The 72,089-nt window shown below is 39.6% G+C and overlaps 1 protein-coding gene across 1 annotated transcript; it reads left to right on the plus strand.

Moving 5' to 3' along the window:
* The first annotated feature begins 3,981 nt into the window (after positions 1-3,981).
* COL1A2 (collagen type I alpha 2 chain) lies at positions 3,982-40,541 on the plus strand. The gene is made up of 52 exons (XM_061164916.1): positions 3,982-4,187; positions 6,640-6,650; positions 7,235-7,249; positions 7,892-7,927; positions 9,055-9,147; positions 10,434-10,481; positions 13,523-13,567; positions 13,655-13,708; positions 13,803-13,856; positions 14,180-14,233; positions 14,657-14,710; positions 15,245-15,298; positions 16,805-16,849; positions 17,146-17,199; positions 17,301-17,345; positions 17,705-17,758; positions 18,363-18,461; positions 18,587-18,631; positions 18,732-18,830; positions 19,246-19,299; positions 19,456-19,563; positions 19,935-19,988; positions 20,090-20,188; positions 21,109-21,162; positions 21,613-21,711; positions 22,095-22,148; positions 23,000-23,053; positions 23,206-23,259; positions 23,759-23,812; positions 24,792-24,836; positions 26,188-26,286; positions 27,492-27,599; positions 28,305-28,358; positions 29,246-29,299; positions 29,991-30,044; positions 30,143-30,196; positions 30,293-30,400; positions 30,762-30,815; positions 31,677-31,730; positions 32,726-32,887; positions 33,861-33,968; positions 34,632-34,739; positions 35,090-35,143; positions 35,233-35,340; positions 35,486-35,539; positions 36,166-36,273; positions 36,744-36,797; positions 36,920-37,027; positions 37,577-37,835; positions 38,272-38,456; positions 39,130-39,372; positions 40,081-40,541. The coding sequence occupies exons 1-52, from the start codon at positions 4,118-4,120 to the stop codon at positions 40,225-40,227; spliced, it is 4,095 nt and encodes a 1,364-aa protein (XP_061020899.1). The 5' UTR covers positions 3,982-4,117; the 3' UTR covers positions 40,228-40,541.
* The last annotated feature ends 31,548 nt before the right edge of the window (positions 40,542-72,089 follow it).

The raw sequence follows: 72,089 nt of genomic DNA on the forward strand, positions 1-72,089 counted from the left end.
TTAAAAGCACTCTCTAAATACACGTTTTCTGCTTAAAATCAAACACTCTCCATAACATAGTTGAGAAAACACACACACCAGAACACAGCTCAGAGGGTGCTTTCTGACCTAGTTCCTGCTGAATCCGCCAGTCTCACTTCCAGCTCCTTCCTCTGCTCTCTCTCCTTTCACAAACCCACTGTGCTGAGAGGCTTCCATTCCTCAGAACTGCCTAATTTACTAATCCCTCTGTGACTGGGTCTCTCCCTCATCTCTTCTGACCCTATTCATATTTAAGGCTTGAGCTTCTTGCATCCTCCAAGAAGCCTTCTTTGGTTTCACCCACCTAAATCTGACTCTGGGGGAGACTAAGGGCAGGAGAAGAAGGGGACAACAGAAGATCGAGATGGGTGAGATGGTTGGACGGCATCACTGACTCGATGGACATGAGTTTGAGCAAATGCCCGGAGATAGTGAAGGACAGGGAAGCCTGGCATGCTGCAGTCCACGGGTGGCAAAGAGTCAGACATGACTGAGCAACTGAACAACCACCACCTAAATCTAGATTAGGTGTTGATGTAATCCCCCATAAACACTTGGAAGCACCCTCTGCTTCCCCATCACAGTGGTCCCTGCACTCGTCTCTTAATCTCCAACAGATGTCATGGCCCCTGAGGGCAGTGACCATGTTCTGTACCCACCAGTTAGCACAGTGCCTGGTTCCAGTATTAAATAGTATTTCAGTGAACCCTCCTCTGGTCCTCTGTAAATAACCAAATGTTCCAATTGATAAGATGTAGGGCAGGAATCTCCATGTCTTCCAAACAAACATCACAGAGAGAAGTCAGTCCTCAAGCCTCTTCAGCTACCACCTTAATGATCAGCTAACACCTTCTTAGCAAAAGACCATCCTACCTAGAAATAGAATAAGATAGTGTAGTATTGGTGCTTTCCACAGAGTGGATCCTCAGATATGTTTGAAAGGCGATGTCAGTTTGAAGCTTGATTAAAGGAAAGAAAGGAATAAAAGCATAAGACAGCATGGTCTTATCAGGCTGTTCTACATTTTTTCTTTTGCGTGTTTTTAAAATCATGTTTTAATTAGAAGAAAATTGCTTTACAATGTTGTGTTGGTTTCTGCCATACAACAAGATCAGCCATGATTACCCATCTACCACCTCCCTGCATTCCCCGCATCCTACCCTTCTAGGTCTGCTCTGCATTTTTTAAATCAGCGGGTCTCTTGACCCCCCTCTTGCCAAACTTTATGGTGTGGCCCGGTTTGTAAACTGAGAGTTGTAGGGAGCTGAAGTGATCGTCTTGTTTTTGATGGAGAACAATTTAGGAATAGGAATCCAGGTGTTAACTGCCTAATAGCAAAATTTAGAGGGCTTTGGTATCTAGCTCCTTTCTTTTTTCTCTCCCCTCCTCCACTCTCTGCCTCTACCCTGCTTTACTCTCTTACTCTTTTTTCCTCCTACTGGGTCTCCAAACCCCCCACCCAGTCACCGAGGCTTCCCCTTCACTCACCCACATCATCACAGCCATCCCCAAGACACTCAGTTTAGGCTTTGGGTCAGTTTTTTGCCCAGTCCCCCCACCCACCCACCCCCGTTCATTCACGAAGATTCTCACTTTGTTTGGAGGCACAAAATAGTTAACAGAGATCTATTTAGATTACAAATCCGTTTAGATTACAAATGCTTCCATCTGTAAGCATTAAAGAACTCCTCCAACAACACAAACATTTAATTAACTATATTCGTCACTAAGTGGCAAGAAAGAGGAGGTCAAAATAATGTGTAAAAAAACTGCTGGAACAAAAATGTCTCCCTCTTAAAAAATTCCCTTTCAGTTTTCTCCATTTTCATTGTTTCCTCTGGATCCAGGGCCTCCCACCAAATGGCTGACGACTGCCAGCTTCAAACCCTGCCACATCAACAGGGCGGGAGCCGGGCAGCCTTAGCTATTTGCATCAGGTTCCAGGAATGCTTTTCCAGTTATCAGTTTACTCTGCAGGGAGATTTTTCCTTTAGTTTATAAACGTGTGCTCGAATTTCTCGAATTCTCCAAACTTGCCGAGAATTTTGTTATGCTAAAAGGTAAATTATAATCACATTTCCCAAACCGTTACTGCAATTTCAAAAGTCTTCTAAAGTTATCTCCCAAGTCAGTGCTCTTCTTAATTAGAATAAGAGGTTTTTGTTTTTTGTTTTTTAGTTTTGGGATTTTTCTCCTTTATTTCCACTAACTTTTTAAGTTTAGAGGAAGCAACTAGTTTAAGAAAAGTTTATTTTATAGCAGCTGCTGATAGAGTTAACTTAGGCAGAAATCCCTCTTTATAGTAGGCGGGTGGAGGAAGGAGAGAAGAGATGGGGGAAAGAAAGGAAAAAAGATTAGAAAGGAACCACAGCCTACTCATTTCTGTTTGGTGGAGACAGAATTGACCTAAAGATGCCCCTTTTATGCTAACTTCTGGGAGAGAATGGTTGTCTCGTTGGGGGTGCTGAGCAAGCAGGGACTCAGCCCCAGACCAATGGCCTGTCCTCTGGGCCTGAGATGAATCTCACAAGGGCTGGGGAAAGGGCCATCTGCTGACGTTGACTGCACTCACTATTCTGGATTCTCAGGAGTTCCGGTGTCTCACTTCCAGTGCTTCAAGGTCAAGGTCCCAGCTCCTCCTCTCCCAGTGGGAGAAGGGGGTTGGGTGTGGGGGAGAGCTAACATCCATGCCGGTGGGAGCTTTGCTTGAGGTGTTCCCAGAGCAGGCAGCCTACATCCCAAACTCAAATTAGAAGTCCCCCTAGATGGCCTAGGCCTTTTCTCCAAGGTGTGGAGAGGAGCTGGGAGGTGCCTGGGCGTTTCCTGTTCAAAATGGGGTCAGTGAATGGGCAGAGAGGGGAAGAGGGATGGCGTGGGTTTGGGGGACTCTGAGTTTGGGCTGGGATGGAGCCGGTAAATGCAGACAAGGAGTCTGTGGAGAAGAGGAGGGGGAGACTGGAAACCTGAAAGGGAGAGGGTGGACTTTCCCTGAACCTCGGGAAGAGACCGCGATTGAGAGGAGCCCAGGTCGGTCAGTTACAGTCACTTCGCAGCGTCGGATGATCCCCAAAGCCTCGGTTTAGGATCAGCCTCAGCAGAGGGCAGCCCGGAGGGCTAGGATTTCTCCGATGACTTGGTCGGTCTGGTCTGCTGGCAAAGCCCACCCTCCCCTTGCGGGAGCCCACGCTGCCACTAGCGCGCATCTCTCCCTTCCCGACAGGGGGTCTCCTCGGGACTCCAAGTCCACCCTCCAACAGACGGAACCCCCCTCTCATCCCTTCCCGCAGCCAGAGAGAGAGGGAGCGTTACTTCTGAAAAAGTGGGCGCACACACGCCCCAGAGTTGGAGAAAAGCGGGGCGGGGGTGAGGGGCAGGCTGGAGGGGGCGGAGGGAGGGCGGCCTCCAGCTGCGCCACGCTGTCGGACCCGCTCCGGGTCCTCTGCCCCCTGGGCCCTCCACCCTGCCGGTGGCCCGCAGGGCACAAGGCAGGCAGGGCTGGACAGCTCCCGCTTTGATCTCTGGGCTCCCGTCCCTTCTCCAGCTGCCTGGCTGCCCCGAGAGCTGCAGACTCTGCCCACGTCGGTGGCAGCAGAGCCCTCCGACGTGTCCATAAGTGTTTCCAAACTTGGAAAGGGCGGGGGGTGGGGGGGAGGGAGGAAGGCCGGGGCGGGGGATGGGGAGGGCGGAGGTATGCAGACAGCGAGTCAGAGTTTCCCCTCGAAAGCCTCAAAAGTGTCCACGTCCTCAAAAAGAATGGAACCAATTTAAGAAGCCAGCCCCGTGGCCACGTCCCTCCCCCCGCTGCGCTCCCGCCTCGGCGCCCCCGCAGTCTCCTCCCAGCTGTGGCTGCCCGGGCCCCCAGCCCCAGCCCTCCCATTGGTGGAAGCGCTTTTGGAGGCACCCTCGGGCAGGAGAAACTTGGGCCGTATAAATAGGGCAGATCCGGGCTTTATTATTTTAGCACCAAGGCGGCAGGAGGTTTCGGCTAAGTTGGAGGTACTGGCCACGACTGCATGCCTGCGCCCGCCAGGTGATACCTCCGCCGGTGACCCAGGGGCTCTGCGACACAAGGAGTCTGCATGTCTGAGTGGTAGACATGCTCAGCTTTGTGGACACGCGGACTTTGTTGCTGCTTGCAGTAACTTCGTGCCTAGCAACATGCCAATGTAAGTGCCTTCAGCTTGTTTCGGGCAGCCTGGGGAAGAGGTGAGAGGGGTGGGCAGGAAAACCTGGTCTGAAATGGAAAACCTCGCCAAGTTCCAGGTGCTGCTAGGAGGGCAGGCTCTCTGGCATGTGGAGAAACGCTGGCATATAGGAGAAACGTGGAAAATACTGTAGAAATGAAAATCAAAAGAGGCTCCCGACTCTCGCCGAAAGTTAGGGAACTTTTCTCTTAACTCGGAGTGAGGCTGTGATCCTCATCTGAATCCTCCAGTTACTGAAGCTCAAAGGGAGCAGAGAATCTTTTTCTTTAAGGATGAGATGTTATCTGACATGACCGAGGGAGCCAAAGGCCTTCACCTAAAAGGCCCCATAACTGCACTGATGCCCACCTCTGTGAAACCTGAGGCCTGGTTTAGAAAACCTTTTAATTAAGTTATTTAAAAAAACAAACAAAAAAAAAAACAAAAAAAAAACTCACGCCCTAAAGACTTTTCTGGGTGTTCTAAGACTGGTCTGGATGATGGTGACCATGAGGCGCCCTCTGGAGGGAGTTCAAGGAGAGCACAGGGGACCAGGGCTTAAGGCTCATGGAATCCCCATTTAAAGAGTCCACAGGGTTATACAGAGAAATGTCTGCATTTCTCGCTGAACCCAATCCCAGAAGCTAGTCAGTGTTTCCCGGCAAGGAAAATGGATACTTTCTGAAATGTAATTAGCTTCTCATTTCATTACCTGATCATGGAAATGGTAACATGATTTAGCTAAAATCTGCCCTGCCTTTTGTTGAGCCTGAGAGTTATCTCTTCAACATGTTCCCAGTGACAGGCATTCTGAACTTAGCAAGTTGGGAAATTATCAACACTGATCTGGCTCTCAAGAGACCCAAGTTTTTCCCATGACTCTGCCAATAATTTATCATGTGACTGTGGGCAAGTCAAACTGAGCCTTTTCTAAACCACAGGATAGAAAGTGGATGGACTCCAAGGCTGCTTTCCAGCTGTAGGTTTTATGACCAGATTGGGTATCTGGCCACACCCAACACTCTAAAACTTGGCTCCACCCATATGCCACGGTGTCTACCATTGCATCATTACTGATGCATTTGTGTGTGTGTTTTCTTCCTCCATCCACTTTTAGTATACTCACTGTGAATACTAAGGAATAATTGCATTGAAAAAATTCACGTTACCAGGCTCATTTTTTTTTATGAGATCTGAGGATGGTGGGGGAAAGGGTCCTCTCCTAAAGATGAAAATAGACCTAGGGAAGCTTGAAGGTACAAAGGACAATTCAACTTCTGATCAATATCCAACCCCAGTCTGAATAAAAGTTACCCAACACACATTCTTCAAAATGGCTCAGTCTGAATAATTAGAAGGCAAATTTCCAAAACCATGAGGACTTCCGTTAATCAAGCCCAGGCATAATTATTCTTCCTACTGATGAACACAAAGAAGTAAACATATCATTTTCCTAATTTAAAAGTAATTCTCATAAATTGCCCTTAAATATCAGGGCTGGATGTGGTCCACCCTCCTGAATTGTGACTGCTACAACAGATGTTCTCACTCCAAATGACACACTTCTTGGCCACCTAATTAAAGCAATTTTGGGGGTGATTCATTTTGTTGCCAGCTTGGCCACATTTATATCCTGTGTTAGCCTGTAATTTTTATACTGTAGGAGTGGAATTCAGCCTTTAAGAACTTACAGCAATTATGGCAAAGGGGGAGGTTACTACTTTGGTGTATTTTTCCCATCATTTTTCTAGATCTTTAATGCAGTTTTTCCATTTATATAGAGCAATTCTTTCTCAGGGCCAAAAGTGATTTATCTTGGTAAAATGACCTTACCTAATTTAAGTGAACCTATTTAAAGCAAAACTTCAGATGTCCAAATGAATCCATTTTCATGGTGACTAATTCACAAATTAGGCCTTTTGAAAAAGGACATTAAGAATGGTACAAACACTGTAATGTTAATGTTATATAAAAAAATAAAATCTGCTTTAGGTAATATAATTTCCTAAATTTCCCCCCCTTTAAATTTCTAAGTATCCAAAGTTATCTAAACTACAAATTATTCCTCATCAATCTAGTGGTTTTGCTCAAGTTCAGTGAGCCACTGTGCAATTTACCATCATAATTACTAAACATTACACGTATCCTTTAGACACATCAGTGTTTCGCAGCATTTATAAAATAGTAAATAATTAACAATTTAATTCAAAATATATTTACATATTAATATTTAAAACAAATGGTCCTGTTGATCCCTGCCATCATTTTGACCTGCCTGATTTCCAAGTCATTAGAATATCTTTAATAAAAAATACAACTGGTCCTTTAATTAGGTAAGTCAGTTTTATAGACAAGTATACTCATTTGTTAATCACTGCTGGTGATCAGTGGAATAATACTAATAATTATTTCTTTTTTCCCCTTTTCTCTATAGCCTTACAAGAGGTGAGTAAAATTATTTTTAGAATTTTTTATTTTAGACTTTGATCGCCTTGGCCACAGTAATCGTCTCTGGGGAAGGAAAAGGAAGCTGTATTGGTATTGATCAACCTCAATTTGCAAAAAAATCAAGAGTTAAGGTAGTCCAACCTTTCTGGTTGCTTCAGGAAGTACCCACCCCAGTTTCCAAAATGGGCGGGGCTACTGAATAAGGCCACCCTAAAACCTACACCCATAAGAAAAGAAGAATAAATAATTCAGTGGGAGGTTGGGCGTTAGCACCAGCTTCCTCTGAGCTCGACTTCATCAAGCTAGAGAATTTTGTCACCCCCTGGAGTCATCTGCAAGATTATTATGAGCAAATTCTTAGCCATGAACTGAATTTGAGGTATAATTATAGATAAGTATATATCTGAGACCTGTATATATTTTTTATTGATAAAATGTAAATTGTACTTTGAAATATTAAGATAATAGTAATGTGCAGTATGTATAATTTGTAAGTATATTTGTATACTACATGGAAATGGGAGCCATTTTAAAATTTATACAATTTTCCTCATAATAATCTTTTACTTATTCTCTTCTAGGCAACTGCAAGAAAGGTAAGAATCCAATACTTCTCTGTATCTGAAATGATCAGAGATAACAGAGTTTAACTAAATTTATGGTACACTACAGAAGGAAAATACCTTGTCAAGATTTTGTGCATATGAATATGCATTAGCTAAACCATAAAATGAAGTAGCTTTGATATGTAAGATAGCAAAGCTTGATTATCTTCCAGAGTCATCTCTAATTATATTTATATTATACAACTGGTGACTTACATACTAAAGGAAAAGAAAAGATTTATTTTTGTTCTAGAGATGAACTGAGTATTTTATTAATTATAGGTAGTAGACAAAAGTTTATTTTAAAGAGCTTTGACAATATAAATATGCTATTATTGATGTTACAAAATGATAACTTATCCACAGAAATTATCTATCTAAAAATAGTGGTTATAATATTGGCCCTAATGCTGGAGACTATAGCCTCCAATCTCCCAGTGTAAAATAAAATGACATGTAATTATAATAAAAACAAAATACTTTTATCTATTGTATTGTGCTATTTTTATAGCTACTACCTAATAACATTATGGTTAGATCAGCCTCCTGATTAATCATTATCAAGAATGCTTTGCTCATTCACTGGAAATTGCCTAGACATTTATTATTGTGCTGTTTGTATCTTCCTTATAGGGCCCAAGTGGAGATAGAGGACCACGCGGAGAAAGGGTGTGTAATTTTTTAACTATTAAAGGGCTTTGGCCCATATTTTAATAACTACATATTAGAAACTACAGGAGTCTGACAGTTTATAAAAATATTGTGTATCCAGATAATTGCCTTCCTTTTAAGCAGATAATGCCTTACAGAAAGTGAATGAGCATTATTCTATATAATCAATATTATTTTTAGGTCAAGATTATCCTTTAAGAAAGCAGACCTATTAGAGACAGCCATATCCTTTGCATGGTCTATCTTTCTTTGTTTTAAGTTGACATGTCCAACACGTACATAAGGGAGATGTACCTACCCACCACTATATGACCCCCCCTTTCCAACATGCTTTGTTTACCTTTCAAGTAAGATCTCTTATGGAAGCTGAATATAATAGTGAACCAGCAGTCAACAACATGTTTCTGTTTACATTAATAAATGTATAAGTTAGGCTTGCATTTTATTCATGGTGTTCTTAGATCTCCTTCCTCTATTTATGTGGTATGTGTAATCACGTGGTTTTTCACTATATGACACTTTCATCAATATATAGATACCCATACCTTGTATCCATTGAGAAGTGCAGATGTAAATGTAGTCCATTCAAGCAATTTATTATAGGTAGGATTATGTCAGTAAATTACTTTAACAACATAAATAGTATTAATGGTAGGAAAACTGCAGGATTTTCTATGCTGTGATAAAATGACTATTATCATATCGATTCATCTACTTTTCACACACAACATGCTAAAATAATTGAGTAAATTCATCAATCAGAAATTGACAGTCAATATACATAGTATATCACTGTGCACTGTTAACCATATGAATTTATAGCTATAAGTTTTAGCTGTATTTGAATACTGGAGCTCCTTTATGATTCAGTATCAAAGGGCTGACATAGTCCTCTTCCAAGAGGAACTATCCTGTCTTGTGTCTTCTTTGGACACCAGCTACTAAACCTCCTTCTAAAACAGACCCATGTCAATAGTGACAAATGTGTCATTTTAAACTTCCACACCACTTGTACCTTCTGACCAACTTCTGATCTTATCACACGGATCCTAAGGGCTCCTTTTTGAAGTACAGGTCTCCGTGAAGTCTGTCTACCCTGACCTAACTCACTTTTTCCATCACAGGGTCCACCAGGCCCACCAGGCAGAGATGGTGATGACGGCATCCCAGGCCCTCCTGGTCCCCCTGGCCCTCCCGGCCCCCCTGGTCTTGGCGGGGTAAGGTGTCTTTAAGTACCGTTAACTCCAGTTTCTTATACCTGTGTTGGAAGAAGGCGCATTGGGGAATTTATTTTTAGTGGTTTTGAGGGAGAGTCTGGTATGTGGATATTAGTATAGTATTTTATTTCATTTCTTTGGTTTCTTCATTCAAGATTCTGCTTTGCCAGATCTCTTTGTGAGCCCTTGTCAATTACAAGACAGGTCTTTGTGTTCACTGAAGGTAGCTGCAGCCCTCGCGACCGTTATTTAATTTGGGAATTTAATATCTTTTATCAGTGGGGCACAAATAAGAGGGGTTGCATTATTAAAAAGTTTGATTAGATTGAATTATAAATGAAATCCCTGATCTTAAGCAATTTCACAAACATCCTACTCTTTTTATTCTCCTTGGCTTGAAGTCTGCAGAACCAACATTCAAAGCCGTTTTGGGTTTAATTTGCTTGAAACTAATTTGAGAAAAGTACATTTCCCTTTTTCATTAATATCTTCTTTTAGCTTTATGCTTTAACAATGGTATGAGCGCCAAATGGCCTCACTGCAGGAAGGAAAACATATTTGCTTAATTGGTTAGCACTATGAATCAGAAGCCTGATTCTAATGCCCAACTATATACCAGTAAAATAAGACCTTTCTCCCCCAAAGATCTTATTATGATTGCTTATCTACTGAGTGCATTAAAAAGCACCTTCTTTAATAGATCTACCACTATATGAGAGATCTTTAACAGTAAAGCTATTACTGGTGAACTATTTTTAAAAGTTTAATCTTCCAAGGGGCATTTTAATTTAATTTTCCTCTAAACTTGAATACTCTTTATACTCTTTTTGAAACTACAGCAAGAAAAAGATCCCTTAGTCGTTTTGTGTAGTTCCGGAGGAACAGGGCAACAGGTGGAAATGCAAAGTTGTTCTCTTGGTTTCTGCTTAATTTATCAGGGGCCCCCAGTGACTTTTAAAGTTTAGAAAGCTCTCTTCCTCAATATACAGGAAGAGGATGGGGACTGAAGTGAGAGGGTTAACAGGGCAGGAAAAGTTTCAAAATAAAGTAGGGAAGCTCCCTATTTCAAACTAGGGGTGGCCCTAAATTTTAAATTCTTGAATTTTTTTAAGAATTTAGCTCAGTAAGGAAGTTTAAATTAAGAAAGATGTAAAAAATACTGCTCCCTTTTAAACATCAACAGAAAAATCTTTAGAAGTAGAATGAGAAAAATGAACTATATGGCCAATAGTTATTATATATATATATATATTTTTTTTTTTTTTTTTTCTTTTTCTCACATCTAGAACTTTGCTGCTCAGTTTGATGGAAAAGGAGGTGGCCCTGGACCAATGGTATGTTTATCTCTAATTTTTATCTTAGCCAGAAAATTATTAAATAGGGAATTTATTTTTAAAGTTCACATAGCCATTTATTTAGCTACCTAGGTTAATCGTACTCAAATCAGATAAAAGCAGTAGCTATTTTGGTATTCAAATCTATAAAAATCTAAGCCTAGGTATGGGGATTCCATTTTCTCTACACACATGCCTCCTTATGATAGATCAGATATTTATTTCCAAGAAATAATCTCTGGACATAGTAACCATAATTTAGGCAAACCAATTTAATTTAGAAGAGTGATCACTCTGATTAACTTTTTTATGCCCTTTAATAGTGCATAGAATTTTAAGCAACCAGTAGAGACCCAGAACTGTTAAGTTCTATGAACTTGCTAGAAAGGATCAGCAAGTTCTAGTCTAGCCCATTCATTTTCTGTGTGTGTGTGTGTGTGTGTGTTAGTTACTCAGGCGTGTCTGATTCTTTGTGACCGAATGGACTGGGGCCCATCAGGCTTCTCTGTCCATGGAATTCTCCAGACAAGATTACTGGAGTGGGTTGCCATTCCTTTCTCCAGGGGATCTTTCCAATCCAGGGATCGAACCCGAGTCTCGGCATTGCAGGTAGATTCTTTACCATCTGAGCCACCGAGGAAGCTCATTTTCTATTTAGAGAGTTTAAGGTCTTTCCCAAGGACATACATGTGGTTAATGACAGAAAGTCAGGCAAGATGTCTGATATTCATCATCATGGCTTGTGTATCTAGTAACTTGAATAAAACATTACTTCATTCAACAAGTATTTACCAGTTATCTTCAATAAAACCCAAACTCTATTATGCCTTAGGGATACAAGCAGTGAATGTGACAGATTCTCACCATCTCTCAAGGAATTAATAACATAGGAAATGTTTCTTTTTATCCATTTTGATAAAAAATTCTTTCTAAAGTCTGATTAATTATAAATCAGTATAGGAGAGAATATGACTATGGTGATAAAAGTCTTATCTTTTACAAGTAAACCTTCTCACAAGCATTAGTGACTTTGTTAGGGAGAAAAAACTGATAAGAAAATGCAAAATATATATTAGTATGTATAAAATGGAGGGGAAAATTGCTACAAGTAAAAACATTAAGCTGAGTAAACACTGCAGTTTAGTACATACCCACACATAATCTAGTGATTTTTTTAATTAATTACTTGCAAACAAAAGTATTTATCTGCCCAAAGTTAAGATAGTCCTTAAAATATAAATTTTACCTGGACAATGTACGCAGTGCTCTGTCTTCAAAAGATGTTCTGCTGTAGCTAATGATCCGCAATAAGCTAATACACTGTAAGGGCAAGACAATATTTTCTGTAAATTAAAACTCTCACTTGAGAAGTAGTATGCCTTTAATTGATGATTTCCAATTTTCTGATTTTGCTGGTAATTTAAAGCATTCATAGCTGAAATGAGGAAGTAGAGATTTTCTCTTGGCTTTGTTTATATTGGATATTTGAAATTAGCCATTTCAGCTTATGCTGGACATTAAAAGCAGTATCTATATCTCAAGAAGAAGCTAAAAAAAAAAAAAAAAGTAACTCATTAATTAAAAAAAAAAAACACCTACATAAGTCTGGAAAGTTAATAAGGATTTCAGATTCCCCTGACTTCAGAACATCTTTCTGGTGGGCAAAAAGCATTATGTTTTACTTTTAAATATCAGTGAAATATAATTTAAGCTTGCACATTGACAGGCATTCACAGACATATGTAATCAACAGATATGTGTTTCACAAACAGGCAAGATAGGCAGCAATAAAGCATTAAAATAAATTTCCATGTTTGAAAATCAATAACTATAAAACCCCAAAGGGTTCTTCTCTGAATTAATGAGTAATCATTCTTCACCCAACAGCCTCCACAAAATAAACTACCTTTTATGTAAATGAAATTGTTGCAAATACATGGAAAAAATGAATAAATATAATTAAAAATTCATGGTGTCAGGGAAAATTATTTTTTAATGTACCCCTGAAAATATTATCTTGATTGAATAGTGACAGTTTTTCTTTTAACGTGGAAGCAGTTTCTAAAACCAAAAAAATATATAATTCTTCTTATTAAAATGATGTGCTTTTAATAAAATCCGTATTGTTTCACTCTGGGCATTAATACAGTGGGGCAGACTTGACTGCAGAGTCCCCATAGACAAATTACCTGAGGCTTGTTTGTGCAATATTTTCAGCGTTAGAGGCATGGCCTCTACAGAAGAAATTGCATGGGCCTTGCAAAGGGGGCTCACAAGGTATACGCAGCTCCCAAACCAGCAACACTTGGTTTGACTCTGTGTGCTACAGAGTGAAGAACCAAGGGGAGAACAGTCTGCTGCCATTTGGGCCATATTTTCAGTAATAGTAACGTATAATAGATTCTTCCAGTGGGATGTTTCAATAAATTTTATTTTGCCTTCACCCCTTACTACATCCACTTTTGTTTGACATTTTCAGCAGCCACCAATAGCCTTTAATGGAGCCATAAGATTATAACATAAGATTATTAAACAAAAGATTATAAGCTCCCTCTAATCATTAAGAAAGACTTTCGATCCTTTGCAATTTGTGCCCCTGGTGGCAATAACAATACCAGTTTCTTAGCTAGGTAGGATATGAGGAGATGACAAATGATCAAGGAAGGCCAGATGGAAACCCTTCACTGGCTGAACGCACGGTAGTTGTAAATTCTGTACCATGCAAAGCCTGAGTCGCCTCATTTCATTAGAAGGATCTCAGCATGCCCTACTGCACGCGACCTTAAGGCACCGGTGGCCGCGCCATCCAACCAAGTTATGGTCTGGGTTAGGAGAAGAGGTGAACGCAAAGGCAGAGAAACAGTGGAAGAAACTTGGGTCAGTAAATGCTTCCTTGCAAGGGACAAGAACTTACGAAGTGAAACCAGGCCAGTTCTGTTCACTGGTCCACCACAGGCTATGGCGCTGCTGAGCTGGTCCCGTCTGACCCACCCCCAAGCCATGATGACTTCCAGGGCTAACTGTGTCTGTCCCCTTCACAGGGGCTGATGGGACCGCGCGGCCCTCCTGGTGCCTCTGGAGCCCCGGTAAGTACCGGGAGCCTGCACTCTCTCTTGGGTAAAGAAGACAAAATAAACAAAGGCTTGGAGTGTGACTTACTGTGTTTCTCTTAGGGCCCTCAAGGTTTCCAGGGACCTCCTGGTGAGCCTGGTGAACCTGGTCAGACTGTGAGTACTTCTCCCCCTGTGTGATAAGTATTTTTTTTTCCAAGAGGTTTATTAATACAGCATTAACAACATGAGGGGTCTTCTGTTTTCCTAGGGTCCTGCTGGTGCTCGTGGCCCACCTGGTCCTCCTGGCAAGGCTGGTGAGGATGTAAGTGTTTACTCTTAAGCATTTCCAAGTGTGCCATTTAAATACTCCTGCCTCAAATAGAATTTCGAGATTCAAATGAAGTATTCTGCCAAAAGCTGAATATGCCTGATGTAATTCTCCCCATATGGAAAATAATGTTTTAATGAAATAATGATTAATTTTCTTGTATTTAAGGAAATATCATTGTTAATTAGATATGTATCTGGATCCACATTTTTATATAATGCGTTTTTTCACCCTATTGTAAAAACCAAGATGTCCCCACATTCATCTGATAGTTTACTAAGAAAAGGTTTACCCTCTATGATGCTTTGATGTTTTAGGGTCACCCTGGAAAACCTGGACGACCTGGTGAGAGAGGAGTTGTTGGACCACAGGTAAGATTTTTTTTTTTTTTATAACAGCATATAGTCCAAACATCAGAGGTATATCATGTATAAAATAGTTGCTGAAACTAGAATCAGACTAAGTAGCGACATAGATGTCATACTTATGACACTCACTGGGGGCATCCAACAAATAAAGGAGCCTAGTTAAGAATGCATACAGTTTTTGTTAATGCTAATAATGTAGCATTAATGACAGTAAGCATATTGTAAACAACTAAATTGTGGGTTCTAAGAGTATCATAGGGTTAGTTACTCAAATTATAGCATCTTACTCACCTCTCTGCACTTACACATATGCTAGTCTTTGATTCCAAGCTTGGACTTGGATGAGAAGAAACACTTTGGAGGGAAGAAATCAGGATCTCTTTATTTGGAACAAGAATGTCATCTATCATCTGTGTTTCTTTTTAGGGTGCTCGTGGTTTTCCTGGAACTCCTGGACTCCCTGGCTTCAAGGGCATTAGGGTGAGTGCCTTCTTTACCCACAGAAGAGAAAATGTTGATTACTTTTAGTGAACACCGCAGGTACCTTTAAGCTCCTGGGTAAACACATATTGATTCCAAATTCCTGGAATTTGTCCAAGTGGAGAGAGAGTTAAAGAGTAAGGTGGCCAGAAAGTAACATGGAATGTAGCTTTTTTTTTTTTTTTTAGTCTGGTCACAGCTTCCAAGAAATGAGGATCCTATAGAGAAAACTGTATTAAATGGGTACAACTTAAGAGGTATCTAAAGCTGTCTGAAGATCATAAAATTATTAATGATGGAAAGTATGTGAGAGAGCATCTAGTTCTTTATGCTTCTCTTTCAAGTGAAGGAGGTTTAGAGACTTCCCTAGGGCAACAGAGGGAGTTTGTCAGGGGCTGGGGCACTGGGACATCATATTCTACTGAAGCAGTCATAGGATTCTTAGAGAAACAGTAACTGCAGAGATATAAGATGTTTGAGTTGACCGATCGCTGTAATGGAATAGCATTTTAATAATGCGGATTTGCTTTTCAGGGTCACAACGGTCTGGATGGATTGAAGGGACAGCCTGGTGCCCCAGGTGTGAAGGTAAATACTAAATCAGAAGTCTTGTTTTTAAAACGATTGTAATTTCCTATCACCATCAACAAAATATATTTTACTGAAGGCTACTCATATTCTGAAGCATATCTGATTTCCTCCTCAATTCTTTAAGTCCCTCAATGGTCCGGACTATGGGATTCTGTAACAAAAGGCCAATTATTAATAATATTCATTTAATTTAATACCTATTAAACGATTGAGATAAAATAATGTCAATAGTTTCTTCCTCCATTTCCTTTGCTCCTGTAATTTCAGTTGCTCTCTGTAGCCAAAATAAAAGTAAATAAACATATAATCAGATATTAGAACACTATGTTATTTTAAACTGTAAATTCCCCTTTGTCATGCACTAATTAGATAGGTACATTCATGTCACAATACACTTTTCAACCTCTTTCCTGTGATTTATCTGTGCACACTCAAAAAAATTTTAATTAGGTAATTAAAGTCTCAGAAGTGTGTTATCTCTTGGCTGGGCTCTTCTCTGACAGCATTTTCAACTATAAAATGTTCTCTCTCCTATTAAGGAGATAATGTGATATTAAAGTGAATACCAACGTAATTACAAATTAATGAGTAACGAATACTAGTGGGACCAGAAATGAACATGAATATGGAGAATATGTTCTAGCTCTGCAGCTGCCACACAAATGGATAAGGTCAAACTTCCCCTCCCTAGAGCCTAAGATAATAGCTCAGACTACTAATCACAGCATCATCAAATGCTGGGGCTGCAAGGAGCCCTGGAGACGCTCTCGTTTGCAGATGAGGGAAACTGAGGCTTAAAGAGAGTGAGCGACTTGCCCAAAGTCACACATCTGGTAGAAGGGCACAGGCTGGAATTCCTGACTCCCGCTCTGGGGCTTGCTCACAAAGAGTGCACTTCAGATAAAAATCCTAGAGATGAAGCATTTTAAATGGTCTCGCAGACCAGGTTTCTTCTGTATCTAAATTAGATCATCTTGAAGGAAAGTTCCCTTTCACGTGCCTTTGTGTTAAATTACCACCACCACCACCACCATGGCTTTTACTCAAGAACGTAGATTGGAAATAATACAGCTCTATAAAATATTAGGAAGCTTCAAATTTTCATGCATATTTTATAAAAGTAAAAATATTATGTACAAAATAACTTTAAAGAGAGTAAATATGTTGCAAGCAATTTTTCCTATTGTCTCTTTTTATGTTATTTTCCTAATATATAAGCCTCATCTAAATGATATCCAAAATCTAAGGGGAAAATTGGGGAAAGGGTAACTAACACTCAACCACATTTCCCTAATACTGTGGTATCTTATATTATCTAAATAAAAACCCATATTTTATAAATTTTTAAAACTTATGTGATTGGCATAATTGAGAAACAGTCTATGTAAGAAATGTTACAAAATACATGAGTGGTTGAAACTGAAGTGATAGTGTAAAAATTAATCAGAAAAAAGTAATTGATATGTATAATGAATAAAAACTCAATCCTTCTTTTCCATGTAGGGTGAACCTGGTGCCCCTGGTGAAAATGGAACTCCAGGTCAAACGGTAAGTATTAATTACTTTACTGTAAATACAAAATGCGTACCCTCTTTGCAAGCTGGAACTTCTTTAATGTTTTTGCTAATTACCATTTCCCTTGGCATTGTATTCTTTGATATTTTTCTAATAGCCTTCTGCCTAGTTAATTGAAATCCGTTACCTTTTAGTTGGAATTAGAGCAAGACCTATTTATTTCCAGTGGATTCTTGCACATGTTAGAAATTGGAAAAAGGCAAATGATGCCTGTGACTTTTTCTTGAATTAGCAATTCTGGATCTCATTGGAAATATTTCTGCTTCTAGGGAGCCCGTGGTCTGCCTGGGGAGAGAGGACGTGTTGGTGCCCCTGGCCCCGCTGTGAGTGCTTCCAGTTTGGTTCTTTTTCATTCTTTTGTAAAAGCTTCTAATATATGCCATTTAACTTTGCACTTGACTTTTTTTCTCTCTTTTCTTCATAGGGTGCCCGTGGAAGTGATGGAAGCGTGGGTCCTGTGGGCCCTGCTGTAAGTTGTGACACTGAAGAATTTGGAAAGATTGGGAGTGTGGGATGGAGCTGTCTTCTTTATTAATTCCTTGTGAAATAACGCCATTTCAGACACCTTACCAAATGTTCTCTGAAGGGTCTGTTTATAAGAACTGCTATCCTCCAGGCTTGTAATTGATATATAAAATAAAATCTACCTCACCTGGGATTCCTGGAATGTCTTCCCTCTGATAATATACCAGTAACGACAGACTAGCTGTCAGTTTTCTCTTGGCCAACATTAAATGTGACCACACCACTCTAAGCCACTTCAGTCTTCTGTTACTCTTGTGAATTTCCTGGGAGGAAACTTCTTACCACCTTCTCCTGTGATTTCAGGGTCCCATTGGGTCTGCTGGCCCTCCAGGCTTCCCAGGTGCTCCTGGCCCCAAGGTAAGAACGCTGGTGACCAATGTCACTACTTGAAAACTTTTTTATCGTCATGTGAAAGAAAGGGACTATGTTTGCAGGTAGCCAGTTACAGAACAGCAGCTTGATTACTCCCTCCCTCAAACCGGATACAGAACAGCGGGTTTTCTCTCTCTAAACCTGAAATAGACTGTGTCTCTGTAGCTGAGCACGCTGGGCATAGACAAAGATGGTAGCATGGAAACTGACTCCATGAGGCTCCTCTGGCATGCTCTCTCAGACGAGCTGGCACTGACCAGTTGAGAACCAGAGTCTCTACCAAGAGAGACAGACAGAGATGAAGATAGCAGTGGCAGCCAAGATGGTCACACCAGGCCAGGAAAATAGGAATGCAGACCCAGAACTGTGGCGCATGCTCAGTCGCTCAGTTGTGTCCAACTCTTCACGACCCCAAGGACTGTAGCCTGCCAGGCTCCTCTGTTCTTGGAATTATCTGTGGTACCAGACCACGTAAGGGAAATTATTGCAGTTCTGAAGAAATGTCCTAAAACTTGGTGACCTAAAACCAGAGATATGCTGTCTCATTTTTTTTGCTGACTGATGCCTTGGTGTCTATTCCTGCTTTTAGGGTGAACTTGGACCTGTTGGTAACCCTGGCCCTGCTGGTCCCGCGGGTCCCCGTGGTGAAGTGGGTCTTCCAGGCCTTTCTGGCCCTGTTGGACCTCCTGTAAGTAGACATTGTCATTAATCTTACCGAGCAGGAGGAAGGAAACGAAAAGAGTGAAGGCAGGACCATAGAAGAACAGAAATACTCCTATGAACCATATCCTTCTCCCTTCCTTTTCCTCACAGGGCAACCCCGGAGCCAACGGGCTTCCTGGTGCTAAGGGTGCTGCTGTGAGTATATGGCTGCAATACGCTGCTGTGGCTTTCAATGTGTTTAATGGGCGCTGCCTCTCATTGTCTCGTGATGGACCTTGCTGCCTTTCTTCCCCAGGGCCTGCCCGGTGTTGCTGGGGCTCCCGGCCTCCCTGGACCCCGGGGTATTCCTGGCCCTGTTGGTGCTGCTGGTGCTACTGGCGCCAGAGGACTTGTTGTAAGTGGTCGTTGAATGGTCCCCTCATTCTACAATGCCGTCCCTACCCTCAGTTCATCCCCATCTAGACTTCCTCTCGCCATCTAATCATTCTCTTTCTTCACTAGTATTTGTAATTTGTATTCTTTCTATAAGTTCAGGCACCTGTGTGTATACTCTGCCCCCCTCCACACACACACCCCTCCTCCTATCCTGGAACATCACCCAGAGGTCAGGGAGGCACACCTCTGTTGTACCAGGCGCATCCTTCCAGTCAACACCATTCCCCTGTAGGTCGCTTACATGGGAACTGAGCGTGTTTCACAGAGGACTAAAGCTCGCGTTACCTTGACTCATAAACAGCCCCTGATGTTTGTCCCCCAGAGAACTGTGACAGACGTCTGTCACTTGACCACTGTTTTGTATTGGACCCTAGGGCGAGCCCGGCCCAGCTGGTTCGAAAGGAGAGAGCGGCAACAAGGGCGAGCCTGTGAGTAGCTCTGTGGTCACAGTTTTATGGGATTACTACTTTTTCAATCCAAAGCGTAATACTTCTCCTTTTTTTAAGTTATTGCTTTTTCTCTAGCTGGATATAAAGACAAATTTTATTTTCCTGCGTTTCCTTTTTGTTGTTGTTGTTAAATAGGGCGCTGTTGGGCAGCCAGGTCCTCCTGGTCCCAGTGGTGAAGAAGGAAAGAGAGGCTCCACTGGAGAAATTGGACCCGCTGGTCCCCCAGGGCCTCCTGGGCTGAGGGTAGGTTCCAAATGCTCTTGACACCCAGACATGCCAGAGGCACTCCTTCATTGGGAATTGGTTGGAATTACCAAGCGCATTTTCTAGATGAAGGAGGCATCTGCTTTCCATCTGCTGTCTTAAATCACTGACTCTCAATTTGATATGTTATAAAATTGGTCTGGAAACAGGGTTGACCTACTTTTGCAGAATGCTTCTCCTACACATTCCTTTGGGGTTTGGAGGAAGATATTTGGCTTGGTTTGTTATTGTATCCCCTGCTGAAGGGCATCAAGGTTTCTTGCATGCGTGCCATGCTGCAATACATTCTGCTCTACCTGATGGAAGAATTTTCTCTGATTTTCTTCTGTGTTTTGTGTACTTTCTTACAGGGAAATCCTGGCTCCCGTGGTCTACCCGGAGCTGACGGCAGAGCTGGTGTCATGGTAAGCTGTCCATTACTCACACCCTGGAAAGGAACGTGATGCCTCTGGTGGTGGGTATGACATTGGCTTTAACAACCTCCCCCCCTTCTTCTTTTCAATAGGGCCCTGCTGGTAGCCGTGGTGCAACTGGCCCTGCTGGTGTGCGAGGTCCCAATGGAGATTCTGGTCGCCCTGGAGAGCCTGGCCTCATGGGACCCCGAGTAAGTTTCAGATTGATTCTGAGAAAGTCACATCTGGCACTATTTCCTTTTTTAAAGGGATGATTAATATTTGAAGACAACAATAAAAAAAAAATCAAAAGTTAATTTGTTAGTAAACTTGCTGACAATTCTCTTTTTAATTTAACTTTATCAAAGCCCAGTAGATATTTTGACAAATTTAGTTAGTTCATAAATGTACTATTTATTACTTGATACAATGGCTGTGAGGTTTTTGGAAGAATAGATTTATTTTAATATATCCAAATTAGGTTGGTTCTCCTATCAGCATGAATCTTTTATCTCAATTTGTGAGTTTTATATAAGGTGTTCACAAAATGTATTAGGACTATACATTATCAGTTTATTAGATTCATAAGTGAGTCATTTTTCTAGCAATCACAAAGTGCTATAATGTATTCAGCATCACACTAGCCATGGAGAAATGACCTTTAGAGCCATAGACACTCTAATCCATAGCAATAGAGTAATTTTTTGCCTCCATTATCTCTTATGGATGGGTATCAACTGTAATTGTACCATAAATAAGTAATAAAGACACCAAACATAGCAATAAAAAAAATCCACTTTGAAAACTGCTTACTAAATGTATTTGTTTTTCTGTTACAAGATAGAAAAACATATACCTTTTGCCCATACAGTGTTGTTCAAAAGTTTCTTGAGGTATCTTTAAATGGGTCAGTTGCACTAAAATTCAATAAAAGAAAAGGCATTAAAAATAGAATGAAGAAAGTTTTCAGAGCTTTTTCATACCTCCTGGCTAGGGCTAATATCCCTAATTTTTGCCCTAAGGCAACAAACAAAAATTGGGAGAAAAGTGCTTTTGTGACATTTCAATTCATTGGAACATTGAGTATATGTGTGAAAGTGCCAATAGGAAGACATCCTCATTTGTTTTACAGGGTTTCCCAGGTTCCCCTGGAAATATTGGCCCAGCTGGTAAAGAAGGTCCCGTGGTAAGTATCACTTATATTTTCAAGGACACTTACTGCACCCTTATCAAGTCTATTTTGTAGCTTATTTACACATGAAGATGTTTGTACTGAAAATAAGTATCAGCCACACATATATCTGGGAATGCAAAGTAATATTGTAATTACAGAGTCCAAATGAGCACAGGAGCAAAAGGAAAAAGAAAAACAGGGCAGGGAAAATTGAAGAGAGTGATAAGGTTTGGAAAAGAGAGGAGAAGGGGGGAATTAGTATACATATGAGATTGACTTGCGTGCGTGTGTACTGACATCCTATTCAGAAAAGGAAAACGGATTCATAACTTACTGACATTTTCTAGAAGAAGTTCTATGCATTCAGAAAATGATTCTGTTTCATCCCATGGCAGAATCGCAAGCTTGAGGTTGTGAGATCCTGTGGATGCTGAGTAAACATTAAATAAACTCTGGTTTCAGGGTCTCCCTGGTATTGATGGCCGACCTGGACCCATTGGCCCAGCTGGAGCAAGAGGAGAGCCTGGCAACATTGGATTCCCTGGACCCAAAGGCCCCACGGTAAGAACTACCACCTCCTCCTCTCCCTCAGCACTTTTTTGCGTCACATTTCATCAACACTCTGATTTCTCTCTGGCACCAGTCCCCTCTACTTCAGGGGGTCCCTTTCAACACAAGAGAACTGCAATTTACCACTTACCACATTAAAAGTTGACCTCTCCAGTATGTCATTGTGAAAACTCACATCCTGAGTTGCGTACTTCTGTGGACACAGGTGGACCTTACTGTAATCTAGAGCTGCACAATGATGGGTCATGCCTTAGACAACAGAATTCAAGGATGAGGAAGCTAAAAAAGAAAAACAAACAAACAAGATATTCATATTTCAGAATTGTCATGGTTAATTTGACATTAAATGTGTGTTTTTTAAATGTTTATTATAGGGTGATCCTGGCAAAGCTGGTGAAAAAGGTCATGCTGGTCTTGCTGGTGCTCGGGTAGGTGCTCATTTCTATGTCTCTCTACCGACTCGACAGAGAGTGAGAAGCTGCTGTGTGTCACAGGGACCCAGCCTGGTGCCCTGTCATGACCCAGAGGGGTGGGACTGGGGTGGGAGAGGCAGGGTGGCTCAAGGAGGGGGAGACTTATGTACACTTATGGCTGTTTCACAGCATCGGTATTTATTCACGTAGGGTACACTCATTGGAAAAGACCCTGATGCTGGGACAGATTGAGGGCAGGAGGAGAAGGGGTGACAGAGATGAGATGGTTGGATGGCATCACTGACTCAATGGACATGGGTTTGAGCAAGCTCTGGGAGATAGTGAAGGACAGGGAGGCCTGGCATGCTGCAGTCCATGGGGTCACGAAGAGTCGGACATGCCTGAACAACTGAACAACACATCTTTGAGGCCATTGCATATCATTCCATCACTTTCTTTCTACAATGGTACCCCCAAGGTTCCTTTTACAATCAAAAAATGTCTTTTCTATTTAACCACACTTAGAAGGCAGTGATCTATAGAACAAGTCAGAATGTATACTAAGTCAAAAATATTTATGGATGCTTTTGGCTTTTATTTAATTCATTTTGTGATTAAAAAGCTATGAATATGCTAGTAGCATTCTCTGGCCTTCATAAGTTGCCCTTCATCCATGGATTTCCCGTAAGCCATATCAGAAAGTCAGTAGGCCGTATTTGGCCTCGGTTGGGGACCCACAATATATTTAATTCATGCTAAAATGTCAAGCTTTGTTTTCTGGAAGTCACACGTGCTTGAGGGAACCCTTGCATTGTCTGACTCAGGAGTGACTGACTAACATGGAGACTTTCTGCTAAACATTTTAGGGTGCTCCGGGTCCTGACGGCAACAATGGCGCTCAGGGACCCCCTGGACCACAGGTGAGCATTCGCCCACTCTTGTCCTGTGCTGCCTGAAAATGAATCTAGTCCCACAACAATGGCCATTTCTTTTTGTTCTCCAGTCTGAAACTTCTGTAGCTAGAAAGCAAGCATGGCATGTGCCTCTATGTAACCTCTCCTATCGCTTTCAGGGTGTCCAAGGTGGAAAAGGTGAACAAGGTCCTGCTGGTCCTCCAGGCTTCCAGGTGAGTCAGCCAAAACGTACAGACCAGGGGTCCGTATGATTACTTTGGACAGGCTATCCAAGTGTAAATCATTGTACCACTGTCCCCCACCACACAGAGCATGATTTCCGAGCTGAAGCGACTCGACAGAGAGTGAGAAGCTGCTGTGTGTCACAGGGACCCAGCCTGGTGCCCTGTCATGACCCAGAGGGGTGGGACTGGGGTGGGAGAGGCAGGGTGGCTCAAGGAGGGGGAGACTTATGTACACTTATGGCTGTTTCACAGCATCGGCAGGAACCAATACAACGTTGCAAAGCAACTATTCTCCAATTAAAAATTTTTAAAAAGAACTGAAGCAAAGAAGGGTACATGTGTTTCAAGGCAAACTTTTCTGTAATCCCTTCATAACACACAGTAGTTAGTGATCATGTTGATATTAGATAGTTCCCCCCAAAACCAATTATTAGAAAATCCCCCAAATATAGTCATAAAGATTGAGGTTTGTATGTTTTTCATCTAGGGTCTGCCTGGCCCTGCAGGCACAGCTGGTGAAGCTGGCAAACCAGGAGAAAGGGTGAGTAAAACAAGTGATCATAAATTCGCCTAAACTTGGGACCTTTTCTCTGTTTAATATCCTACTACAGTGCAATTATGATATGTAAAAGGAAACTTCATATTTCATATGTTAATGATAGTGTTCCACGTATGTTGGTACTGTTGGAGAGAATGAGCCAAGTTACTTATTTTCATTCAGATTACTTTGTTTTAAGGATTGAATGAAACATCACATTATGGAAGTGAAATATATCATGAACAGTCCATTTAATAGCCTTACTTTTTTGTATTGTTCTTGGTAATGTTAAAATACAGATTATTTCCCTCTCCATAGAAAAGAAGTAAATGCACTGATTTTCCATCAAAGTAGGCCCTGAAAAATTGCTTTTAATGTTTTTCTTGGCATTCAGACATGACACCGCTATTCACAATCAGGGCATGAGTTCTGAGTCATTTTATCTATAATTGTGATGAATGTGCTTCACTTCAGTTACATTCTGTGGCCTGCTCTCCTTTGTCAACAGTGGGGCACATTAAGGAGACAGCTGGTCAGTAATAAAGGAGATACACTTGGGTATACAATTAACTAGGTAATGGGCAGAATATGATTGTTTCTATTAAGAGAGCAGTCTGTTATATAACTAAAAATAGGCAATGTCTGATACTGTTCATCATCATTATTTATTATATTATCAAAGGAAAAGAGTCTTTTGTCACCTTTAAAAAAGCAATACACTAAATAATGAGAAACTAAAATTTTCTGCTACCAGGTTCTAGGGGAGATCTATCTTTTATATCAGTGAAATTCTCACTTTTTTTTATCTTTCCATACACCACTGAGTTTTCTTGTTCCTAACAGCCTGTATACTTATACACTCATGGAGGTAGAGCCCATTTGGCTTTATTTTACTCTTTCAAAAATTTTCTAAACATCGTAAACATAAGTGGATCTAGAGAAAATATGTAAATGTCATAATTTATTCCCATGTTTTGCCTAGGGTATCCCTGGTGAATTTGGTCTCCCTGGCCCTGCTGGTGCAAGAGTAAGTATTACTTTCATAAACTCCTGGCAATATTTTTAAGACAAATAGTGCTTTCTTCTAAAAACTACTGATGACCTTGTAACAACAAATTTCTGATACTCTTGTGTAGTGAAGTCGATTTCTAAATTGATAATAGACTTTTGTATCTAATTGCTCATATTTCTTATTAAAAATCCACAAGGTATAAAAAAACATAAATGAACTAATATATGTATTATATTCAGTGACTTATACAGACATGTGAGATACATTTATATGAGACTGGCTTGACCTGAAGTAAGGAAAAGTAATATCCTATTAAGATTTAAAGTCAATTTTTGCCATGCCTGTTGGTGCTCAAAGCCTAAAATCTGAAATCATGAGCCTACTCTTATTTAAAAAATTAAATAAATTGATATAATTTGTGGTCATTAGAATAACTGGAACGATTGGTTGACACCTAAAGTATCCTGTTATGTGGCTGGTTACCATAGAGCTGGGATGCCCACACAAATGTAGTGACAGAGGACCATGGGGACGATCCCCTGGAGAATGAAATGGCAAGCCACTCCAGTCCTCTTGCCTGGAAACTTCCATGAACAGAGGAGCCTGCTAAGCTACTGTCCATAGCACTGCAAAGAGTCACAGGCCACTGAGCAGCTTCACTTCTTCAGGACCGTAGAACCAAATCGTAACAAGGGTCTTTGAGACAGTTACAGTGTGGGCTTACATGTTAAATATTCTGAACCATAGAGTGCTAGGTTGTAGTGATATTTACATGCAAACTGGGACATATTTATGTAGGTAGAAAAATAAATAGACATATATACAAATATACACACTTCATATATATATTCTGTTTTTATATACACATACACACACACACACACACACACACACACACACACATATATATTATAGCTGTTACATCCCTGCTGTGTGCAACTGTAAAAAGAGAGCATAGATATGAGGATATACAGTCTTATTTACACTTGGTATTGCTTTTCACTGAAAATGATACAATCTTTCCCTTTGAATACTGTGTATAACTGGCATCTCTTTTTACAGATGGATTTATCAATATCACAGAAAAAGACCAAAAAGATGAAATGAATTCTAAAAGTTTAACATTATACTCTAGAGGCAACAGATTGTGACGTTGTAGCCGTAGACCACTAGAACTGAATAAGACCTTAGAGATTATCTCATCCACCCCTTTGTTTTACTAGTAGAGAAATTATGGGAAAGTAATTGTAATTTGCTTGTAAATGGAGAGCTGGGATTCAGAAGCTAAACAAGCATGAACTCTGATGTATAACATGATACCTCAGAAAATGATGAACATCACAACACTTCTGATTCCTTCCCACAGGGCGAGCGCGGGCCCCCAGGGGAAAGTGGTGCTGCTGGGCCTGCTGGGCCTATTGGAAGCCGAGGTCCTTCTGGACCCCCAGGGCCTGATGGGAACAAGGTAAGATGTGATTATCCTATGCTGCTGGTTTGACCCAGTATGCTGTAGAATAAGTAAAATCCTTTACAATAGTAAATGAATTATTTCTCGGATTTTTAAAATTTACTTTCAGTTCTGTAATGATTTCCACCTCAGTAAGTAACAGTCTGATTCTAGTAGACCCAAATTATTCCGAAGGAAGCAAAACCCTAGTGTTCTATACACATTAATGAATTAGTATGGGTTTTTACTCTTTTCTCATCACACTATTCGTACTTTTGTCTTAATCTAGAAACACCATATATATATATATATATATATATATATCTGGACACAATTTTTAGAGAATGAACTTTTACTTTCCAAACATCCTAGAGGAAAATTTCAAAAAGTAATTAAATTTGAATAAGAGAATTTATGATGATAAAAACTAACTGGATAGTACTTTCATCTCCAAAACCTAAACCTGAAAACTTGTGTTTCAAAATAGAACCTGTGATTTAGATCTTAAAATAGATGGAATTATACATTTCTGAAAAGCAGATTACTTCAACCACAGTAAAGAGAAGGCAATTTATACTACTTCTGATTCTTACCTTTAAGGGGTAAAGAGTCACTATAAAAAGCTATTTTGGTATATGGAAGGATATTGGAAAAAATAACAATAAGCTAAGAGGGCGAGAGGAAGGAAGAATGGAAATATTGGTTCTCTGAGAAAGTACTTTCAAAGGGTTTTATCTCGGAAGCCAGTCAACAGGTTTTAAGTACATGGAATTGTAAGGTTTTATAGAAAAATGGAAGCTATAGTCCCCACTCTTAAGAAGATTAAAATGTAAACATCTCCCTGGTTGATGAGGTCTCTTTCCACATTTCCTGTCTAGGCTAAGAGACTTAACCTTGAAAAATGTTTGTGGGCACACATTCTTCACTTTCTGCTTCCCATTGTCCTCCTCTCTTCTCCTGCAGGCCTGCCTTCCTTTAAGAGCAGGTGATAGAAACCTTGGCGGGTACCCATTCCCACCACCCACTTCTCTTCAGTCCCGGGGTCATTAACAGCATCTCCCTCACTTACAGCCTCCCTTTTTCGGCAGGCCTCCTTTGTGTCTCTCTAAGCAGGCGAGAATGCTATCCATTAAATGTATAAATTGGAACCCTTCAAGAGTTCGTCTCTCCACTTTCTTCTTTTTACCACAGAAATAACTGATTTCGCATGTGTTTGGTTCAAGGGCGAACCTGGCGTGGTTGGTGCTCCAGGCACTGCTGGTCCATCTGGTCCTAGTGGACTCCCGGGAGAGAGGGGTGCGGCCGGCATTCCTGGAGGCAAGGGAGAAAAGGTACGGTCTCGGCGTTGGGCCTTCATGCCTACTGTTGATGAACTCTAGCAAACAAGGCTTGCACAAGGTTAACCTTTTTTTTTAACCGTTCTTGGCAGGTGATCTGGTAGCATTTTGATGTCTATCTGTATACATTTCCCTCTGCCACCTAGCACCTACGTGTTTCTAAACTCACTAATCTGGCAAAATTCCTTGCTACCATGGAATTTCACGCAAACAGATGGTGTTGAGTAATACATGAGGCTCATTTTAATGCCACTAACAATAATGCCTCCGCCGGCCCTAATTAATGGGAGGAAGCTATACTGAACAGCTGTCAGCCACGCTGCCGCATTAGTTATGCCATAAGAGGGATCGGCCGCCGAAGCCCATTGTGACGTTGCCTTATAATTCTGTCCACACGAGTTTGTACCTCGCTTGATTATGCTTCAGGAGGGTGCATGGAAATTAGTAAAGAATATTTAACACTAATCTGGAAAGGGACTTGAATTATTTTTTTGCTGTTATTTTTTTCCTTTGATATTTCTATCAAATGAGTATTTCCATTTGATTTTTTAGAAGATGGTAGGAAATCAAAACATTACTAAAGATCTTAAATGAATAAAGGTATAATAGGATCTTCTGTAGGGAAAAAAAAAACAACTTCAATTTTGATTCAAAAGTTTGGTTGGGAAATAAAAAGTTGCTTTTGCTTTATACTTTTAGGGTGAAACTGGTCTCAGAGGTGACGTTGGCAGCCCTGGCAGAGATGGTGCTCGTGTGAGTAGCACTTATATTGTTTTTTTTTTTAAAAAAAAACATTTCACTCCATTTGAGTTGAAAAGCTTCCCAAAACTGAACTGACAAAAGAGGGATTCAAGGTTAGTAAAAGGGTATTCCACTCTTTCCTGGCTAATCACATCATTTTACATGTTCCAAAAGAAAATTCACAAGAGGACTTACTCCCTTGAAAATTATGGCCTGAATTTGCTGCCTTCCTTAGTTTTAACTGTTTTGAGTACAAACTACCATCCCAAATCTCTAGGTTTAACAGAACATTAAATTATTGTTTAAACTATCATAAGGCTTTAGAAAAAAGCAGTAACTCTTACATTTTAAGAAGCCATATCCTCTTGAATTTATCATTCAAGAGCAGCCCCAAGATTAACTGTTAATGGCTGGAGGTGCCAGTGATAGCCCCATGGAGGTATAATAACCCTACTCGAGATTACCGGCATCATGGCTTTTCCAGGCCGTAAGCCACTTTGGTTCTTCTCGCCTCTCCCTCAGTGCTGGGAGCTCCCTGTGACACATTCATCAGAGTCCTTCCTCTGAATCACACAGTCCTAACACTCCTTAACAAGGCTAGTCGTTTGCTACCCTCCAGGGAATTTTAAAAGAGCAGAGAGTTCAGATCTCTGCAGTTCCTAATCTGGCCATAACCTAGACATTTCCATGACCTTCTCCACTGCGGTAACTCTCCTCCTGGGAGTGGCTCCTAACGTCTTGATAATTAGATCTGAAATGCATCAAAGGCTTTCTTGATGTCTGTCCCGAGTGTCCAGTGAAAGTGTTCCACCACTGAATGAACACAGCAAGGGGAAAGGCTGAGTGTCACTTCTGACGGCATGGGGTGTTATTAACAAGACTTCTCTTTTGGGCTCTAGGGTGCTCCCGGTGCTGTCGGTGCTCCTGGCCCTGCTGGAGCCAATGGGGACCGGGTAAGCGTGCATTTTCACTGACTTGCAGCTCTCTGACTGATAGCAGTATCTAAAATCCCCTGCTGCCCTGGCCCCAAAGGGCCCCAGCAATTCATTTTTATGCCTTGGTATAAAGCCCATCTATTTAAAAACATACCTGTTAGTATGGGGCAGCAGGGAACAAATGCTACGTGGTTAAAGTTCTCTTCTTTTTCTATACATGTGCCCAGGATCTGAGCTATACTTTAATCCCTATCTTTTGTTTGAAAGTCTTTTCCTAATGTACTGAGCTTTGCTGAAACCTTCAACTGTGGGGGAAAAAAAAAAATCAATAAAGTACTTGTGTTCCCATTTCACATCGAACGGTCCACTTAAAATAGACATTATTTATTGTATTGTGCAAATTGCAGCAAGTAGATCAGCCTCGTGTCCATCTAAAAATTAAAACGTCCTCCTTCTGGTATTGTGGACACTGATTTATAATATTTCTACAAGAGTATGACCAATACCCCTTCAACCTCCAAAATGAATACAACATTAGGCAGAGTAAGAGTCCATTTCATTTCTATCTGTGAGACGTGGATTCGTCACCTCTTTGGATGCAACTGTGAACTCTGACAAGAACCCACTGTCTACCTGTTTCCTTTCCTTCCTACCTCTTTAAGCATCTGTGTGAGGTGCACTGATGCGCTCATTTTTGGCCCCCTTGTAGGGTGAAGCTGGTCCCGCTGGCCCTGCTGGCCCTGCTGGTCCTCGTGGTAGCCCTGTAAGTAGAAACCTGGATCAATTTGGACACTCATAACTTTTAGACACCGATGAATCTGAGGTTTGCTAAGCCATTTTGCAATCCCTTCTCCCACCTAGGGTGAACGTGGTGAGGTTGGTCCTGCTGGCCCCAATGGATTTGCTGGTCCTGCTGTGAGTATCACGTGATGAAAGTTAATCCGGAACCACCCCAAGTGAACAAGTAGAGTGAGTTGGAACACCTGAACTGTAACCGTTCGTTTCCAACAGGGTGCTGCTGGTCAAGCTGGTGCTAAAGGAGAGAGAGGAACCAAAGGACCCAAGGGTGAAAATGGTCCTGTCGGTCCCACAGGCCCCGTTGGAGCTGCTGGTCCATCTGTAAGTTGAATCCACAAGTGGTCAACGCAGCCTGTGCAGTTACCCATGAAATCTTTTAACAACATAAATCAATCAAGTGCCTCCTGCACATCAGGGAACATATCAGATAAAAGATGATTTGTAAAATGAGTTAACACTTGTGTACCCACTTTACATATTATAAAAGTATCATAAATATTGTTTTATCTCATTTATTGGATAACCCCCTAATGGTGGTAATATCAAAGTGGGAATTTTATGTAACACAGATAATCTCTAGATTTGCTTCTAATAGACATGGAAATAATCCATTTGAAGAAAAGAGTAACATTTATAAAGATTGTTTTGTGATTTGACCCCATCTTTCTTTGTTTCCATGTAGGGTCCAAATGGCCCACCTGGTCCTGCTGGAAGTCGTGGTGATGGAGGGCCCCCTGTGAGTACTTAGAGTGGATTTGTATCGTTTTTCTTTCTTCAGAAGCTCTTAGGGACAACTGGAGAGTCTGGAAAGTTTTGGTAATTTGGACTATAATAAGAAGAGTCTTGAGGCTCAAGCTAACTCTATTTGGAGAAATTCTGATACTGAAGTTAAGGGTCATGTTCTTGGAATGTTAACTTAAATTCCAGCTGAAACTCAATGCACTGTATGTATATTCTTACCACTTCACTTGAGGTAGTAATCACAAGGTTAAACCCAGGTAGTTTCATTGTGAAATGGGTGAAATATTTCTTTGGTACCTTTTATCCTTCTATTGATATAGCCCTCTTCTGCCTGACCAAGTCCCTTCCCTGGGTCACATTGACTCCCTAGAGACCCAGAGCTCCCTAGGAATGAACTCCACTGACTCCTCCCTCCTCTCATTGGACAGCAGTTAATACGCTTGCCTTTCATTGTACCTTCCTCTGAACACAAAATGACTCACTCCCTGTCCATTCCCCTAGCACCCAGTCAGGTGGTTAAGAGTTACTAATAGATACCCGTTGATGTATAATAATAGTATAGTGTCTTGCCTTTGTAACCACCATGTAATATGATAGCATTTCAGAAAGAACTATCAGGGCCTCAGTGCAAAACACGTGCATTGCAGTCTGGACCGTGGTGCTCAGGAAGATGTGTGGAGATGGAGGGTCTTTGGGGTCCTGGTTAAAATAACACCCTCTCCAGGGCTGTCACTACCTACTGTTTGGTCCATCCTTGGTCACATGTATTGAGGAGTTTCCAAAGGAGAAATTTCCTTCTTACCCAGATTCCTGGAGTTGGTGCTGACTGTGGAATTTTAATGTGCTTGGCTTTTAGGGAGCTACTGGTTTTCCTGGTGCTGCTGGACGGACTGGTCCCCCTGGACCCTCTGTGAGTAAATCACTTCCCAAACATGTCTTCATTTATTTACTCTAGCCAAAACCCCTAGCCTCTAGTAGGAAACTGTTAAGAAACTCTCTATGGAGAAACATGCTACCTAGTATTTTGCTATTACTTTCCTCATCTGAAATCAGTTGTTCTGAATCATTAAGGCAAAATCATCAGAAATTATATTTTCTAATATCAGTTTAAGAGGCTTTTATTCATATGAACACAAGTCCCCTTGCCCCTTTTAGGGGCATGGTCTCTGTTTAAAATAGAAATCAAGACAGTTTTAGTCACTTATCAGTTATTTCTATATCTGATTACCCTTTATGGTCAACATTCTGCCTCCATTGTTAAAGTATAATTGTTCCTGAATTTAAAGGTGGTTTGGCCTCTAATTTAATTTTGATCCAGACTCTCCTGTCAGGACTCAAGAGAATTTAATTAATTACCAAGGATTAAGTCTTCTGGTTAATGTTTCAGGAGAAAAAAAATAGCAGAGATGTTGATTTCTTGGAATCCTTTCACAGGTTCATAACAGGAAAATCTTCATTCCCTGTAGGCATTTAATTAAACCTAGTTGAGAGCATATGTGATTCCTCAATTATGAACAAAATGCCTGTACTGGCTTTCTTCGAGAAGAAACGAGTGGAGTCCTCCAAAACCCACAGTCCCATTCATTTACAACTAACTATTACAACTCGGCATAGCTCTGATTCCAATATGCTGGCAACTATGGTACAGCATTGCTTTCCCTCACAGATATTTGCCATACCCTCTGCCTCAGTTGTTCAGCTTGTTATAGCCTCAGGAGAGGAAGATGAAAATTGCTTCTTTCTACAAGAAAGATTGTTGAAAGGTCTAAACACTTCTCCAAAATGACCAGGATATTATTTTGTGGCTTCAAATTGTTGACATCTTAATATTTAAAACCTCAGCTGCTCTCTCCCTGCTCCATGATGATTAACAGAAGGTAAGTGACCTCATACATTTGCTCACAGGGTATCTCTGGCCCCCCTGGCCCCCCTGGTCCTGCTGGTAAAGAAGGGCTTCGTGGGCCTCGCGGTGACCAAGGTCCCGTTGGTCGAAGTGGAGAGACAGGTGCCTCTGGCCCTCCTGGCTTTGCTGGTGAGAAGGGTCCCTCTGGAGAGCCTGGTACTGCTGTAAGTGATTTCAGACTCTTCTTTCTTAATACCTTGTGTTGAATTAAAACAAGTCCCATATACAATTCTTCACGTGGCATATATTTGTTGATGAGTATTGCTGGTTCTCAAGTAGAGCTCAGTTGAGCCAAGAAATCTATCCAACAGATACTGAGGTGTCAGGGCTTCAGTAGATACTCAGAAGGCCCTGGGTAGAGATGATAATAAGTGAGTGAACTCGCTGTCTTATCAATTTAGCCCTTTAAGCTGTTGACGGTACCTTACTGGTACTGGGATTAAAGCAAAATTCGATCGCTGTGGTCATCCTACTGTAAATTAATCAATCTCAGTAAGCTACCAGTTTTTTTAAACATGCAGTGTGCAGTATTATTGCCACCTCTGAAATGTGATTTTACCAGACCTGTTTCAGTTAGAGGCCAAGGTCAAAAATTTTGCTTCCCAGCATAAATTCTGACTGTATTCCCTCACTCCATGATGGCTTCATTAATCCCAACCACGTGTTTTTAAATGTCATTCCACTGGTCTCAAGGAGAAACCAGGTACAGAGAAATATACATGCCAAAATGGAAACTAATTGTCATCACTAGAGAAAAGACAGCCAAAGATACGTCCTACTAATAGGAGGTCACTAGCCTTTTTTCTGGGTTTCCCAGGTGGCACTAGGGGTAAAGAACCTACCTACCAATATGCAGGAGACTTACAAGACATGGGTTCAATCCCTGGGTCGGGAAGATCCCCTGGAGGAGAGCATGGCAGCCCACTCCAGTATTCTTGCCTGGAGAATCCCATGGATAGAGGAGCCTGGTGGGCTAGAGTCCATGGGGTCACAGAGAGTCAGGACATGACTGAAGCGACTTTGCACGCATGCAGCCTTTTTCTACACTAAGGATAAACCCATTCTCATAATCTCAAACCAACCTGTGTTACCCTGTAGGGTCTTGTAGTAACACTCAGTATTTTTACTGTTGCTTAGGGACCTCCTGGCACCCCAGGTCCACAAGGTCTTCTTGGCGCTCCTGGCTTTCTGGGTCTCCCAGGCTCTCGAGGTGAACGTGGTCTACCGGGTGTCGCTGGGTCTGTGGTGAGTGTTTGACACCATTCTTATCCTCATTAACATCATAAAAGATGCTAAAAGCTGCCACTTCAACTGTGACAGATTGATCACTGAATAACTCCACTTAAGATTTTTTATTCATGGCATTTCTTTATACAGATCACATGTCACTTATTTGAGAAGCTTTAATACTACCTCCCTTAGACACATGTTATAAAGACACAGCTTAACATTATGCATAACAATTTTTGTTCTTTTTTACATGCTTAACAACAATATAAGCTCTAATTGCATTTACTCCTTTGAGGTATGAAATGCTAGCATCATTTATCCTGGAGCAAGAATGAAACCCTGCAAGTTCTGAATCATTCCATTAAGCCTAGTATGTGACAGTAACTAGGAACCATCTAATCTCTATAAACGCTCTCACCTTGAATTCATTTTATCTGGAGGATCAGATGAAATGAGGCTCACTTTGTGTAGAACTTTCCCAAAGTACATACAACTGACCATCTCAGTGCATAGCAGGAGGGAGAGGATGACCCTAATGACTTCTTACCATTAGGTGGCCCCCTCACTTTCCATTTACTTTCTCTCTTAAAACTGGAGTCCCCTGATGAGGACTGCTTTGGGAGCGTGAGACGAGCCCTCCATCCAACAAAAGGCATTTTGTCTCCTCTGCCTCTTTAGGGTGAACCTGGCCCTCTCGGCATTGCAGGCCCACCTGGGGCCCGTGGTCCCCCTGGTAATGTAGGTAATCCTGGCGTCAATGGTGCTCCTGGTGAAGCTGGTCGTGACGTGAGTCCAACGTTTGGTTTGTAAAATCTAACTTAGCAGTATGTCATTGTGTGCAGTGTTATAGCCTGAGCTGAAGTCTAGTTGTACTAACCACTCTCAGGACTGAAAATACTAGAGATAACTTGGGCTGGAGAATGAGTCTTTAAGTAGCATACTTCAAGGTGGCCGAAAGACTAGAAACACCTCTAAGAAAAAATCTAGATTTGCAAGTTTCTTGTTCCTGTTTTTGAATAGGCTGAAAGCAGGTTCTCTAGTGGGCACTGGGAGTAATGAAGGCAGGTAGCCCAGCTGTAAGGAGCCGGTGGGCTACAGTCTCCCTAAGTGCCTTAACCGGTGTGATGTCTTCACAGGGCAACCCTGGAAATGATGGTCCCCCAGGCCGCGATGGTCAACCCGGACACAAGGTCAGTATGCCTCGTCCTTGTTCTGGGACCTCAAAGGGGACTGCAGTACACGCCAGACTGATGCTGAGCTTCATGTTTGCCTTCCACAGGGGGAGCGTGGTTACCCCGGTAACGCAGGTCCTGTTGGGACTGCTGGTGCTCCTGGTCCTCAAGGCCCCGTGGGTCCCACCGGGAAACACGGACACCGTGGTGAGCCTGTAAGTGCACCAACACCAGTCCCTTAATGCTGTCATCCTTATCGGGCTTCACCCCCAGCCTCCCCACGCTTTGGGACTGTGGGGGCCTAGGGAGGAGGATCTTGGGCTTGGCTGCTAAGTTGGGTTTTTCTTTTCTGATTTGCAGGGTCCTGCCGGTGCTGTTGGTCCTGCTGGTGCCGTTGGCCCAAGAGGTCCCAGTGTATGTACATGGAGATGGTTTCTGCACAGTGTTTAGGGAGGCTCAGTCTAGACTGTCCATTAAGAAAACAAATAAAACATAGACTATATATATATATATATATGTATATATATATATGTATTTTAATTTAGTCCATGTTGAGAGTTGCTACAGACAGCTTTTAATCTCTTGTATTTCAAATCTCTTCTTATTGGTATTAAATAATCACAAAGATTGGACTTCCTCAGTGGCCCAGAGGGTAAAGAATCTGCCTGCATTGCAGGAGACCCAGGTTCAATCCCTAGGTCGGGGAAGATCCCCTGGAGAAGGGAATGGCAACCCACCCCAGTATTCTTGCCTGGAGAATTCCATGGACAGAGGAGCCTGGTGGGCTGCAGTCCATGGGGTCACAAAGGGTTGGACACGACTGAGTGACTAACACTTTGACTTTCAATCACAAAGATTAGCCACTTAAGAGAGAGCTCAACTAAAGAAGATTCAAGAAAGAGGTGGGAGTATCCCCCACCTGGCTTTTAGACCTTTCACATATTGAATTATGTTTGTAAATAGACTGAACAATATTTGTGAAGAACTGAGTGCTGATTTTTAAAGGTAAATGTCCTGTCTGTCCTCCTTTTTCTTCACAGGGCCCACAGGGTATCCGGGGAGACAAGGGGGAGCCTGGTGATAAGGGGCCCAGAGGTCTTCCCGGCTTAAAGGGACACAATGGGTTGCAAGGTCTTCCGGGTCTTGCTGTAAGTACAGTATGGAGAAACAGCTTATATCTATACAGATCTTAAAGTCCTTCAGCTAAGAATGAACTTCCTCTGAATTTCACTGCTACTGTTCTAAAATGTCCTACATCGTATTCATTTCCTGTTCTCTGGCCAACTCCATAGCTCAGAGATAATGCTATTTCATCCCAACATGGAAAGTTGAGGGTTAGAGGAGATAGAAACGTACATATACTAAGATCTCCCAGGCAACAATGTCCTTCAGCCCCACTTAAATAAATATAATTAGAGGGATGACTAATACTGCACTGTGAAATAGCTTGTAGAAAAAATATAATTGAATAGACATAATGAAAGAAAAGAGGCCCATTTTACATTTTTAATTTTCTCAATCCAGAGTCCATTGAAACTAAAATTTTCTGTTCAGTTTTTTAAAATCTGTTCATCAACACATGTTCTACAAGTGTGATTTTCCTGTTCTCTCTTTGAAGGGTCATCATGGCGATCAAGGTGCTCCTGGTGCTGTGGGTCCCGCTGGTCCTAGGGTAGGTAAATCTAAGAGATGTTTCTCTCTGAAAAGAGCCTATGGCAGACAGTGAGCCCCAGACGGCTCCGCCCTTGTGGGGTGTTCACTGGCGCACACAAACTTGGTGTCCTTCTTCCCTAGGGCCCTGCCGGTCCTTCTGGCCCTGCTGGCAAAGATGGTCGCACTGGACAGCCTGGTGCAGTCGGACCTGCTGGCATTCGTGGCTCTCAGGGTAGCCAAGGTCCTGCTGTAAGTATGCTTTGGGGAAATAATAAAGGGCATCACTGACCTATGGGAATATCTTCCTTAGACCACACCAAGACAGTGAAGGGCTTCCTTGGTGGCTCAGACGGTAGAGAATCCTCCTGCCATGCAGGAGACCGGGGTTCGATCCCTGAGTTGGGAAGACCCCCTGGAGGAGGAAATGACAACCCACTCCAGTATTCTTGCCTGGAGAATTCCCTGGACAGAGGTGCCTGATGAGCTACAGTCCACGTGGTTGCAAAGAGTCGGAAACGACTGAGCGACTAAGCACACAAGACAGTGATAACAGCACATTAAAGTAGCCCCCCCATTTCCCTGCTTTCTAACGTATATAAAAATTATCTGTACCTCATGAACTCTTTAAGCCCATCCCTGCAAGGATGCCTTGGAGGGAGTTGTTATTACATGAATTTGATTCTGTTTTACTTACTAGGGCATGCTTTTGTGTGACTCTCCATGGAAAACCTGTTATCGTTGTGGTCTCTCACCGTGACCAAATCCAGAGCCTCTTGTTTCTCCCCTCCACCTTTGCAGGGCCCTCCTGGACCCCCCGGACCTCCAGGACCTCCTGGCCCAAGCGGTGGTGGTTACGACTTTGGTTTTGATGGCGACTTCTACAGGGCTGACCAGCCTCGCTCACCAACTTCTCTCAGACCCAAGGATTATGAAGTCGATGCCACTCTGAAATCGCTCAACAACCAGATTGAGACCCTTCTTACTCCAGAAGGCTCTAGGAAGAACCCAGCTCGCACATGCCGAGACCTGAGACTCAGCCACCCAGAATGGAGCAGTGGTAGGCTGAGATATCCAGTCAGAATGACCCTTCTCACAAGTTAGGCCTTTCAAAGTCATCTCCCACTGATAGAATGAAAGGGTATTTGAGTCAAAATGGCATTATGTGAAATCCTACCCAGTTAGTAAAGTATTTTCTTTTTCCAACCAACACCCATTTTCAAGATTGTCTTGATACGTGTTTCTGCCTTTTTCATGGCAATACATACCCTGATTGCGATTTTCATGGAGAGGAGAGGAAGAACTGTCGAATTTTGAAAATAGTCACCCTCTTCCTGATAATGTGGAGTAGACAATATAACAGTACAATCAAAAATGATACTTTTGGGAATCAGAATCTGACTAGTAATTATTAGAAAGTAATTATTAGAACCTATGCTCCTCTCACTCAATGAGAGGTTTTATGATCTAGGTCTTTTTTTTTTTTTTTTCTTAAGGTTACTACTGGATTGACCCTAACCAAGGATGTACTATGGATGCTATCAAAGTATACTGTGATTTCTCTACTGGCGAAACCTGCATCCGGGCTCAACCTGAAGAGATCCCAGTCAAGAACTGGTACAGAAATTCCAAGGCCAAGAAGCATGTCTGGGTAGGAGAAACTATCAATGGTGGTACCCAGGTAAGGAATTTTACAAACATTCCTTTCCTACTAAATACTATCTAGCACTATTTGCTTTTTAATTATCCTCATTTTAGCCTTTTACCAAAATGGGCTTTTTAAAAGAACCTGCTCTGTTCTTGGGTTCTGTTACTTCCTGGATTGCATATTACAGATAGATTGATTGGACATGTCCATACAATCCAAAGGTTATCATTCAAATATGACTTAACTGATAGTCACTGGAGAAAGTGACAACATCACATAGTGTGAAGGAGTACAAGCCATCATCTAGCCCGGTATGAAACATATGAACATATGTTTTCAAGATGTGAGCTTTTCTGAATTTCTAATTAATAGTTTTCATTAACTCTATTGGTGGAATATAAAGGGGTCTCTAAACCTCTACCTCCTTGCTCTCTTATTTTTAAAAAGAAACATATATGTAGGGGGAGAGAAGCTTCATCTGAAATAGGTCCCTTTTTTGCGATGACTTGCCTCAGCATGGTAGTTACTGTGTTCCTTCTAGGTAGCTACTACTTCAAAGACAAGTGAATTGAGTCTCCTTTAAAAGTACAGGTTCATACTTGAGTCCATTATTCTTCTCTATACCAGACTTTTTTTTTTTTTAATTTGACTCTTAGTATGTGAGTCCTTCTTCATTTAACTGGAATTCCCATCTTATTCTCTGTAGTTTGAATATAATGTTGAAGGAGTAACCACCAAGGAAATGGCTACCCAACTGGCCTTCATGCGCCTGCTGGCCAACCATGCCTCTCAGAACATCACCTACCATTGCAAGAACAGCATTGCCTACATGGATGAGGAAACAGGCAACCTGAAAAAGGCTGTCATTCTACAAGGATCCAATGATGTCGAACTTGTTGCCGAGGGCAACAGCAGATTCACTTACACTGTTCTTGTAGATGGCTGCTCTGTAAGTAATAGTGGAATATGGGAATAATATTTATTTGGGAAGTGGGCTAGTGGAGCTTAGACCATTAAATGAACAGAGGAATGAGAGACCTAACTTATTTTTCTCTTATAAATATATTTGTTTAAATTCAGATGGTAAATCCAGAGTATTCTTATCAGAAATTGCCTTCTGAAATTCTCTGAAATACTGAAATATATACTATGTTACATGTATTATTTTTCTTTTAACATGTTTTTTAAATGATGATGTAAAGCCATAACTTACAATTACTTGAGGTTAAAAGGCCCAGGCTGTAATTTATAATATAGTACATAATGGGCTTCCCAGGTGGCGCTACTGTTAAAGAACCCACTTGCCTTTGCAGGAGACATAAGAGATGTGGGTTTGATCCCTGGGTCGGGAAGATTCCCCTGGAGGAAGGCATGGCAACCCACTCTAGTATTCTTACCTAGAGGAGCCTGGAGGGCTACAGTCCACAGGGTTGCAAAGAGTTGGACATGACTGAAGTAACTTAGCATGCATGCATAATAAGATAATTATATATGAATAATATCTGATATAACATATATTTCTATATAAATATGTGTTCTATATAATTATATAACATAATTGTATGTAATATATCTAATTATATAATATGATACAAGATGATTAGATTCCATAACAGTGCTGCTTTATGTATATTCTTGTCTTCTCTTTTTTAAACAGAAAAAGACAAATGAATGGGAGAAGACAGTCATTGAGTATAAAACAAACAAGCCATCTCGCCTGCCTATCCTTGATATTGCACCTTTGGACATCGGTGGCGCTGACCAAGAAATCAGATTGAACATTGGCCCAGTCTGTTTCAAATAAACGAACTCAACCTAAATTAAAGAAAAAGGAAACCTGAAAAATTTCTCTTGGCCATTTCTTTTTCTTCTTTCCTAACTGAAAGCTGAATCCTTCCATTTCTTCTGCACATCTACTTGCTTAAATTGTGGGCAAAAGAGGCGAAGGATTGATCAGAGCATTGTGCAATACGATTTAATTCATTCCCCCTCCCTCTCCCCCTCTCCAAAAGATTTGGAATTTTTTTTTTCAACACTCTTACACCTGTTGTGGAAAATGTCAACCTTTGTAAGAAAACCAAAATAAAAATTGAAAAATAAAAACCATGAACATTTGCACCACTTGTGGCTTTTGAATATCTTCCACGGAGGGAAGTTTAAAACCCAAACTTCCAAAGGTTTAAACTACCTCAAAACACTTTCCTGTGAGTGTGATCCACACCATGAGGTGCTGACCAGAGATGAGCTGAGGTATTTGTGTTTTTTTTGTTCAAAATACAAAGGTGCTAATTAACAGTATTTCAGATACTTGAAGAATGTTGATGGTGCTAGGAGAATTTGAGGAGAAATACTCCTCTGCTGAGTATTGAGCTGTATTGTGTATTTTTTTCATCTGACTTAACATCAGTACTTTACATCTTATTCCCACAAAGTAAGTGGACCGTTTGCCCAACATTGTCCTTCTCTTTAAATCCAGCATTTGTTCTTTGCTAGTCTCATTTTCATCCTCTCCCACGGTTCCAAAGAAGTCTTGTTTCTTGGACAAGCAGAAAAATTAAATTGTACCTATTTTGTATATGTGAGATGTTTAAATAAATTGTGAAAAAAATGAAATAAAGCATGTTTGGTTTTCCAAAGAAAATACTGAGTAGAATTCCTTGCTTCAGTGCTCTTTGCAATATAAATATAGATTATAGCAGCTCTACCAGCCATAATACCGAGTGTTTCTCATTAGACAGAAACTCTGCAAAAAGGGCAGTTTGGTATGGTGGAAAGAGCAGGGAACAAGCACCCTGGAGATCTGAGCTCCGATTCTGGCTCAGCTCCTTCCAGCTAACTGACCTTGGGCATTTCACCTTCCTGAGTTTCACTATTTATCTATAATATGGGGAAGATTCCTTCTCTGAACTAACATTTGCCCTACTCAAAATACATAATACCTAAGCAACATGGCAGAGGTTGACCCACATTTGTTCTAAGTAGAGGTCCATAGAACCTTTTGGTTTATTACCCATTAAGCACTTTGAAACAGTGGCTGCAAGTTGGTCTATGCACAATTAATACTATTAACTAAAACAGTTTCAAATATTCAGTGAAAAATGCCATACACTTAAATCTGCTGCAACTGAGTACAGTGCCTGTGGAGAGGTAATGTGGGTGCTGTCGATCAGCGCAGACAGTTGCGGATAATAGTACCATGAACACCCACCCGCCAAATCAAGTTCATTCTTCTCCCCTGCACCTTTCAATGACATCTTTAATACACTTAAACATAGTAGTGTGTCAAGGAAAATGTTAAGATTCATTTAGAACTTATTTCCTGTTGCAGAACATAATTGTGATTGTAATATTTGCCTCCTGCTATAAAGTCATCTTGAGATTCAATTAGTTTTAAAAGCAAAAGACTGAACATGATAAAAATCTAAAATTAACTCTGAAAAGTTAGCAAGGTCTACTAACCAAATGATAATTTCAAATTTTGCTCCTCTACCACCAAAATCAGAACACTAGGATGCTTATTAAAATGCAGATTCCCAATCCTCAGCCACCAAATTAAGACCTAGTAAGGAATGAGTATTCTTTTAAGCACCTTGAAAAATTCTGACAGTGTACCAATTGGGATACCATTGGATAAGGTGATTTCAAACCATCCTTTGTAGCTTTAACACTTTATGTCTGGCAAGAAAGAATCAATACCCTTGACCAAGTAACATACAGAAAACTGAACCTTTGCGATCATAGTACTAGTACTCCCCACAAATTGCTAATTGAAATAACAAAGGTAAATTTACATAATAACCAGTTAGAAATCTCTGGATTAAAAATATGCTATGCTCAGGCTTGCAGTACAAGAAACAACCATAAAGATAGCATAAAGAAGGGAGAAAGAGAAGCAGGAATAAAACCGACATTTATTGACTACCAACTATGAGCCTTAACTATGCTATATGATAATGACTTGTCAAACTATATCCAAATAGGGATATTTCCTAAGCCAGCAGACACTTAATAGTCACTTACTCATCTATCTGTGACTAGTACAGTGAAATAGTTAAACAACAGTATACCTGATAGATAACAATAAGGAAACAAATGATGGCATATCTAATAAATACCAATGAGGAAAAAATGATATATCTAACAGGTAATAAAAAGAAAACAGTGAAATAAAAATTTATATCCCAGTAACATTTATGAGGATAATTAAACAAAAGAAAAAAGATAATAGAATGTCACAGTCTTTAAAATATATTCAAGTACACTGTCATTAAAAATATTTTAAATGCATATAAAAATACTAAGAGTAGGTATATTGATGTAGTAACAATAGAAGTGATTTTATGTATAAATTATCCAAATTTGCTGCAATGTAGTTATATTACTTTTGTTATTTACAACAAATTTAAAATATCGTGAAAAGAAATAAGCAGCCACAAGTGAAAACAATCCTGGTTGAGGAGGGACCAACCCCAGAGGAAGGGTGGTCATCCTCCCACTCACCCACCCACCTTCTGAAAGAGAAGGAAAATCCTCACCTAAAGCGTCATTATTCATCACATCCCAGCTGTTCTGGGGGACACTGGGGAGAGGAGTACAAAGCCACACGGCAGCAGCATCCTCAGGGATCTCACAGTTCAGTTGCAGGAAGAGAACAAAATCATGTGTGAACACAATTTTAAATGAAGTGTCCTCCAACGGTAGCAGAGGACTCCATTAATTAATGAGATGGAGTGTCAAGAAACTGACCCTAGCCTCATGCAATAACAGTGATATTGGGACTGGCCGGCTAGCTCTTGCCAGAGATCTCATTTCACCTTCTAGCCCTCTGTCTGGCTAAATGTTTCTTCTCTGGAGGCCACATACTAGAACAGTCTGGTACTTACCAAGCCAGGAGGTCCACTCTTCCTGTTCCCAGTGCCAGGCAACGTCCTGAAGGCTTGACCCTTGAACAGTAGATCCCCTCTTTAAAGGCTAATCACCGGACTCCAGGGATGCTCCTCACAACATCTCTTGACCTTTGGTCATACGAAGGTCAGCTGCCTCGAATTTGTGCTGATATGAGAGGAAGGAAGATGGCCCAGCAGAGAGTGAAGGAGCTAGGTAGCTAAGATGAAGGGAAGAGATACTAATCAAGTCTGGTAAAAAGGGTTATTTAAAATTCTAAAATCCATACAGCTAATGCACTGGCAAAAAGCAGAGACACCTGACCAACGCTGAACACATCTGTATCTTTAATGCCCAAAGACTTTTTTCAGCTATTCCACTCAATATCACTAAAAAGGAAGTTCAGAAATTGAATTATATATAAGGAAAGTTGGAAATGTCGTTTGGGGTCAGAACTATGATCCATCTAGATGAGTGCTTTGCCTTTGACAGTGGCACCCGGGGAAATTTGGGAGAAAGAGTGGTTGGCACTTCCCATGAAGCCAGCCTCAAAACTCCCATTTAATAACCCATTGTAAATCTTCTTTGCACATAGATGTATCTAAACCCTTGCAGAGCCCTCTATCTATTTTGAAATATGTTGGTATTACAGTGCCAACAGGAGAGAGCTAATGCTGAATTGTGAGCTCAGCTTCCGGGCCCTCTGATCAAGTAACTAAAATAGGCTTTCTGTCCCTATGCCTGGATCAGCCAGGGCGCCAACAACTCAGCATCCTCAGGGGGCACCAGTAACTGCGGCAAGGGGGCCACAGGCAGCCCCCAGTGATTGACTTTTCCCCACAGTTCAGAGAGACGAGCACATAATTTGTGGTCAGCAGCCAAGGTTAAGAGCGCCAGCTCCACTACTGACTAGCCAAGGGTCCTTGGGAGAGTCTCTAAAGTTTCCTGAGAATTTGGTGAACAAATCTCTGCTCTCAGAGATTTCCATGAGCATACCTACTCTGCCTGTCTCAAAGGACCACTGGGAGAACCAAATGGGGAAGTGTGAAAGTGCTTAATGAAGTGTAGACAAATGTTACTTGTCATCGTTAGGTTCAAAACTTCCAGTCACTTGTAGTCACCTCTTGATTTAAGTTCCTATCTGTGGCCCTCCAATTTAGGGGGAGGAGAGATTAGAATTTAAATTTAATTAGCACCATTCTCTAAATTGGTGGTTGATCAATTTTGAGTTGTGCCTTCCTATCAGTAAAAATGTAAGCTCTTAGAATTAATTTTGTTAATCTCTTTATATACTAATGCTATATGTGTACTAATATATTATGTGTAATATAAAACCTAAGTGGAAAAATTTTTTTAGAGAAAAAATAAAAACAAAGAGAAAATTTCACACTTCTCTGGATCATTTGGCACACACCTTGGTGTGCACCACCTATTCACCCCACATCTCTGAGACTATTGTTCCATACAAGGATTTGTGGTAGGCTCCAGGGGAGGGCAGAATATCAATAAATTCCTGAAACAGAGGGCTAAATTTTGTGTGCATATGCATATTTATTGGAAAAGGGTCCACAACTTTCTTCAACTACTCCAAGGGGTCTAAGACCAAAAATGATGTCATAAACCACCAACCAGAAGAAATACTACTCACTTCATTAAACTTGGACTTTTCTGAACTATGACTCTCATATCTCATCTTGGATCTCACACTCAACATGCTGCTTCTCCTATCCTAAGACCCAAGAGAACAAACCAATGGCCCAAATTAAAACGGAGGTTTGTTATTCACTCTTCCACTTTCCTCCTATAGACCCTCTAGCCTATGTCCAACAAGTTTCAGCACACGCTTTATGACCCAGCCTTATACTCTGCAACATCAGAATACACCAGTCCACAAAACCTCTTCAAATGAGAACAAAGCCAGTCATGGAGAACAATTAATGAGCTATTCTCTTTACATAAAATATGCAGATGCTGGTTATATATATATGTATATTTTTTAAAAGAAGTTTTAACCTAAAAGGGATTAAAACCTGCCCATTGTTAGAAGTTGTAAAGACAATAATAGGAACATGATTTTCAGGGACCCTCAAGTCACCTCATAAAACCAAATATCTCTTCTTCATCTGACTGTTCGCAACAGAAATATTACCCTGAGTCCAAAGTATAAGAATAATCTTGGACAGAATTAGCAACCCTAATGGATTCTAGAAAGATATCTTTAAAACTGCAATTTACTACATATTCATAGATGTTCTATACTATTGAACATAGACATGCAATGTATTTTTCTACTAAAGTAAATATTTTTTCTGCTTCAGCAATGATGCTGGTGTCCAATGACTTAATTATTCATAAACAGCATGGAAGAAAATGGAAATGAATTATTTTCATGGAATCTATTAATGCCAGGCAGGATCAGAACACTTACTCATACCACTCTGCTGAGTGGATTACCTTTCCCTCCCAATGGGATGTCACTTCGAGTTCACTGCTCCCCCTGCTGGCGGGTCAATAGAACATCCCAGCCTTTTAACTGCCACACGCACATTACCAGAGAATGAACACTCAGATTTAGGAGAAAATTGAACAACTTCCTGCACTTATTTCCTGTCTGCCCCAGACACATAGCCTTCTCTCCAAATGGTGGAGAGACAGTGTCCATAGGGGTCTACCTTTACGTCCTTAATGCTCTCTTTTCCTTCTTACCCTCTATCTTAAAGAGATGGGAATACCAGACCACCTTACCTGCCTCCTGAGAAATCTGTATGCAGGTCAAGAAGCAACAGTTAGAACTGGGCATGGAATAATGGACTGCTTAAAAACTGGGAAAGGAGTATGTCAAGGCTGTATATTGTTGCCCTGTTTATTTAACTTATATGCAGAGTACATCATGCGAAATGCCAGGCTGGATGAAGCACAAGCTGGAATCAAGATTGTTGGGAGAAATATCAATAACCTCAGATATGTAGATGACGCCACCCTAATGGCAGAAAACCAAGAGGAACTAAAGAGCCTCCTGATGAAGGTGAAAGAGGAGAGCGAAAAAGCTGGCGTAAAATTCAATTTACCCTTCTAATCTATCCTTAATCTCTCTCCCATGGAGCTAATAAGTGGAAATCCCAAGGAAACAAACATAAAGCTCAAAAGGAGAATGGTCTTTTAGGTAAGCAGACCTGTCCCATGCTACAAATTCTGGCCCCCAATACAGTGAGTAATCCTTCAGGGTTTAAGCAAGAGTGTGTGAAGATTATATGGAACAGAGAGAAGAGGGTATGATAAAAAGAACAGGGGCTCAGTGAGCAGAACTGTCTGGATTTAAATCCTGTCTCCACCATCTCATCATCCATAAAATGGTGATGATGATGATACCACCCATTGGACTGTTACGGTTGGAAATACGAGTGCAGAGCAGCTTGTAAGGTTGGTGCAGAGCAAGTTCCCAGCAACCCTGTTATCACTGTCCTACAAGGCTGGATCTTCTCTGAAAGCCCTTAACTACATTGCTGAGAAAAGCAATCACCTTTCCACAGGTGCTATCTTCTGTGACACCAGTGGTCTAAAACAACAGTATCACTGCACTTTAATTTTCTCTACCACAAATGGATTCCGGCAAACTTCCAAAGCCTCACAATTTTGGTGAATACCACTCCACAATCCAACTTTAAGAAATACTTTTATTAAAAGTTTGGAAATCTTTTCAATTTTTTACAACAAAAAAACAATAATGATTCCAACTTGACAGTTAAAAAAAAGAAAATTTCCGACAAATAGAACAAATTTGCACTTAACTGGTCTCTGGCCTATGCCATTAGGAGCTTCCAACTTTTGAGAGAAAGTTTCTGAGCATAGAAATGGTCTTTTTGCTTACTTGGAAGCCAGTTTTTCTATACAAGTGGGCTATAATTCATACATTTTGAATAATCTAGACTTCTGATACTTAATTTTCACAATTTGATTTTTTAAAATTTTGTCTCTGACAGTGGTAATCCTATCTCAAGAGTTATCAGTACAAGAAGTGATCATAATTATTAAATTCATGTCCTCTGGAAAATGTCTTATCCTATATAAATTTACTCAAGGGTTTTAAACATCATTAAACCACCTATTATTGCCAGTGCTTTGAATGTCTATATGAGTAATATTATAAGTAGATCCACTTCAAAGAAACATAGAAGAAGCTTTGATTAGAGTTATTTCCAACATGGTTTTTCTATTACTGATTATTGGTCTCCTTTCCTTTGTAATACAGAAGTCTGAAATAATTTCGAAAACTTTATCAATGTAACTAAAGTTTCCATCTACCACTTTGTTCATTATGATATGTTCCTAATCAAAAAAAAATTTTTTTAAAGACCTTGTTCGGATAACATCTAGAAAATTGCCCATTTAACCATTTTTCTAGATTATTCACAACAAATATTTACCTTGGGCATGCTATTAAAATACAGTGAGCTTATGGTCAGTTTGAAGCACCATATGTTTTCTTAGATTTTTCTTCAACTAAAATAATACAATGAACACTCACCTTGTCATCATAAATTATAAAAAGAGCTATGCTTTTCTTCTCTCAAGCTTGGAAAGGCTATCTGTCAAAACAGAGGACAAAGTCCACTAAATCCTTTGAACCTCTGAAGAGAGAAAGACAAATCGGTGCCAAAAATGACGCGCCTTCCCACCCTTACGCAAATTAAACTGTGTCCTCTGTAAGATTTATAGGGTAACCGAGCTCTTTCTATTATCATTTTTGCTAGGTATCTGTTAAGCGAGTCTAATTCAGTAAAACAAATTAATATGTGGGGGAAAATCTCCAGTCGTCATTCTCAGTTGGGGAAAAAACCATGCACACAGTTTAGTCACCCTATACTGAGTGATATTATGATTTAATTGGTCTGAAATATTGTTTTAAAACTCCCTCAGTGATTGTAATATGCAGTGAGTCCCCAGAAAATTTGTACTAAAGTCACAGTAAAATCACTGGTAAAGTTGGAAGTATGTGAATATGTGCTTTTTTTCTAGAAAGAAAGTGTGCAATGCTCCTCCAAGTTTTTCCAGACCCCACATAATAACTCTCTAATCAGAACTGCTGGGGGTGGGGCCGAGGTATCTATTTTCAATGAGTAGTGAGGTGATTCTCATGTCCTCTCAAAGTTTGGGAACCACTGGTTTATTGCTGTTATATTATTGACGTATTCTTGGATGATTCTGTTCCCCTCTCCCCAAAATGTTTAGGACTACAGCTTTAAAATCATCGGCTCTTTAAGCTGCTTTAAATGAGAACATGTAATGGCTCATTGAACACATGAGCAATTAATTTGGGAACAGTTGCAGTATTACAAATGTGATTACTTATTGCTAACCCAATTAATCCGGTCAGAAGGAATGTTAATTACAAAGGAGTTTGGAAATTAGCATGAGTGCATGACTAAATGCCTATATTTTGGCCTTATTGTATTGTCTGTCTGGTAATTTATTTTAAAAATACTTCTATAGGTGGGCTTATGTATATATATGCATATAGGTAATAAGGTAACATTACCCTACATTCCAAGGCTGATTAAGCAATCTTGGAATTACCCTAATTATGAAAATTCGCAGTTGTAGAGGTGGCTACTCTGGTATTTCAAACAGCATTTTTGAAATCTACACCAGAATATATATATTAATTAGCATGAAAGATGTTAAAAATAAGTTTTTATAGTTGACAATGATCTTGATATTTTGACTAATAAATATTTAATATTCAAAAAAATTTGGGCTAAGCCTTGCTCTGCTTATAGCATACCACTTGACAATAAGATGGATAACAAAAGACATAAAGTCCAATCTATTTTCAACCACCAGACGCTACCTATACTTACCCCAAACTCTTCAATCACTAAATTGGCTTAGATCAGTCCCCCAAATCGAGAAATGGCAGGAGATGACCAAGAAAATGATACCTAAAACAAAAATATATTTCATTGATTAAAAACTAGAATAATGTATAAAACAATAACTGTATTTTTCTATGAGCAGTGTAATATCAATCAAAACAAATTCAGATATAGAAGAAAGCAATTGGGAAGTCTTCAAAGCTGCCAAGAAATTCTCTCCTAATTTGGGTACAGCAAAGTTTTACTAGGTCTGTGCACTTTTTCGGTCCCTCCCTCTTGGGCATATTCGAAAAGATAGAGGCAGAGTCTTAGCCAAGCTGGGCCATTCCCCTCCTGTCCTCTGAGAATTTAAAACTTGGAGTGGAGAATGACAGAGACTGAGGACCACTGAAGCTGAGGCATGCTAATGACAATACTCCGGAGACAGCAACGAACTTCTGTCGATGAAGTGCCAGAACAGCACTAAGTTAGGAGTTGTTCTTTGAATTATGAAATAATCCAGTGTCCTTCTACTAACTTTCTTTTTTAAGTTAGAGAAAATTGGTTTCTGTTATATAAAACAAACAAGCAAAAAAAAAAAAAAAAACAGTTTTGGTAAACACACCTAGTAAAAAGAATATGCTAAAAACGGGGAAATACAGGACCATCTCAGAATAAGCAGCTACTTAGAGTCACAGAAGAACCAAACATTTGATCTGTTTTATAAAGTATCCGGAGAAAGGACATTGTTGGAACACAATTCTCTATGGATTTATAAAGTTTCTGTAAAATGTCTTGCAAGCAAAAGTATGTCAGTCACTCAGTACTGTCCAACTCTTTGCGACCTGATGGACTATAGCCCGCCAGGCTACTCTGTCCATGGGAAGAATACTGGAGTGGGTTGCCATACACTACTGTCTATGTTTAGGACTATGTTTTCAAGAATGTTTGTTTAGTAGCCTTGGAAGACAGAGGTAGCGTCTTCCTCCACAGTGGAGGGCAAGCTACTGTCCAGTGTAATAAAGATGTTTCCCTACAGGGTAAATGTCAGGCAGGTTTGGTTAGAGTCCACTGTGAAAGACTGGGGTTCCCTATACTTGGCGGTCCTCATTTGTGGCACATTCACAGAGTCGCCCTCAATGCCCCCTGAGACCCGGGGGCAAGAGGACCAGAAGGAAACATAAAGCTCATGTTGTTTGCCTTGCTATAATAAAGTCCTTTTCTGACTCAGAAGTCACATGTCTTCTGCCAGCATCTATTAAACTGTGGCAGGCTAATATCATAGCTTTGAGGGAGAGGAAAATTTCAGACCCTTCACAATTCTTGACAAACATTTCAAAGATGAATTCATATCATAATGAAGCCGCATCAGTTCTGTATTCCTGTATTTCAAGTTGCCTAGCAACTAGTTGGTCACCATTGATCTGACAATCCGTAGTAATGAAAGAGCATGCCGTGTAGAAAAGCATGATTGAACTATATGCTTCTAGATGACAGGTTGTCTGATTCGGCTCTGTATCTCCTTTACCACCTAGCCCAACACCTAATATAGACAGCATGCTCAATGATTTTATGTTGAACAAATTGTTAAATGAAAGAATTGTTGACTATTAAAATAACTCTTCTGGGATATATAGAGAGTTGTAGCAAATAGGATAGTTTTAAACTTGTGTTACTTTTCCTCAGAATCATTCTGTTTCTTCAGGGTCACTTAAATGTAAATAATAGAGGTCCATTCAAGGAAGCTTAAGAGACAGGGAGGTGTATAGAGGAATAAGAGCAGGAAAGGTAAACAGCTTTGCTGAAACTGGAGCTGGAATGTGGCTATTTAAGGTGGCTTTAGAGATCTCAGGGGCAGGCATTTGTGACTCTTTTCTCTACAGCTCCACCACTAATCTGGTTCATTCACATTCGGCATGTTTGTCCTTTCAGATCTGCTATTAATTGGCAATCTTTTTTTTTTTTTTTAACTTGCTATTCTAGTTCCCTAGGGAGACATTCCAGTGCAGTTCATAAATCCCTTGGCAGCCTATTAACTCGTGACCTTTGAGTCGACATCCCATCAGCTCTGATCATTAAAGTCATGTGATATAACACGTGGCCACCTAGGCATCAGAAGCCATGGATGGGGCAATTTTTAAAGGGGGTGAGGGCATAAAGGCCATGAAAGGCCATTCTGTTTAAATGTATGTTGTCTCTCTACCCTCACACTCTTCCTATCACATCTTTCTCTTGATAAATGCATATCTTATTTTATCAGGTTTGAGTATTATTTTTAAATACCAAGTGCTCTTACACATTAGCTTTTATTTTAAAAATGCTTGCACCAAAAATCTTGTGAGAGATGGGACAAAGAATACAAGTTAAAAAATACAAAATGAAAGGTCATTAAATGGCAAAAAAACTGTTCAGTTCCTCTAACAATTACAGAAATATGAAGTAAAACTTCACCTGGTCTATGGCCAGGCTTCTTTTGAAAATAATAATATTTTAAACAAAAGATCAGCCCCATGTATAGTTGGCATGATGTGTGTGTGTGTGTGTGTGTGTGTGTATGTAGTGACATTATATGACTATGACACATAATCTCATATATAAATGGGTACAAAATTTCTGGAAAGCAGTTGATCAGTATGTATCAAAAGACTTAAAAATGGTTATACTTTTGACAGGTTACTATTCCTCATCTAGAAATGTATCCCAGGAGATGAATCCTTGATTTTCCTAAAGATTTTTGGACAAGAGTGTCTACATGAAGAGTTTCCCAAAAAGCTGTGAAAGCCTGGTTTTCTTTCTACTGCCCAAGTCACAGCAACACACAGCTATCCTCCAATGAAACTGTTCAGAGCAACCTAAGCTTTGAAGGACAACCATGCCAGTCTGAAGGACAAGCACGTGAATCACAGAAGTCTGAGAAAATGTCAGGGTGTTTGCAGAACGAAGCCAACAGAAAGAACCAGAACACTGCAGCTCTCAAAAAAAGCCACAGCAAATAAACTCCGTGAACTGGCTTATGTGACTAAGTGCTAATCCAGCTCTCTGAACAGGAGGTGTTGTGGCAAGAAGTCCCCCCAAAATATCAAAGATTGTATTTAAAATAAATGTCACATTGCCTCCTCTTCCATTAAAGGCAATCTCCCATTGGTTATTGTGAAGTCACATTCCCCTAGCTTCTATACTTTAAGAGTATGAAAGTGTTAAAAAAAAAAAAAATGCCTGAAGAAAAGATACCACAACAGCATTTGAGTATATGTGCAAAAATAATGGTTGATCATCACGTCATATCTTGGGTGCAACAGCTGTCCTAGCCTTACTTAACATTGGAAAGCAATCAAACATCTAAAAAATAGTGGATTGGTTAAAGTAGTTATGTTCTCAAAGAGTACTTAATGATATGAGAAAAAATTCATAACTAGATACAACAAGTAGATTACAGTGAAGTTGCATGTCATGCAGTAGATTTTAAAATCAGCACATGATTTTAAAAAATCTCATATGGCTAAGACTGCCCATGAAAATCTCCAGTTTGGACACCAAATACCATAACTTCAAGACAGTTTTTCTTTTTAGTATTAGAATAGATAACTGTTTCTGTGACTGAGCATCAAAGCTGTTGGCTTAAGTTTTGACCATGTTGTAGGAAAAATATGTATTTTTACCATTAGAATCATAATCAGTGTAGCAAGATGCACATACTGTAAGAGACAGAGAAATTGAGACACATCGAAGAAACAGCAGATAACTATCCCCTGTCTCATTCCATATGCTCACGAATGAAATGAACAGGAAATTTAAAAAATCTATTTAAATTGTTCTCTCTCTCACACACACGCAGAATAAAATTCACATGAGCTAAAAGTAATGTCTGTCTACATAAATCATTATAAAAGTTCAAGTTTGTTTAAAATTTTTCATGTTACAAACATATGCATAAAAAATTCAGAAAGGATCTATGTAAAAATTTTAATAGCCATCACCTTTAATGAGAAATGAGTATTGTCAGGTTTCTTTCCTGTACCCTTCTTAATTTTTCAAAAAAAAATGTAAATGAACATTTAACATTTCTATTACCAGAAGAAAACTGATTATTTTAAGTGATATTCAAAAAATATAGATGATATCTTTAAAACTGCACTTTGTTACAAATGCTTAACAATATGTAGTTTTGGGTGTGTAATTTCTGTGTCTAGTGAACAAGCATTTGGTTAAACAAACTACTGCTAAACATGACAGAAACACGCAGACACATTTATAAAGAAGGAATTTCAATCAACAGAATTCTATTAGGTTACCTCAGTAAAGCAGTGCTATTAGGGACTATTGAAGAGAACACGAAAACAGCCTCCTTGCATTGAACTGGACATTTAAACATACCTGTCAAAAGAAAAGAAAGGTTTTATCTAGACATGGATTATATAAATACACATAGTCTACAGTAAATTACCTCAGAGGTGTCCATAAATTCCTACCCTTTATGCATTTCCTTAAAATATCATTAAAATACCTATTACACAATACTTTCCTTCATTCACAAAAGATGCACAGATGCATTCATGTAATAAAGGAAACTTTTCACTAAAACACATATATCACTCTAGTAAGGCTATTTCAGTGATTGAAAAAAATACATGTCTCATGAGAAGGGTTCAAAAGACAGGTCGATTAAAATAGTTCTTTGATTGCATAAAATTACTGGTGGTTGATCCATTGTGTCAGATGTGAAGTGAATCAAACAGTAAGTTTTAAATTCTTAACATTAAATTGAATTAATAAATTGAGAAAAGACATGGTTCAAGTAGGACTGAAAGGTTTTCTGCTACAACCAGACTGTTTAGATACATCAGCAACACAGATACTAAGACAGAATATCTCATCAGAAAGCAGTATAGGCTGCAGAAAATTAACAGAGTGCTAGACCCAATCTTGGTGTAGAATTACACGGAAGGGATTAGGAAGTGAGGGGAAGGTAATTAAGTAGAAAGAACAGCCGGAAAGAACTGAAAACCTAAAGATCAGATGGTCTGAGTTTGAGCCCCTCACCATCTGTTGGCAATCATCAAAATTTATTTGATCTTATTGTGTATTTACTTTGTAAAAGGGGGGAAAAAAATAAAACCTCATTCTAATAAATGAATAGGTGGGATACAAGGCGAATGCCTATTATAGCAGAGCTCATTATGACAGAAAGCAAAATCATTCCCATTGCAACATAACAAATACAATTAATGCGATTTAATTGTTCCATCTTTGTCCACGTCCCTAACATCAGCATCATAAAAAGGTTCTTATGTTTTCCAGGCTTTTTGTGATTTAGTCGGAGGGCTTTGTCTGTAATTTTACTGTCATTGTTTATTGTATGTCTGTCCATACAATTTGCCCTTGTAAAATTTCTGAATGACTGCATGTATCCATTAGGAAAGTAGGTCAACCAGCCACTTATGTTTCCCATTCTAATCAGCGTCAGCACCTGTCATTTCAGGATCCTTTAAGGATGTTACCATCCACCCAGTTACATAAAGAAGAAAACTCATTCTTTCTTCTGCTTTACCTCTGGCCTCCATATTCACTCAACTACTAAATCCTTCTAAATGTTCTTCCTACATGCTTTATCTTTTAAATATTTTGGTGCTTCCTCCTCTTTTATCTGTGGTGCGGCCTTTCATGGTCTTTTACCTTAAAGACTACCTGCCTCTTTTCCTGACTCCCTCAAATCCGTTCTCCATGATACGGAGAAAATACAAATCTGACCTTTCAGTTCCCCTTTAAAAGATTTCTGTTTCCACAGTCATTTACAGGATAAAGTCAAAAGGCATCTGCGTGGTATATGAAACCCTTAACCACAGATCCCCTGACAATTTCACCTCTCTAGCTCTTCACTCCCATCTCACAGTTTATACCCTTCAGCAAAACCAGAGAGAGTAATTTATAAAGCAACTAGTAATAAATAATTAAGCAATCTTTATTATAATCAACTCATGAGATGCCTCAGGGATGTGTATTTTCATTCATTCTCTAGGTCTATGCCATGCATTACTATTTTAATATTAGCTGGTAGGGCTTCAGAGTGAGACTGCCTTGCAAGTAAGGTGGAACGGACTACACAACCAGCTCTCCCACAGCAGAGTCTGAGCAAAAGGTCTCCAAACAGCTCAGCAAGCCTGGCAGATACGTTCTTGTACCTCTGGACACATATTAGTGTGACCTGCCAGTCAGGCCATGTACAGTTACACAGGAGAGCTATATATTTTCCTTTATTAAAAAATGATTGAGACCGTATTTTCCTTTGTATCATCTTTCACGGACCTAGCAAACACACTTTTAGGATGCCAGGTATTTGGAAGCTTTATCAGAAAAGAATGGCTGCATCGAGTCAGGAGTTTAATTTAATTTAGTTCTGAAGTTGCCTGATGAAAATTCATTGATGTCTGGTTTCTAGAGTTATATTTGCATTGCAGACGGACTATTTAACAGTCCACATAATCAGTAATATTACTGCTGAAGCCAAGTTTGTATCAATGAGATATTCTAATATCTGGGTAAGAAGTTTCCTTCTGAAAAGTCATATCACATTTGCTTGCTTAAGTTTGTTAATCATAAGAAACCACTTTCTTTTGATGAAATAATAGAATATTTCCACAAAGCAGTCAGCTCCTTGTACATGATGCTAATTTCCTTTTAGGGACTAACCTATCTTGATAAATGGAAATATTCTACTCTATGCGCGCCCCGCCCCCACCAACCATCCCACTATAGAAAATAATGTACAGATCCAAATTTGTGTAGGCTGGTTTAAAATGCTGATTCATTGCAGTGCCAAATGCCAATGAGGGAATATTTTAAATATCTTGGGTATTCTATATATCAATAAATGGATGAAATAAATATTGAGCTAGTAAAAGGTAAACACTGAATGTTTAAATATTAAGTTTTCTTTTTAGGAAGAAAGGACAAGATTTGTATGTATTCTTTTATTAACAATTTCATTGAGGTATAATGGTGGTTTAGTCGCTAAGCCATGTCTGACTCTTGTGACCCCATGGACTGTAGTCCACCATGCTCCATCGTCTATCAGATTTCCCAAGCAAGACTACTGAAGTGGGATGTCATTTCCTTCTCCAGGAGATTTTCCCAACCCAGGGATTGAACCCACATCTCTTGCATCTCCTGCATTGCCAGGTGGATTTTTTACCACTGCTCCACCTGGGAAGATCAAAGATTTTATATATATATATGAAATGCACATCTTTGTTTATCAGAAGTAAAATATTTACAAAATGAATGATAAAGAAAATAATCACCTCTAACTAGGAAATATAATTATAGAAATAACCATACAAATAACCACTATTAAACTCTCAAATGACTTTAATCTACAGTTATGAATATACATAGGTACATATAAATATATTTTTATTAAACTAGTAATCAAACTACATGTATTATTTCATACCCTAATTTTAAAGGAATTTTAATAAGCACTTCATGTATTTGAAATTTTACTGTTTTCAAAAAATTTTAAAATACAGAAATAAATGAAGAAGGAAATTATCACCAATAACTCTGGTAGTATGATAATCACTATTAAAATTCTGAAATAATATCCTTATGGAGAGATAGATATAGATAAAACTGTGTTATTATGTAAACCCTATTTGTAATCTAAATTCTAGATGAGTGTTTTTCCATATTATTAAGTTTTTTTTTAAGGAATAATTTCAAACAGCTGTAGAGTTTTATAATATGGAGTACTTTTGTCTGTATCATCTTTCATCTACCAAGCAACACACTTTTAACATGTCAGATATTTGAAAGCTTTATCAGAAGAGGAAAACATTTATCAGAAAACACTAAGTATAATAACATTTTTTTAAATCTTGGCCAATGTTATAGTTAAATTTTTCAGTTTTCAAAACACATGTAATCCTTTGATTAGTAATGAGTTTAATAGTCTTTTCAAATGCTCAGGCCTTTTTTAAAAAGTCTTATTTTACTTATCAGTTCTGTAAGCTCTAAATATTTTTCCTAGTTTATCATTTGTTTTCCTGCTGATACTGACACACAGACGTTTTCAACATTCTCCTTTATAATTTTTCCTTGCTTTTTGCTTAGCCTAATATTAATTTATATTTTTTAATTTATTTCATTGCATATTTTTAATTTTTCACATCTGGAATATATTTGCTAAATGAGGTGAGGTACCCTTGCACATGAATTTGAAATGGCATCTTTATCACATAATAAATTCTTATGTATGCATTTGAATTTAAAATTTGTGCTAGTGGAGTGATGAAAGCTGCAGTTCAATCTCCAGGCTTTTGTTCCTTTTGTATCTTTTTAGTTAAATGTGGCATTGATTTAGGGTGACGCTTTTCTTTTTTTAAACACTCTATCAAGTGCCCTTGTGAGACTTACATTTAGATTTATGTACACTAGCATATAGATATTTTTCTTCTTCAGATTTATATTTTTCTTTTAAAGCAATACAAGCTTTGCATAGGGGGAGAAAATATAACTCCATACAAGTGTAAAGAAGCAACAGAATTTATTTTATTCCCTCTTAATCTTAGTAGTCAACAGCAACCACTGATAACGCTTAGGCACATTCTGAGATTTTGTGTTGTTTTTTCTCTTCTCCCCTTTGTAGGGGCCACAAGAGATGTAAATAAATATTTTTAAATGGTTTCAAATGATAGTTTTTAAATTTTTCCAGTAGAGCTTTAAAGTGTTCCATATTAATAAAAATTTTTATTCTTCTAGCAAAGTTTAAAATATATGTTTTTAAACCTAAATGTATAAATTCATACTCTAGAAACAGAAAACAAATATGTTTTCCTAAATTACTCATTAAAATGGAAATTCTCTATTTCACCAGCGGGTGGCAATCTCAACATATACACAATTGAGTATTTTCAACAGAACTGTTTCATGCAAAAGGAAAAACTACCTAAAATGTCTGACAACCCTAACTCCACCAGCTGTTTGTTGCCCTTTAGTTATTGTGATTAAAAAAACAAAATGAGAAAACTGCAGGAATAATCATAAGTGAGAACATTACACAACATGGAACAAAATTACCTTAGCTTAATGTCAGCTCAGTGAATAAAAGCTATGTGTTAAAATATTATTCCTCGTGTACTTCCAAAGAATACAGTGTTTTAAATATTTGATATTTCCAGGCAGGACTAAGAGTTTACAACTAACAAATATCCTACAATTACATGAATTACAACCATTGCTAAAAGACAAGACAAAATGAAAAATACTGGAGAATATAATCGTGATGGGAAAAAAGCAAGTTTGAACTGTTAGCAAAAGACCCAAAACACAGAGCTGAGCCACCATTATAGTCAGTCAGGATAGAAGAAAGCTTGCAAGGCCAAGAAAACCCTTGGGGAAATGCTTACAAATAACAGTCTGAAATGGCACCTATCTCTGACTTTAGAAACAAAACTGAACATAACATCAAAGCAATTGATTTCCAAGTGCAAAATTCAGTAATGCCCAACATCAGATCATGAGAAAAAAGTTTTGGGTGCTTTCATGGACAGTTTTGATCCACATATTTTACACTCAGTCTCCAAACTAAATATAGTATAAATATGGCAATTTTTCATTTTATAGAAAAACCACAGTCTTTCACACTGGTAATTTTAAGTAAATTGAGTTTTAAAAATCACTTGAGAGAGAGCCAGAGTGAATCCTCAACATCCAGGGCATTGAGGGTAGGGTTAGCAGCACAGCTGTAGAGTTGGTCTTCAGATCAAGTTCATGCTCAAGATGGGGCTCTGAATCCACTCTGTCCAAACCAGTTCCCTCTGAGCCCTGGCCCCTTGTCTCCTTTCAGCTTGTTAGTTCCCATTTCCTGCGCGTTCCTATTCCACTGCTCTAGAGCCTATTAAGCCTCAGGGAAAGGGTAGAGAGTTTGACTCAGGATTTAGCAACACTGAGGCCCTCTGGCAAACTGGGCAGCACTCTCAAGAAGCTCATAAAAACCTAGGAACCTCAAGGGAGAACTCTTTGTGGGGGGGGAAAATTGGCAAGGACGGTAAAACTGACTTAGAAAAAAAGCCACAGTAGCTGCAAGAATAAGGGCTTCTGAAATGGGTAACTCCTGATGTAACTAACCCCAGTCCAGCCTCGGGAACTCAGAGATTAAAACTGGACTGTAAACAGAAATCTAAAAAGAGCAAACCTCTCCAATAGCACCTAACATCAAAGAAAGATGCTCACCCGCTGCACCTCCCAGTCCTTTCCACAATTTCTCACAATGTGTGAGGTTTCTAGACCCTTCTATACTTACTCTCTGTTATCTGTGTCATTCTCAGGGTGTAGGTTCCCATAATTAAATGGATATTCTAGCAATGAGGAAGAAAGCAGGGCTTCCATAAGCTAGAGACTGTTTCTCCGTGAACAGGGTACCACGTTCCTTTAGCTTTTTTAGTACTGACCTAGTTGTTGTTCAGTCACTACGCCGTGTCTGACTCTGCGACCCCATGGACTGCAGCACACCAGACCTCCCTGTCCCTCACTCTCTCTCAGAGTCGGCCCAAGTTCATGTCCACTGACTCAGTGATGCCATCCATCCCATCCTCATCTAGGACTGACCTAGACTTGCGAGTAAATATTTATCAGAGATTAGTTTAACCTGAGCAGCACCACTAGGCAATCTGCTATCTTGAACACTGTGAGCCATGCTCAGCAATCTAAGGGGGATTAAAATCACTCGGTAGATGGTGATGGATGAATTAATGCATGATCAAGTGCCAAAAGGAGCACTGCGGATCCCAAGCACTTTGGTAGTTGGGAGTCAAGGAGAAGTTGTGGCAGACAGACTTGACAGCTAACATTTGTGGAGTGTTCATTTAGTGCCAGACTCTGTTCCGGGTCCTTTAGTAGCATGATTTCATTTAATCCTCGCATCAACCCTATGAGTTAAATACTATTATTATCTCCATTTTATAAGCAAGGAAACTAAGGCCTAAAGAAGTTAAAGAGTTTATCCAAAAGTACACAGTAGTAATTGGGAAGACCTGGTTCTTCAATCTAGATAACCTGACTCCATTCTGCTGTACATTCTCCCTACAAAACTGTGGTATCTCTGGTTTTACAGTCATGCCCCCCAAAATCAGAGGTGTCTCTTTTAGCTTAGTTCATGGTGGATGCTTTCTGATCTTCAGGGACTTACACTTCTAGGCGCCCTTTTTAATGTGAAACCAGGCAAACTGGCTGTAATGAAACAGTCTGAAGCTTTGTCACATCTGAGTCCACTGCATTCACGAGGATCTAGCCCATGCTGACGGGTTAGGGCTCTGTGTAAATGAGCAGCAAAAGCATCAAAATAACCCATAATAGAAGATTTATGAAGAGCATTGATATTATGATTTGAGGATAGTTACACAGATAATTCAAACTATTTACATCTTTTTCATTCAAATAACAAGCAAGGCGGAATGCAAATTATGTGCAAGGCCCTGCAATAGACATTATGGGTATTCACTGCAGGGTTTGGAAAACCTGTGGATCTTCAGAAACAAATATACTTAATATTTTTTAATACGACTTAAATTTTTAATTCTAAGCACTCTCATCTTAATAGGTGAGTTGAGTATGGACAGTACTACATACCACTAAGGGGAAATACACCAACAGGAAACACCCCCAAAAAAGAAAAATTAGTTGAGAATACTTATATTAAATAATAGCCAATAACTCTAGACCTACTGTGATCATATTCACAGCCTCAAGAGGACAGTGCTACAAATACTAATAAAGTAGAAAGAATTCCTTCTACAGTAATAAAATATTTGGTCTTTTTAATACTGTTCCTGGGGGAACAAAACCAAATAATTTTGTCAACAAACACGAATGATCTCTATTAGACTAATGAAAAGTGGGAGAAAAGCTATCATGAAAAGGTGGGTTTTTATGTCTTTTGTTAAATAACTTAAACATTTATCTAGACAAGTATCATATTTAAGGAGCCAAAATCAGCCTCAAAGGGAACCAGCTGGCCATGAAATATAATCTCTTTAGCTGGATGGGGGATAAGGATAAACAAAGTTCAGTCCTTCGTGCAGAACATGGAGTGAAGACAGAAAACACATTGCCCTGGGATTTGTCCGGAGCAGGTGTCAGCAGCCTCTGCGAGATGGCTGCCAAGTCTTTATTTATTCACTTCTCATCAACTGGAAGAGGGAAGGGCTCTAGTATCTTTAGGTCTCTCTCTCTCTCTCTCTCTCTCTCACACACACACACACACACACACACACACACACACACACACCCAGGATGCACTCGGAGATGGCTAGGTTAAATCTCTAAGCAGAAACACTGAAAAAAACACCTGGTTTGCGTTTTCTGCTCCACCAAAAATGTGGGGATAGGACATTTCCCCTTGCTCTCAAAGAATCTCTCTTCCCACAATTCCAGTTACTGCTCCTAGGGCTTCTTTAGAGCCCTCAAGAATTTCCTTCCATAACGCAAATAGCCTTAAGACAGACCACACCTTACATTCATCATCGCAAAAGCCTTTGTGAAGCTGAAAGACAGATAACATTCAAGCACAGTTATGACATTATGACCCAGGAAGAGAACAGTTCACTTCTGTGTGTTTATCTGGTCCCACTGGTGTGGATGCAGGAGGCAGAGTGAAAGGGTAACCCTGCTGCTGGTTAAGAGAGGGAGTAGCTGCTTATTTTCTCATTGTTCTATTTTTATCTGTGTTAAGATCTCAGAGGAAGGTGTAATAAATCAGTTTTGAGGCTAGAATGCCATACTACAATCATATTTTACATATATTTATACCACTGGGTGAGTCAGTAAACAAGAATAATTGAGTTCTGACCAGAACCTAGAGCACTGTATCTATGATTTATGGGAACAGCAAACAATATAGTTTGGTTTACCCCTAGGTTACTAGCAAACAGATTTTTTTTTTTACTACTATTTACCCACACACTAGAGCCAAGTGGAACAATGCAATTAAAGTGTTCCAGGTCATCATAATAAATAAAAAGAGCCTTAAGTGTACTTGGGTAATTTAATGAAACATTTACTTTTTCTAATTTACTCCTATATATTTCTATTTCTTTCTTTCTTCTGTTTAGTTTAATTTTAAATAAATTTTAAATAAATAAATTAGTCTTTACGTAAGAACAGAAATGACATGTAAGACTCATGATAGCACTAATTAGAGACCTTTAAAAATCTTTATAATTTAATAAATTGTAATCAAATAGAAACTCACAGCCACCTTTACTTACTACAATTGGGAGTTTTTAGCCTATTTATCTATTTTCTCTGTCTTTGATATTCAACCATACCTATAAGACACGTTGTTGTTGACTATCCAATATCACGTCATGCTGCTTAAATTGCACAGTTTTCCTTGGCAAACTATTTATCTTCCCTCTGAGTCTCAATCTGTGTATTTTGGGTGGCAGGCCATTCTGATGTCTAGTCAATCAGAGCAAAAGATCCCCAAGGAGATTGGGTCAGAGACCACATGATCCAAATTGGTCCCATTACAGTGGATCCCAGGATTTACAGGGAAATTTCCAGAGGACACTTTCTCCCATTTCCTCTGGACTTGAACACTGGAGAGGTTAGGCTTAGCCAGCCTGAGAATGAAGCCAACACACGGGATAGCTGAATGAAGAGAGATGGCAAAACCAGGTCCTCATGATAGTATTTTAAGTCCTGTATCAAACCCCTAGATTTTCTGTTACATGTGTCAATATATTCTTTTTCTTAAGGTATTTGGAATTATCTCTCCTTTCCCGTGTTATCAGAGGAGACCTACCTGACACAGAGACCGAGTTAGTTGCTTTTACCCTATTATATCCTTTTTGTTTCTCTAACTCAGTGTGTTAGATATTTATTAAAAACAAGAATACCATATTTTTTGACCAAAGCAAAACTTTTTCATACTTTGTGTCCCAAGAACTTTGCTGGATAAGTTGTGATGCCAACGTCCGTACACAAACATCCCAGTAAAGGAGTCTGTCACTGAGTTGTGATCACGTTTTTAGCAGTGGTGTCACATGCTATACTGTTGCTCACAGACTGAAATTCAGATTTCAAATTTTCACTTAACATGCTTTCAAAATGATTACGTTATAAAACCACTGAAATGAAACAGTACTGTGAGAGAGGTGATACCTGGCAGAAGTCAGGTGATGCAATAAAGGCACTGGAAATTGCCAGATCTTTTTAATAGATCATCAGATTCTCAAAGTGGGGAAAGATTGCTACAAACAACACATGATTACAAAGAACCATGGTCAGGCCTCCAAATAGCTATCCATTAAAAATCTTTGGCTGACTTTCAAGAGAAGCTATTTAACTTTCAGAAATACTTAAATCATTTTAAGATAAAAAGAAAACATGAACTTAATCAAGTAGGAAATACAAACAAAATGCCAGTGCTCTTCCACATTACAGTGTCACTGTATCAAGCCAAAACATACTAAAGAAGTCACTATCCTAGGAAGTGTGTTTTCCACATGGTGCTACATTTGAGTGCCCGTTGATGAGAATGACTCAGACAAGTCTTTAGACTCCAAACACAAAGAAGCGTTATAACTCTATCTTTATGAAGGAGAAGACACAAAATGCCATTGTTTATGTAAATTCATTAACACAAAGGTACTAAATTTCATTTATAGATTTTGGTTCTAAGATGCAGACTAACACACAAAACCAGAGAATAACAAAAAAGGAAGGAAGAGAGAGGAGAAGAAGAAGGAGAAAGAAGGGAGGAAACAAGGGAGGGAGGGAAGAAGGAACGAAGACAGGAAGGAAGGAAGGAGAAAAGAAAGAAATTAATTCTTAACAAGGAAAGGAATTCTTGGTGGGCATGAACTTGTGGAAACAATGGAAACAGTGACAGACTATTCTCTTGGGCTTCAAAATCATTGCAGATGGTGACTGAAGCCATGAAATTAAAAGACGCTTGCTCCTTGGAAGAAAAGCTATGACAAATATAGACAGCATATTAAAAAGCAGAGACATTACTTTACTCACAAAGGTCCATCTAGTCAAAACTATGGTTTTTCCAGTAATCATGTATGGATGTGAGAGTTGGACCATAAAGAAAGCTGAGTGCTGAAGAATTGATGCTTTTGAACTGTAGTGTTGGAGAAGACTCTTGAGTGTCCCATGGACAACAAGGAGATCAAACCAGTCCATCCTAAAGGAAATCAGTCCTGAATTTTCATTGGAAGAACTAATGCTGAAGCTGAAGCTCCTTGGCCACCTGAAGCTGAAGCTCCTTGGCCACCTGATGCAAAGGGCTAACTCATTTGAAAAGACCCTGATGCTGGGAAAGACTGAAGGCAGGAGGAAAAGGAGACAACAGAGGATGAGTTGGTTGGATGGAATCAATGACTCGATGGATATGAGTTTGAGCAAGCTCCGGGAGTTGGTGATGGACATGGAAGCCCGGTGTACTGCAGTCCATGGGGTCACAAAGAGTCAGACCCGACTGAGCGACTGAACTGAACTGAACTGATGAACTTGTGGGGTATTGCTAAAAGAAAGACTGGCAGCCATAGCAGTGAGCCAAAATCACAGGAATAAGTATAAGAGGCATCCATTGTGTGGGAAGCCATCACAGTTGGAAGTCATTATAGGCAGGAAATCGTCGGGACCTTTATATCTGGTGCACGCCACAGCTGCTAAGCTAAGAAGTCAAGACAGCCGTTCTGAAAGAAAATACTGCCCTTGCTGTAGCCATGATATATGGTATTAGGAGGACTACATCATCACCACTGGAAGTCATTTTGGACACACAGGCAACTGTCACTGCCTGGCATACATGCAGAAGAATTCTGTCACCGAAGATAAATATCCAAGTAAGATTTACTAATCCCATGGCAACACCATGAAATACTGTCATCAAGCTCAGTCATTCAACTCACAAGAAAGAACTGTGACTTACGGAGATGAATTAACGGAAAGGTCTTCAAAGAATATTTAATACTATAGGAGAGACAAAACAGGAAATTCAATAAAATACATAAAAACAAGAAAAAGTGGTCATGAAGCACAAATAATAGCAATAAAATAATCAGTTAAAGGTCTGTCAAATGAAAAATGTACTCATTAACAAATTTCATTGTTATTTAGTCGCTAAGTCATGTCTGACACTTTTGCGACCCCATGGACTGTAGTCCACTAGGCTCCTCTGTCCATGGGGTTTCCCAGGCAAGAACACTGGAGTGGGTTGCCATTTCCTTCTCCAGGGGATCTTCCTGACCCAGGGACTGAACCTGTCTCTCCTACATTGGTAGGTGGGTACTTTATCAATGAGCCCCTAGAGAAGCCATATACAACTTAATGAACAGACTGACTAACATACTGGATGTACGACTTCCAAGTAAGTTGGTAAGCTGGAATGTACTTCTGTGGAATTCTTCCAGGATATAATACAGAGGTAATGAGATGTAAACTCTGGAGAAAACTTTAAAAGACACAGAAAATAGATTCAGAAGTTCTAACGTCTGACAAGGAATCTTCCTAAGAGGAGAAGAAAGACAAAAAGGAAGAGCTATGGTTGGAGAAACAGAGACAAAGAATTTCTAAGAACTAAGTGACAGGATTCTTTTGTCCAAAGAGTTCATCAATGTTACCTGAAAAACAACAACAACAACAAAAAATCAAAACGAAACGGGCCTAGAAACAAACATTTCAGACCCTGAAGGATAAAAAGAAAAATCCTTTATTTCTCCTCTTCTTCCTCTACTTAATAGGCTTCTCCCACTTTCTGTGGAGATGGTAGCATAGCCGAAAGCACAGGAGGCAGGAGTGAGTCTGGAGCTGAAGAGGTGTTGGGCCACGCAGCAAGCAACCGACCCAAGGAGGTGGCGGCAGAGACAAAGGCCAAGCAGACATGAGCGGGGGAGGATGGAAAAGGGAGTGATGAAGGGCCGATGATGGAGCAAAGGCCAAATGTATGGCTCCTGTGGCCAGGAGATTAGTTATATACAGAAAGGCTGAGAAAAGAAGTAACTGTATTACCGACAATAGGGGAATTCCCTGGTGGGCCAGTGGTTAGGACTTGTGCTTTTACTGCTGTGGGCCTGGGATCGATCCCTGGGCAAGGAACTAGCTCCCACAAGCCATGTGGCAGGGCCTAAATAAATAAATAAATGACACTATAAAGATAACTGATGATACTGTGAGTCAGATTTTTCAGTGTTGGAGAACTGGGTTACAAATAAGAAAAGGAGGATGGCTAGAAAGAAGTTTAAGTTGTTAAATTGGAATTGGAGATATCAGTGTGAATTCATGTTTAAACGTACTTTATACATTTCTATGGATACACATATAAATAGACATAGATATGTATGTATCATAATATGTGCATACATATGTCTATACGCACATATACGTTTTGTACCTTCTTTGGAGAGCATCTAGAAGCAATGACACTCTAGTAACTAACAATGAACATAAGAGAGTGCCCAGATATTAGTTTCAAAATTCTATCTTCCTCTAAAGGAACCTAAAGTCCTTGGGGAAATAACTGATCCCAGGATGGAGGCAAGAAAAGTACAAGATGGTCCTGGAATCTCTTGGTGCACCAGAATAGAAGAAGGTACTTAAAGAATAACTGGGCAGGGTGCGGGCCAGTTATATAATCGGTAATATATCTGGTTACAGATCAGAAGAATAATTGGGCATGTTAAAAAGGACATAAGAGACAGCTTTGAAGAGGTTCATACTGGCCAAATTAAACGATTTGAGCGTTAAAATAATGATAGTAGTAGCAGTAATGTTAGTCACTCAGTCATGTCTGACTCTGCAACCCCGTGGACTGTAGCCTGCCTGGTTCCTCTGTCCATGAGATTTCACAGGCAAGAATACTGTCTGTGTAGCCATTCCCTTCTCCAGGGGATCTTCCTGACCCAGGGATCAAACCCAGGGATCAAACATGTGTCTATTTTGTCTCCTGCATTGGCAGGCAGTTTTTTTTACCACTAGCACCACCTGGGAAGCCCAAATAGGAATTGATTAAAACTCAGTGAGTAAAACAGAAATCCCTGAGTTGATACAGACATATACACATACGTAAAAAGGGGTGACAATTCTACTGCTTTCTTAGTAGAATTCCTATTAACAAGTACTGGAAAAAAGACAGAAATAGAAAATTATCATATGGCAATAGCCATATGGTAGTTGATTCAGGTGGGAGTAGTCAATAGATGCTAAGGTTTCTGGGTTTGATGAAGAATGGATATTGATATAATCTAATATCTCCCTCCAAAATAGCTATCAATTACAAAAAGGAAAATGAAGGCTTCATAATGGAGAAGTAGAAGAAACCAATATGATCAGGGTCAACATCAAAAAGAGGTTAAAAACATGACTTTCATAGAAATTCAGAAAGGACACATGCCAAAGATTTATAAACTTCTTATTTGTAAGTAATTAAAAATGAAAAGAAATTGTTACTTTAGGCAAAAATATTACCTAGAACTTGGAAATAAGGCAGCACATCTTTTAATGTCATTAAAGAGCAAAGATCTACCCAACAATTACTTAAGGAAGAGTCCAGTAAAGTACTGAAGAGTATATATTATTGATCTTGCAAGCCACAGAGTGTCCGTCACAACTTCTCAACCCTGCTGCTGTCACACAAAAGGAGCCACAAACACCCCCAGATATAAACTCATGGCTGAACTTGATTCATACTGCACTGGATTTGCCTGCAGGTGGTAGTTTACCAAGCCCTAATCTAGAGAAATACATGTAAAATAAGAGGAAATGGGGCAGGGAGAGAAACAAGAATTATAATAATTTGAAAATTCATATAAGAGAGCAGAAATAATTCTAAACATTTCAGCAATTATAATAAATATGAATGGATTAAATTATCCAAAACAGATTTAAACTAATCAAGCTCTATTTAACAACAATAAAATGCCAGGCTAGTTATAATAAAAAGAAACCTGAGAGTGTCTGATTTAAAAAAGAATTGAAGGTGAAAGTCATTAAGAAAAGAAGGAATGGCTTCACTCACATAAAAGTCATAAAATATATAATCACCAAACAACATAACATATATCAGAATGAAAAGAAAAAATTCAGAACTGGAAAGAGAAACTAACAGGCTTACAGAAATAGTAGGAATTTTTAAGATGCTTATTTCAGGTAGCAATAGATCAAGTGGATTCAAAATAAATGTGGTAGACAATGTCTGAATAATATAACAACATTTGCTAATATATATAAATATGTACATGTGTGTCTACTTAGACATTTTGATACATACATATACATATATATATACAGAGAGAGAGAGATCCGTATATACATATACATGAATACATATGCACACACTCAGAGAATAAACACTTCTTAATATAAGTAAGAAATTTATGATACATAACCACAAATGGAAAGTTCAACAAATACAAACACAAAGCCAAAAAAAAAAAAATATTATGCACACCATGTTCACTGCCCACAATATAATAAAATCAGGTATATATAACTAAGATGGCAAAAAAGCAGTAAAAACACATGGAATGATAGTAACTAGAACATTTATTTAGGGGCTTTCAAAACTATCACTTGAAATTGATAATGTCTTAAAATTGAAGAAATATAAGCCTACATCTTCTATTCAAAATTGCAAAATCCAGAAAGCTCTGAAAAGTCTGAGGTAAGTTTTTAATTTATTTGGCATCAAAACATAATCTGATCTGAAATTTTTAGTAGGAAAAGATATTCTGAAGTGACAGGAGACCATCTAAAGACTTAATCCTGTGGAGTGTGAATATTCATTTTTTGTCATTCATTGATGGCCAAAAAAAAAAAAATATTTCTGAGTAACCAGTGCTATCCCAGGCCCCTCTGGAAGAAGTTACATAATAAATTTATATGAACTATGTTACCATTCTAAAAATCTAAGAATTTTTCAACTTCCAACAGATATTAAACTCAAGTGGTTTCTAAAGGGATTGTAGACTAGTACAGTATTTCTTCTATATTCTGAACCTAAGAGAAAGCATAATGAAGGAAGGTTGTCAGCTCAAATATCAATTTTTCTACCTCCTAAAAGCATCCTAATCAAATACTTTTCTGTGGCAAGACTCCAATTTTATGACTATTATAATATACAAACTTAAACTATTTAATTTTTTTTCCTTTCATGCAGAGAATAATGGAATGCAGATACTTTTCCTTGCCTAGAGGCAGGGTTTGAATATTAAGAAAGAGAACTAATATTTTGCTTGTTAATGATTCAACCTCTAAAGGTAATGAGCCATCAAAGTTTACTGTGAGGAAAAAAACAACAGAACTAAACAAGGAAAGAAAAACTGCCTGTAAGGGAAGTCCAAATAGAGAGGGATAGATCTGTCCCCACCTCCCCCTTATTCCTGACAAAAAGGAAGTTGGAAATGAGAGAGGGTAGCAAAAGGAGCCCTGGGAAATCTGGAGCCCAAGAAGAGAGCTTGCAACCTGGGAAGAAACCAGTAGGTAGATCTAATTAAGAACCACTGCCAAGAGCACCAATCAAGTGCCCAGATGGTGAATGCAAGCTGAATAAGCTGGAGCCTTCACTTGAGATAGAAGATCACACAACTCCAGGTGATCCTCTCTTTAGCAACAAGAAAGGACTTTAGAACCCAGTGGTTCATCTACTGATTTTGAGCCTTGATGATGCCTTATGGACTATAGGATTTTATTGTTTGAATAACCCATAGAGGAAATCTTCCTCCTGATTATAATGTTTCAGACCTTCTTAAATCCAAGATGCATGTATGTGTGGTTAGTTGCTTGGTAGTGTCCAACTTTTTGTGACCCCATGGACTAGCCTGCCATGTTCCTCTGTCCACGGAATTTTCCAGGCAAGAATACAGGAGTGGCTTGCCATTTCCTCCTCCAGGGGATCTTCCTGACCCAGCAATCGAACATGCATCTCTTTCATCTCCTGCACTGGCAGGCAGATTCTTTACCCCTGAACCCCTGGGAAAACCAACGATAGGAGAGATGAAATCCCGGACAACTAGGGTAGTATTAATGATGGGGGAATTAGTCCTTGCATTTCTGGTACCGATGAAGGGGTACAGAACTGAGAAAGATTTTATTTTGTAAGTGGCTTAAGAGACTCTCCAAATTCTGAATGATTTGTAAATATATAATAATACATGTTCCTCTTTATTAGAAATTGTTATCAGAAGTGTGGGCAGTTTTAGTTACTAAACCAATCTTTGAAATAAAGAAACAAACCAGACTTATATAAATAAAGAGTACAGCAAAAAATCATATTAAAAATAATTGCAGTGTGCGTAACAGATTTAATGCAAAAAGATTTCTGTATAGGTACTACTAAGGTAAACAAACTAAGGCAACAGGAAAACCCTGAGAAATCTCTGTAATCTTAAGGACCTATTTCCTGTGCTGAGTGGGTCTGTATCTCAAGCCTGGGGAAAGAAACAAGCTCTTGTCATTCATACTTTCATTGACCATCATTCAAATCTACCTAAATTCCATCCACACATGAATTCACTTTCTGTTAAGAGTTTCCATAAGTGACAAGCCCAAGGGAGCATTAGGTTAGATGATAATTTTCCAAAGAAGATCAAATGTCGTTCATACAGATGTAAAATTAACACATGTCAGAGATGTTACTTAACTTATTAATTAAATGAGGGACCCATTTCAATGGGTTCAAAAGGGGATCTCAAAGAAGACATACTGCTGAATCTGTAATACTGAGATGAATTTGCAAAACTGACTTTCCCACAGGAGGAAAATGTTTTCCTTCTATCAGAAAAAAATTTTTACATGTCTACAGACAAGAATTATTTGCATTATGGTGCTGTTGATAAAGAACTCACCTGCCAATGCAGGAGACTTAAGAGATGTGGGTTCGATCCCTGGGTCAGGAAGATCCCCTGGAGGAGGACATGGCAATCACTCCAATATTCTTACCTGGAGAATCCTATGGACAGAGGAGCCTGGAGGGCTATAGTCCATGGGGTCACAAAGAGTCGGACACAACTGGAGTGACTTAGCATGCATGTATTTTATACAACTTTGTACAAAGTTGTAAAACAGCTTAGTTAGAGACAAAGTTGCATATCCCTATAGGTTAAGATAATCTCCAAAGGCTCTAAAATTGCATTGAAAATATAGACAGTCATCTCCTTTGTCCTGAAGTCGTAAATTTCCCCATTACAAATATTGTTGAAAACAATTTTTTAAATGTCACAGCTATTTCCATAATTCTCCAAGTAAAGCTGAAGGTTCTGTTTTAAAGAAAATGCTTATCACTTGTGTGGATTATAATGAAATGTCAAGACTTTTGATAATCGTCAAAGTATCAATGATAGTGAGTAGGCAGAAATAATTAGTTCTGCTTCTGACACTTAGTAGATATTCTCACAGTTTGCAAACACTTAGGCAAAGATAAAGAAAAAACAGTTTGTCAACCATTACTTTAAAAATAATATTCAGTAGAAGAAACATCTTGATAGTCATCAACAGCAATATCAATAAATATGCTTATATGTACTATAATACTTATGGGTAGAACTAAGATCAATAGAAGGAATCTGTTAATTCTCAAAAACGGGTTCAGTTCAGTTCAGTTCAGTCACTCAGTCCTGTCTGACTCTTTGTGACCCCATGGACTGCAGCACGCCAGACCTCCCTGTCCATCACCAACTCCCAGAGTTTACTCAAACTCATGTCCATTGATTCAGTGAGGCCATCCAACCATCTCATTCTCTATCATCCCCTTCTCCTCCCACCTTCAATTTTTCCCAGCATCTTTTCAAATGAGTCAGTTCTTCACATCAGGTGGCCAAGTATTGGAGTTTCAGCTTCAACATTAGTCCCTCCAATGAATATTCAAGATTGATTTCCTTTAGGATGAACTGGTTGGATCTCCTTGCAGTCCACGGGACTCTCAAGA

This window comes from Dama dama, chromosome 18, assembly GCF_033118175.1.
Source record: "Dama dama isolate Ldn47 chromosome 18, ASM3311817v1, whole genome shotgun sequence".
Taxonomy (NCBI): domain Eukaryota; kingdom Metazoa; phylum Chordata; class Mammalia; order Artiodactyla; family Cervidae; genus Dama; species Dama dama.

Coding starts and splice junctions, on each gene's coding strand:
- COL1A2 (XM_061164916.1), top strand. CDS start 4,118: ATGCTCAGCTTTGTGGACACGCGGACTTTGTTGCTGCTTGCAGTAACT. Junction 17,200..17,300: donor TTGGTGCCCCTGGCCCCGCT/GTGAGTGCTTCC, acceptor TTTTCTTCATAG/GGTGCCCGTGGAAGTGATGG. Junction 20,189..21,108: donor CTGGCCTCATGGGACCCCGA/GTAAGTTTCAGA, acceptor TTTGTTTTACAG/GGTTTCCCAGGTTCCCCTGG.